Here is a 72089-nt window from a genome sequence, read left to right on the forward strand (position 1 = left end):
TTTTCTGTTCACGATACTTTAAAGGACTGTAATTTATTTCATAATCCATTTTTTCTTCTTGATCTATTTTCATAACTTCCATTTTTTCCTTCTTTGAAATATCCTTTGGAATATCCTTTTCTATGACTTGAATTGTATCTTTCCTATTTTCTTATGTGGATGTTCAACAGGGGATGCTATTTCTATAGGCGATGTTCCAGGTGTGGTATCGAGATTAACGCATTTTTCGGTTGATGAATTTGATTTTTCGACGTTTTTATGCATTTTCCTTCAATTTTTTCGTTTTACGCGTTGCCCTTGACCAGATGAGCTGCTTTCGTGTTTTCTTTTTTGTTTTTTGGAATTTATCTCAGAATTATCGTCGCTATCAATATCGGTGTCATAATAATAAGATACGGTACTGCTATCACTGTCTGACAATGCTTCATGCAACTCGACTTGCTCTTCCTTGTTCGAATTGTTGTAAGTTGGTACATCATCAGTTCTTATTTTTTTATATGGTGCCGGGTTACCAGATCCGTAGCTATCCGTCGTTAACTGTCTTTTGGAAATAGGATGTGACGTTTTGATCTTCTTATGATCTTTTTCTGCTGACGTATCACTAGATGTGGAGAATGCGCGTTTAGCATGTAGTGGATATATATTTTTTATATCCTCGATAGGATTTCGAGATAAAGCATCCGCATTTTTATTTTTCTTTCCAGGTTTATATTTTATTTCATACTCATATTCCGCGAGTTTTAATCGCCATCTCATTAATCGCGATGTAGGATCTGATACTGAGTTTAACCATTCTAAAGGTTTATGATCCATAATAAGTGTAAATTTACGACCATAAATGTAAGGACGAAAATGTTTGACTGCATACACAAGAGCCAATAATTCTCTTTCGGTAGGTGAATATCTAGTTTCGGCGTTATTTAATACTCGAGATGCGTAAGCTATAGGGAGATCAAATCCTATTTTTCCTTGACTCAAAATTGCTCCGATTGCATATCCGGATGCATTTGTCGTTATAATAAACGGCATTAAAATTTAGATATTGTAATATGAGTTCTGAACACAAAACTTCTCGCAGTTTATCAAAAGCCTCTTGTTGTTCTTCCTTCCATTCAAACGTATTTGATTGTTTGGTTAAATTTGATAATGGCTTGGCTATTTTAGAAAAGTTTTCTATAAATCTACGGTAGTATCCGGCAAGTCCAAGAAATTGCTTAATATTTTTCCTGGTTTTTGGTGTTGAAAAATTTTTTACGGCCATTATTTTTTTTGGATCTGGTCGTACTCCATTTTCGGTTATTATATGTCCAAGATATGCTATTTCTCTTTTCAAAAATTCACATTTATCTGGTTGTAGGAATAGATTTGCTTCTGATAGACGTTTCATTAATCTCAACGATTAATTTTATTTCATGCTCCTCAAGCGATCGTGCGTATATAACAATGTCGTCTAAATAAACAAATAATTCGATTCCCTGCAATCCCGTTAGTACTTGATCTATTAATCTTTGAAACGTAGCAGGGGCATTCTTTAATCCGAATGGCATACGATTATATTCAAAATGTCCGTAAGGCGTCGAAAAAGCTGTTTTATGTTTGTCATCTTTATTCATTAAATTTTGATGAAATCCAGATGCTAAATCAAATATTGGAAAATATTTTGCACTTCCCAATTGATCGAGTATATCTACAATATTTGGATATGCATCATCGACTGTTTTTTCATTTAAGGCACGAAAATCTATGACTAAACGCCATTTTTTATTGCCTAACGAATCATCTTTCTTTGGAACAATCCACAAAGGAGAATTATAAGGTGAACTTGATGGTTCTATAACACCTTTTTCTAACATTTCCTTAATCTGTCGTTGTATCTCTTCCTTATGCACTTGAGGATATCGATACTGTTTGACATTAATTGGACGGTCATCGTTAGTAAATATACGGTGTTTTAACACGTTAGTCGCTCCTAAAGCTTCTCCTGGTAAACGGAATCTTTCCGCATTTTTCGTCACCAAGTTAATGACATTTATCCTTTCTTCTTCGTTTAAATGATCGAGACGTAGTAACTGCAATACCTTATTGACTCGTGATTCTAAGTTCCTTGACTCAGATTCGTTGATTTTGTTTATTTCATTGTTATTCTTTGTTTCTTCAAACGGATATAATTTTACTGTAGGGATCGCTAACTTTATATCCTCATCTGATGAATTTATAGCATATAGATATGCAATTCCGTGATGATTGGATACGACGGCGTTACCTAAGTACACCTGCGGCCCTGCATTTAATTTCGGAACATATCCGCTTTTTATTAGATACTCGTATGAAAATTTGTTTTCGTGTTCGTTCTGGAATCATGATAGTTTCATCATTATGAAAATAATATGGGATTCCGTTTACAACTAGACTAGCCCTCGGGTAGTCGATAGTTGCTCGTTGATTTTTGAAGAATTCTGTGCTCAGGATTCCGTTCTGTTGAATCGGAAAGCCGTCTGGAACTACATGAAATAACGTGTCGGTGCCGAAAATGCGTATTTTAACTACGCCTAACGTGCGAATTCGACCTTTTGTTATTCCGCTTAATTCAAATACGACATTATTATCAATAAGCACTTTCTCATGAAGAGAATTCTTCTTTATCAAATTTATATCGGAACCAGTATCTATCATAAAATTAGCACGTTCCTCTATCAAATCTTTGCTGGGTAGAATGACGGAAGGTGGTTTACCGATTTTGTTACACGCGAGGTTTATTCTTGCGCTTCTTCGTGAGTTTGTTCGGGAGTCACTAGGCGCACTCGCGGGTGTTCGTTCAGCGCTGCGCCATTTCGCTGCACCCGCTCCCTGTTTCCCTGACTTTCTCTGATTCGAGTTTCTTGATTGTTAGATCGGGTTAGTTAATTTCGTGGATCGTTATTATATTGTCTTTTCCTGCATTGTTCAATGCTATGTCCTGGTATTTTACAATAACGACATACTAAATTAAAATTTCTGAAAGCTGTATGATTTTGTCGATTTACTTGATAATAATTCATATTTCGATTCATATTGTTTATCGGGGTGTTTCGATAATTTAGGCCTCTTAATTGAAGGGTTCTGCATTCTGCACGTGTATGTCCTGGATTTTTACATAATGTAACTTTAGGTTGCCACTGGACATGAGTTACTTGGGCCAGAGGGTTAATGGTGCTACATGAATAAGCATTGTGTCCATATCCCAGACAATTATTACAGCGTATTGATTGCATAAGTCCCTCAATAATTTTCACTCGTTGCGCATGTTCATTATATTCAGCTTCGGCTTTTATAGCAGATTCAATAGCGTGATTTAAACTGACAGGATCACGCGGATAAAGTCTAGTATATATGTCAGTTTTTAATCCCGTTAAGAAATTTTTGATGGCATTAGCTTCTGCAGAATTAGTAAATTGGATCGCTTGATTTGGATTTTCGGTCTGATAACAGGATTTCAATTGTTGCAATATCATTGATACGCGGCTACCATAATCCACCACAGATTCATCTGGATGCTGTGTCACTTTAGAAAGCTCTCCGTGTAGTTGTGATGAAGAATAAACGGGTGCAAATCTAGTTTTTATGACATCTAATAAAGATTCTATATCGTTATATTCTCCGCTCAAAGCCACTCTTAAAGCAGGTCCGACTAATTTGTTTTTAATCATTTGTACCAAACCATATTCTGCTACGGGAGAGACCATATTTTTTGCATGTAAACAGCTATCAGCGAATTGTGATACTGGCATATTTTTTCCATCGAATGAGAGAATTGTCTCGGCTGCATCGCGCAAGCTTACATATGGTACATATGTTACTAGTTCTACGATTGGCGCTTGTATCGTCGGCTACACTCATGTTTCCTATTTGTCTAGTCAACGCATCTACTTCCCCAGTATGAGACATATTTGTAGAATATTCTTAATAAATATCGCACGAAAGAAATTGAAATATGATGCTCGTAGCACTTACATATAGCACGCAGTGAAGAAAAGTATGAGAATACGCAAATCCATGAAGACTTGATTCCTTGTTTGCAGTCTTATCCCCGCTGTCGCGTTCCTTCTGGACAAGGTATTCCTCTTCTCTTGGAGTGTAGACAGGATCCAGGCCTCAGTCCGGTTGATTTGAAGGAATCAGCGTATCCCACCGCTGCCACCAAATTTTTGTTGTCACGTTCTGGTAACTTCGATTAGTTGGTTCCGTGAGACAGGATCTTCCAACAATTTTACGAGTTCGGCAGAACGTCTTAGTTGTGGGTTCTTCTTGCGGTTAAAGGGGTAAAACCCCAAAATAATTAAATGCTTTGAGTTGGGTTTTCTGCACTGATGATGATTAAAGAAGTATACTCTTGTTTAAAATTTGAATTCTTTATTCTGAATTGACTTGATCTAGCGTTTTACAGTGCGAGTAAGAATCTGAGTGAGTCTAAGTCTAGAGTGAATCTATGAAAATGCCCCGCTCTTCCGTTGTTGGAAGTGTTTTTATACATTTTTGAAATTGAGTGGTAGGGGTAATTTATGACAGAGTTTTAAGAACAAATTCCTTGGCTTATTCTATGAAAGGAATTTTTGCGAACTTCTTGGGTGGTCTTTAAGAGAAAGTTTTCTAGGAATACGTATTAACTGATTCTCTGAATGCATTGCTTGCAAGGTTGTGTCCTACATACATTATAGTAGTTATAATAAATTACGATAAATGACCTTTTTCAAAGATTTACAATAATTGATTATTTAAAATATTGGTCATTTATCATGATTTTTACATAAATAAATTCTCCTTAATCTTTTAGACATATTTTACATTATTTTTATATATTTTGTATAATAAAAGGAGTTCATATTTAAAAGGATTTCCTTATATCGGTCCTTGTCTTTCCCAAGTATTACATATAAGTCTATCTCGCTTGTATAGATGATTCATATATGTCTCTCTCTCTCAGATTCGCATTTTATTATAGGTGACATATAAGTGTGTCTCTCTTAGTTTCATGTTAGTTTGTGCTTGTAGCTTATTGGATGGAAGATAGTGAGAAAAGAAAAAATTCCTGCTGGATCTAGGGGTCGCCGGACGTGACATAATGTACGAATACTTTTTGTATTTTCGAAAATCGTTATATTTTGTTATTTTATTGTTTTGAAATATAAAATGTTATAATTAAGGTGTTTTTTTTTGAAATATTATTAAAAAAAGAAGAATTTATAATATAAACAAATAATTATTTGTTTATTATTTATTGTTACACAGAAATAATCCATTTTTTTGTGAAAATTCCTAGTGTACGAATGCTTTTTACACCCACTGTATATTGTTATCTTATTTCTACGGTAAAAAAAAACAATCACCAATATTGCAAGGTCTGGGTCAATATAAAGGTTTTACGAAAGTAAAACATATACAAATACAAATATACATATATACAAAAAATTAAAAAGCACCAAGATCCGCAAAAAACTTACTTTAAAATATAGAATTAAATTGTATAAACCATTCATTATATGCAAGCTCTTTATCAAATATTTGCAACGTGAGTATCGAGCTTATTATTCTTAATATCAAATAGTATTTATGTAAGTCATAAGTCATCGAAGAATTGAAGACGAATATGACGATGATCGCGCCGAGTTCGGCCATGAATAAATAAGTCACTAGGAAACTGAAAAGAAAAATCATCGAGGATCACTAAATCTCCTTCAAGATGACTAAATCTATTTATTCTACATAAATAACCGTCAGATTTTTTATAAGCTCATCCACAAAATATGTATACACATCTAAAAACTAAAAAGAATTAATAAAGTACGCGGATTATAATATAAATCAATGTAAAAAGCTTGCAAGTCTCTCGTTTTGATTGGCCTTTATGAATCTTAGAATGCTTTGTTATAATCTTATTATAATCAACTATATTTTAGAAATAAACTTTAAGTGTATTTCTTCAAAGCAATTATCCTACATAATTACTTGTCACGTATTTGATTGAACACTTTATATATTTATATGATATTAATTCATTTAATACACATTAAAATTTTTCAGTACTCAGTATGACATAATATTCTAAGATTATATTGAGAAAAACTCTTGAAATTAGATAAGCATATGTGTACGATAACGGCAAATACTTTATATCTTCAAATTATTTTATTCGCTTTAATGGGTGAAACGCACATGCATAATGTTTTAATATACTAAATAAACTTTTGTGGCTTTTAGTATGCACGTAGATATATATTTTTATTTATTTTGTCATATCAAAGTTATTCTATATAACACGAAAAACATATTGGTAAGATAAGTAGTGTGCATAAGTTGATGAGAAATGAAAATTACTTTTCGCTCTCGACTATATTTATTATTATCCTAGTTAGATCTGAATTATTCTTTTTTTATGTGCCACACTGTAGATCATCTTATCTTATTCGACGATGAAAATTTCAATAAAATGTGTAAGTATTTCAATCCTTAACGTTTATTCGATACAACAAACATCAGTTTACACTCCTTATAAAGTGAGAGTCTGTCCTTATTCGTGAAATAGATATATATCTTTCTTACCATCGTGCGCATATATCATATCGATAAGTCAGTACGTTAATACAAAAAAATATTAAATACTAAAATTTATTCGATAATCTTTTGTATAATTCAATGATGGATAATCTAGTCCTTCGTGATCCTTCTTATCCTAGATAATACTGATCCTAAATATTGTATATAATTCAAAAACGTCCATAATATAAATTTTAAGAACAATTGAATAGAATAAATAATATAATTTTTATCTATTAAAATTTAATAAGAGAAATAAATTTTTTACATAAAAGTTATACTGTGGAACTCAAGGTATATAATAGGTATAATAATAATTAATTGGAAAAGTAATAAATCACTGTATGCATTATGTGCGAAACAGAATATTTATATAGCATATTCGATTTATTAGGTGTCGATAAATACATTATATATATATAAAACATACGAGAGTCGTTTGATAAAAAATCTACGTTATTTCTCAACATAGTCTCCATTGAAGTCTATACACTTGGTCCAACGAGTTTCCAATTTTTTAATACCGTCGGAAAAATAGGCTGTCTCAAAGCCTGCAAAATACTCGTTGACGGCGACAACCTCCTCGTTCAACGAGAATTTCTTTCCACCGAGCTAGATTTTTAAATTTGGAAACAGGAAGAATTCGCGCGGAACCAAATCCGGAGAATAGGATGGATGAGGAATTAATTCGAAACCCAATTCGTGTAATTTTGCCAATTCTCTTTTTCTTTTTTTTCTTTTTTTCATTTTTGTAACAACAGCCAAACCACTCGCTTCAAATGACTATCGAACGTAAACAACGCGTTACTTTTGCCTGACATTTTTTTTGGAGGGGTACGAAAAAGGGAACTTTACAAGCAATAAGTCACCAAATGGATTGTGGCGCAATTTCACGGAAATTTACCAAACTTATCAAACGACCCACGTATTTCGTTGCGAGATTAAGATGTAAACGTATATTATGTTTGCTAACATCATTATACGTTTATTACTTGTAAAAATCAGTTCTCTGAAAATTAATTATTAGTATATATTATTCTATAAATTACCGGATATTAATAATAATGTTTTCTCTACTGGAATCGCGATCTAGAAGCTACATTAATACTTCGACTCGGTCCGAAGTGACTTTATCGACAACAATTTTTGCAAGTTTTTTCGGAAAATATCGGTCTACGAAATTTCTATTCCTCGACTGTTATCTGTCAACTTCGAGAGAATGGAAGGCAAGTAGAGGAAATGTAAATAATGTAAAAGTCGATGTACTCTCCAATTGATTTGAATTAAAAAGACGAGAATTTATCTATAAATAAATATAAATATCTCTTTCATCCGAGATTTTTAGAATTTTAATTTATTTTTTTTTTAATTTTTTATTTTATTTTTGAAAAACGCTGTAACTTCTCATTAATTTCGCGAAATTTCACGAGCAAACGAGAATTCAGACAATGGTTTATTTGCATTAAAGCTAATGTTTTTTATTTATATTTGCGGAATTTACGATTAAATAAAGAGAGGAAGGTCCTTTTACGTTACTCATCGTCGCGCGAAGGCATCGCAAAGAATCGTCAACTGAAATGCGATGATAACGCGAACTAAAAATAGTATAAGCGACGAGAAGCGCCAGGATGCAAATAGATAAATTCGATTTTAGCGTTATTGTGCGAGTTATCGCGATATTTCTTCAGTTTCGATAAATAAGGCAAGCAAGGAAAAAGGCGATCTTTTTAAGTGCAGACGAAAACGATAATTTTATTTTGCAAAAATATTTGATATAAAAGAGGCTCTTATATATTATATTATATATAGGAGTTCCATTAGGACTTTTACTCCGTAGAAATCGGACCTGCGCAGCACTCTGGGTAAGGCTTGCTGAGATCTACTTCGCGATAACCGATTTCCTTCCCTACTGGACATTGGTATAAAGGACACCTGGAAAGAAACAATAATAATAATAATAATAATAATAATAATAATAATAATAATAATAATAATAATAATAATAATAATAATAATAATATAAATATTAGAATAATAGTAGTAGTAGTAGTAATAATAATAATAATAATAATAATAATAATAATAATAATAATAATAATAATAATAATAATAATAATTTTAATAATAATAATAATAATAACAATAATAATAATAATTGAAATTGTCGAAATTCAATGAGATTAGAAAATAGATAAAGTATTGGAAATAGATAAATAATTTTGTAAAGAAAACTTTATTTATTATTAAATATAGAGATATCATTAGTGTTATTATATTTGTTAGAAGAGAAAGATGTAAAATTTGCAAATGTTAAGTAATATATAAGATATCTCTCTTATTTCACAGAGTATCATCTTGTTACAGTATAACTAAAATAAACCATAGTCTCTTTAATTTATTGACAAATAAATCGTGCTCTAGAAATCATATACTTTCTCTGCGTCGCAATCTCAAGTAGACTCTTCTCGATTATTTTTTTTTTAATTTTTTTAAATTGGATGATCAATCGTGTATCAATTATCGTTGTCGCGCATTTCATGGAAATCTATTTTTGCAATCAATTGCAAAGTGGAAGGTCGGGATAACCGGTTATCAAAAGTTCGTTATATAAGAACCGGTTTTCTTGAATAGAGAAATAAACGCTCGAAAACATGAATTAAAAGCAACGCGATTTTTTCTTTCAGGATATCACAAAGTCTTGATGTAACGAGGAGAGATATTTTAAGAAGAATTAATTTGACAGATAAAGCTTGGACTTACGCGAGTATTAATATTGTACCCTGCGCGGTGCAAGTGATTCGTAAGCATCGACGAATGTGTTTACCCACACTTAGAGTCTCGTTCTCAAACAGACAGTTACCTATGTAAATAAAATCCTATCGTAGAAAGTTATCGTCCACTCGTGCAACATATTAATTAGAAATTAGAAATTAGAATTATAAATTAACTTATAAATTAGAATTTCGCCTCATGCGGAGATCAGTATCTCTTCTTCATTATATCTTTCTATCACAAAATTATCGCAAACTTACCCAGCACGGTATAAGCGAACACGCATACGAGCAACAAGATTGCGAAACGGTTCTTCATCATCTTTTTTTTCTTACTTAGAAAGACATCAGGAAGCGGAGGCGACAGTCAGACTAATTGTAAAAAATATCTCTTCAGCTCTTATATATTGTCCCTCCCCTCCATATATACAGAGTGTTTCATAATAAGTGTGAAAAGTTTTAGGAGATGATTCTTTGTCGAAAATTAAGGGGGATTTTTCATATAAACATATACTCCTACATCCCTCCCTGTCGAGTTACACTCCTCCAAAAATGGGGGTAAAAATTAAGTTTTTATTTTTTAGGTTTTTATTATAATTTTGTTTTTGTTCCAATTTTCCCAACATTTATTCTAATTTTATTTTTATTTTAAAATTTAACCTCGTAATACGAAACCTATATTAGTTAGCATCGTGCTGTGCACGATAACGTACTTCATTTTTTTTCTTGAAAACTATTTATTTTATGAAAAAAATTAAAGAAATAGAAAAGTTTCTAAACAAATCAAACTTTTTAATGCATATTTTTAGATGATCATATTCTGGTCCATTAAAAAGTTCTAATAAAAAATTGAATAGGAGTTTCTAGTTTCATCACCTTATAACAATACGGGAGGCTGAAAAAATATTAATAAATAATCTTTTTATTAATAGAAAATATCCACCTAATTTCATTTCTTTAATTTGTTCCAAATTTGAGAAAAAAATAAAAATCTAATTTTCACCCCCATTTTTGGAGGAGTGTAACTCCACAGCAAGGGATGTAGGAGTATATGATTATATGAAAAATCACCCTCAATTTTCGACAAAGAATCATCTCCTAAAATTTTTCGCACTTAAGAAACACCCAATACATACATATTGTATTTTATTTCTATGATAAAAAAAACAAGCGCAGGCATTGCAAGGTTTGGGTAATGAATACATACGGAAATTATACTTAATTGAAAAACAGCTATGATTATCTATATTTATGAGATGACTTTTCCAGCAAAAATTTATTAAGATTGAGAAGCCATTAATATTTACATAAGCGTATTTTTATCTCTTTAATTTTGTCGAACAAGAAATGGAAATGTACATGTACAAAACATCAAGAAAATATGAAGATCCGCAAAGAACTTTGCTTTATAAATGTGGAATTTAATTATCCCAATAGAATCACCCATTATATGCTCTTTATCAACTATTTGCAACGTGTGCATATTTTATATATATATATATAAATATATATATAAATAATTTTTATTTATATTTTGTTATATCAAAGTTGTTCTACAAAACATAAATAATCTAATAGTGATAAGATAGATGGTGTGCAGTTGATGAGAAATGGAGAATTTTGCTTCTTGTTTTCGGTATACATATATTATTCTACTAGCTAGATTTGAATTATTCTTTTTTTTATGTGTCACACTATAGATTTCATCTTACTTATTGATGAAGGTTGCAATAAAATATTTTAAGTATTTTAATTCCCAACGTTTATTCGATACACAACGAACATAATTAGTTTATATTCGTAACATAATGAAATGAGAGTCTCACCTTATTCGTGCAATAGAGACATATTTTTCTCTATATCGTTCTTTTTCATCCCGTGAATAAATTGAATGAATGAAGATGTGAAGGGATGACAGAATTTCTAAGGAAGAAAAATTTCTCTATGCTTGCCCGCATCGCGTCTCTTCTTTAATTCATCCGATCGATTTAATAGAATTTCTCGAGAAAGAGAGAAAGAAGATTATCTGACACATTCCTGTAATTATAATTTGACAAATTATACAAATATCTTATACTTTAATCGATAAATTTTACGATTTTATTTATTAGTAACTTGAATTATTCTCAGAAAAATCCCTTTAATTACCAAATCAAGATAAATACTTCAGGAGATTATAAAATTTATATTAGTAAGAGAATGTTATATATATGTAGCATCCTGCCATACGCCACAATAATATACAGGCGCACCACACTGGGGCGCCTACCACAAGGCAGCCCGCGCGTACGATACGCGCACCGTAGCGCGAACATCTAGGGGATTCCCCCCGAGCTAAATCGCAGGCCGGCCTACAGATGGCCATGAGGGCAAACAGTTTCGCGTAAGTGAAGCCCGGCAGCCTCTGTATATAAGGCCGAGCGCATCGACGGAACAGCGAGTCTCAGTTCACTAGCTCTTGGAGTGCGATTAGCTGCAGAAACTCTTTTGATATCGTAGTTTTCGACTACGTTTAATCTTTTGGGCAACGAGGCTTACGCCTCCACGTCATTCATCGCCGGCGGAGTCGGATACCACGGCCAGCGTCAACGCCCCGATCACCCGGGCCAGTACGACAGCCGTGGAGCGGAGGCGCAGAACAAGAGAGACGAGTCTCCTTCGAACTTCTGCCGTGGATCTTACAACCGATCACCTTGGAGCCTCGTCAGCTCCTAGAAATCTGGGACATACGCATCCGGCGATATACCTCGCCGACTGGACCTTGGACGGTCCTCGAACAGCTGTCACCACTGCCTCCTTCACCTCAGACAAGGACGACGCAAGGGACGCAAACCCCATTCCCTTAAGCCGCATCCACAGGGGAACACAGGCAGGCAGCTTAACCGCCGAGCAGGGCACCCAATCAGATTCGGACTGGGAAGCGAGCACCTATACGGCGGCTACACAGACCGAGCTGACCGGAAGCCTAACGGACGAGAACAACTCCTGGGGGCCGTTAAAACTTACCAAAACGACCCCGCGAATCTCCTACCGAGAACGGTCCTTATCAGGACCATTGTAAATAGACCTGAATAAACTGTATATAGATCATACACACTCTCTCTTCACTCAAGCGGATCCTTCACCCAGCGAGCGTGCGAAACCATACGCGGCTCTAGGGAATCTCTGGTTTCCCTCGGCAGCGAAACCGCCATACGACGCCATAATTGGTGACCCCGACGAAGAAACGCTACTGAAGGAAGATGCCAAAGAAGGATGCTACGATTATGCTAGACGAGGAAGAAGCTAGTATCAGCCGAATAGCCGTGCGAATCCCTGCCTTCTGGCCCGAAGATCCAGAACTCTGGTTCGCGCAGATTGAGGGACAATTCTCTCGGAGGAATCAGTGATGACGACACCAAGTACAATTACGTACTTTCCAAACTAGAACCTAAACAAGCGAGGGAAATTAAAGACGTCATCGACACTCAGGAGCAGCGAATAAGACAACTGCTCGAGAGAGAAGAGCTAGGAGACCGCAAGCCTTCGCAGTTTCTACGCCACCTTATCTACCCTGGCGGGAACAACAGTATCAAACGAATTGCTAAAGACACTATGGTTGGGACGACTACCATCAACCATGCAAGCAATCTTAGCCACCAGGAAGGACGATGAGCTGCAGAACATAGCAGAGCAAGCCGATAGGATCCACGAAGTAAACAGCCGAGCTTTAGTACTGGCTACAGAAACAGGAAGTCCACAGAGTCCTTGGGCAATACAAATGGAGGCGCTCACCAAACAAGTGGCCACCTTAACAGAACAAATGACGTCTATGGCCAAGGAATTCCGACGAGGACGAGGCCGAGCACGAAGCCGATCTAGGGACAGAGCGAGAAGCAAGACACCTAGGAAAGACGGCATCTGCTATTATCACAGACGATTCGGCGCAGAAGCCAAAAAGTGCACCAAACCTTGCACGTTCCAGGAAAACGAGAAGGGCGATCATTGATGGCGACCAATGACAGCAGCCCTGGACCGTGTCGCCTCTATATGACAGACCGTTGTACGCAAACCAAATACCTAATAGATACCGGATCAGACGTCAGCGTCTATCCATATACTATGACACGGACCAGACAACGCCCCAAGGATTACGAGCTCTATGCTGCAAATGGTTCAAGGATAACCACGTACGGATTCATAACGATGCAACCAGACCTAGGCTTAAGACGAGCCTTTCCGTGGCGATTTATCATCGCCAACGTTGGACAGCCTATCATTGGGTCTGATTTCCTGGCACATTATGATCTTCTGCCCGACATGAGGAGAGCCAAACTAAGGGATGGAAAGACAGGACTCACAGCAGCAGGTTCCAGATGCTATTCCCAGGTCACATCAATAAAAACGGTGTTAGGGGAGACAAACTTCCACCAAATATTAGCGGAATACCCCGACATCACCAGACCGGGTAAGGCCAATAGCAGCATCAACCACGCCACACAACACCACATACACGTGACACCAGGTCAACCGGAAGCCAGTAAGCCGCGTAGGCTAGCCCCGGACAAATTACGAGCAGCCAAAGCAGAGTTCAATCTCCTGCTACAGGAAGAAATCATACGACCATCGAAAAGTCCGTGGTCCTCTCCATTACACATGGTACCTAAGAAGGACAACACATGGCGACCCTGCGGAGATTATAGAAGGCTCAACGCAAGAACGATACCTGATAGGTATCCAATCCCACACATAGAAGACTTCGCGCAGGCACTCCACCAGAGGAAGATATTCAGTACAATCGACCTGGTGCGAGCTTACAACCAGATCCCGGTGCGGGAAGAAGATATACCAAAAACGGCAATAACAACACCATTTGGACTTTTTGAGTACCTATACATGCCGTTCGGTCTTCGCAACGCAGCACAAACGTTCCAACGATTCGTGAACGAAGTCTTACTTGGCCTAGACTTCTGCTACGCGTATATCGACGATATACTCGTAGCATCAACATCCGAGGAGGAACATAAAAATCACCTGCACCAATTGTTCGCGCAACTCAGCAAATACGGCATCAAAGTAAATGCAGCCAAATGCATCCTAGGAGCAACTAATGTACAATTCCTGGGATACCTAGTTTCAGAAAAGGGTACTCAACTCCTACCAGAGAAAATTGAGGCTATCAAAAACTTTCCGAGGCCTACCAACACGAAGCAGTTACGTCAATTCCTGGGAACCATCAACTTCTACAGGAGATTTATCCCAGGAGCAGCAGAATATCAAGCTAAACTCAACGACGCATTGAGAGGCCCACATGCAAAAGGGAAGAAACCCATCGAATGGACCCAGGAGATGGACCAGGCATTCGAGCAATGTAAAGAAAGCCTATCGAAAGCAACACTATTATCACACCCTGATCCTACAGCCGAACTTGCAGTCACCACTGATGCATCATCAACGGCTATAGGAGCAGTGATACAGCAACAGACGAAGGAAGGATGGCAACCACTGGCTTTTCTGAGTAAAAAACTCAGTAGCGCCCAAATAAAATACAGCCCATACGATCGCGAGTTACTAGCCATCTACACTGCCATTAAATACTATAGACACTTGCTGGAAGGAAGAACCTTTACTGTATACACAGACCATAAGCCAATCATACACGCCTTCAAACAAGATCCACTTCATAGCTCACCGCGCCAAGCACGACACCTCGAGTACATAGCGCAATTCACAACGGACATACGACACGTCGAGGGCAAAAATAATACCGTGGCTGACGCATTATCAAGGGTGGAAACAATACAACAGGCACTACAATTAGAAACATTGGCACAAGAACAGAAGAAAGACAAGGAATTATTGGATATCCTGAACGACGCAGACAAGATAAAACTAACACAAATACCGATACCCGGATCAACAGATACGGTGGCATGCGACACAAGTACTCCGATCATAAGGCCGTATGTTCCCAAGAGTCTAAGGAGACAAGCATTTCTATCTCTGCACGGATTGGCACACCCGGGGATCAGAGCATCCACCAAGCTGGTAAAACAACGTTACATCTGGCCAGGAATCCAGCAAGATTGTATACAATGGGCTCGAACATGTATCCAGTGTCAAAAAGCTAAAATAACTAGACACAACCACACACCATTCGGAAAAATCGACCACCCGACGCAGCGATTTCAGCATGTACATGCAGATATCGTTGGCCCATTACCAGTATCGGAAGGATTCCGCTATTGCCTCACAATGGTAGATCGATTTACACGATGGGCCGAAGCAATACCTCTGCAAGATATTACAGCAGAAACCATTGCCAGACACATATTCACAGACTGGATAGCACGATTCGGCACTCCAGCACGAATTACGACGGACCAGGGCCGCCAATTCGAAGCAGAGTTATTCCGACGCCTGACGCAGCTCACAGGAATGCAGCATATAAGGACAACAGCCTATCATCCGCAAGCCAACGGAATGGTGGAACGCTTTCACCGCCAGCTAAAGGCATCTATCAAATGCCACGAGACGGAAGCATGGACCAAGGTCCTGCCAGTAATACTGTTAGGCATCAGGGCTGCTTGGAAGGAGGACATAGGAGCAACTTCAGCCGAAATGGTCTACGGCGAACCTATCCGCTTGCCAGGCCAGTTCCTCCAAAAACAGAAACAAAAAGAGAACACGGATGAATACGACTTCATCACCAAACTACGAAGGTCCATGGACCAACTGCGACCACAAGTCAAACGTCATGGACAACGAGCTACATTCGTATTTAAGGACATGACCACTACACCACAAGTCTTCGTCCGCCATGATACACCAACAGGAACGTTGCAACCACCCTACGACGGACCATACGAAGTCATAAGCAGGGAAGAAAAAACGTTCAAACTACGAATAAGAGGAAGGCCAATACGCATATCCGTAGACAGACTCAAACCGGCATACATCCTCGAAGACGATACCAGCAATAATAACCACCCAGACGACAATCACAAGAAGGAAACCGAGAAAGTAACTAAGTCAGGGCGACCAACCCGACCACCAGTCCGCTTTGCAGCAGCCTAGACGGACCTTCATACAACCAGGGGGGTCCTGTGGCATCCTGCCATACGCCACAATAATATACAGGCGCACCACACTGGGGCGCCTACCACACGGCAGCCCGCGCGTACGATACGCGCACCGTAGCGCGAACATCTAGGGGATTCCCCCCGAGCTAAATCGCAGGCCGGCCTACAGATGGCCATGAGGGCAAACCGTTTCGCGTAAGTGAAGCCCGGCAGCCTCTGTATATAAGGCCGAGCGCATCGACGGAACAGCGAGTCTCAGCTCACTAGCTCTTGGAGTGCGATTAGCTGCAGAAACTCTTTTGATATCGTAGTTTTCGACTACGTGTAATCTTTTGGGCAAAACGAGGCTTACGCCTCCACGTCATTCATCGCCGGCGGAGTCGGATACCACGGCCAGCGTCAACGCCCCGATCACCCGGGCCAGTACGACAGCCGTGGAGCGGAGGCGCAGAACCAGAGAGACGAGTCTCCTTCGAACTTCTGCCGTGGATCTTACAACCGATCACCTTGGAGCCTCCACGTCTCACCAGGCCTCCTCGTCAGCTCCTAGAAATCTGGGACATACGCATCCGGCGGTATACCTCGCCGACTGGACCTTGGACGGTCCCCGAACAGCTGTCACCACTGCCTCCTTCACCTCAGACAAGGACGACGCAAGGGACGCAAACCATTCCCTTAAGCCGCATCCACAGGGGAACACAGGCAGGCAGCTTAACCGCCGAGCAGGGCATCTAATCAGATTCGGACTGGGAAGCGAGCACCTATACGGCGGCTACACAGACCGAGCTGACCGGAAGCCTAACGGACGAGAACAACAACTCCTGGGGGCCGTTAAAACTTACCAAAACGACCCCGCGAATCTCCTACCGAGAGCGGTCCTTATCAGGACCATTGTAAATAGACCTGAATAAACTGTATATAGATCATACACACTCTCTCTTCACTCCAGCGGATCCTTCACGCAGCGAGCGTGCGAAACCATACGCGGCTCTAGGGAATCTCTGGTTTCCCTCGGCAGCGAAATTACGAACACACGGCGATAGAGCGATTACCGCCATACGACGATATATATATAATCATCTCGTCTATAATCGAGAAAATCGCAAGATAAATTTTAAAAGACACTTTGATTTTTAATCTTATAATATATATTCCAATTATCTAGTATATATATTATTTTTATTACTCGTAAAAATCAATTCTCTAGAAATTAATTATTAATATATATTATTCTACAAATTCTCAAAAATTAATAACAATTAATTTCAACGCAAACTTATTCATTTTTGACATTTTATGATAATAGCAGAAAGATCGCTATAATCCAATGTCGATAATCCCACGTGTCATTTCTTTTTTTAAAGTGCAACCGCTGTGTGCAGGATCTCCTATAGAAAATAATTTTCCATCAGAAAAAGTTTATAGAAGCAAAACACATAGCTATGGATTATAATAAATGACCAGATTAGATTTTCCAAGTTTCGGAGATCTCCTCGTCCCGCGATATTTATCGGTCCTCTAATAAAATAATAATCGATATACAAAAAAATATATTATAATATTATCTGTTATTGACATCACATACTTCTTGCGCAACGTGTGCATAAAATATCAGCGCTAAATGTGTCGTAATATTCGGATTCATCAAAAAGAACGTCCACACTAATTTTTGATCCGTCAATTCCTGAAATAGATTTACGTCGGACAAATCATCGGACGATCCGATTACGATTACATAACTCCAAATTTTTCTACGTTGATTAATACAGGCTGATTCAAAATAACCCCCTTGTCCCTGAAATGACACATTCTTGAATCAATTCTAAGACGATTTTTCCTTTGGCAAAATTTCGTCCGAAGCTTAGTTTTTGAATTATTAAAGGAAGTAGTTAACGTATGACGGATCGAATACAAGAGGCAGGCAAGGGTGGCGCGATTCACCGTCAGACACGGGTGCTTACGCGGGGCGCCTGCTGCGATCAGCTGGTCGCTATACACATACAGACACACATGCGAACACATACATTCTTCCTCTGTCTGTCTGTCTGTCTGTCTGTTTGTCTGTCTGTCTGTCTGTCTGTCTGTCTGTCTGTCTGTCTCTCTCTCTCTCTCTCTCTCTCTCTCTCTCTCTCTCTCATTCGCTCACTCACCTGTAATTTTTCTTTTTTTTTTTTTACGAGAGAGGGGAAAATGCATTTTATGTATACCCACCGGTCGATCCAGTGAGTTATGTGGGACTCGAGTACCAAATCGAATTACCAACTCGGTACTCCCTACCCACTAAAAACCCCTCTCTTTTCACGAATTTCCTTTGACACACTGTCCCTCTGACTTCCCGAGATCTGTTTTCACATAACGTCAAAAAATAATTATTATTACCTTGTTCGATGACTTTTGATGTATTGCTGTAACTGCTTGAAGGAGAAATGAATTTTCCGAGATCGTACGTTCTCAAATTTGACGTAGATATCACGTTGCAAAAGACAAGAAATCCACACTAAATTATTAACTGAAAGTTTTTTTTCTTTCATGAACTGTATTCTTTTATAAACTTTAACGTAATCACATTTATTTACTCACTCGATGAGACGAGAAATTTACTAATGACTCTATCACTATTAATCACTGCCGAATAATAACTGTTGACGATTAAAAATCACTCGATGAAAGAAACATGCGCGGACACGTTACTACACGACGCGACGACGCGACAATGCGACGATAATTACTCGGCGATTGCAAGCAGTTTTTTGTCATGGTAGGTTGCGGTAGGTTAAGGTACTACTGACGCTATCGAACGCGATCATGTGTTCGATTGAAGAATGCGGTAAACATAATAAACATTTAACATATTAATATTATTATTATCATGAATGTGTGTGATATCCATACATCGTATGATATCTATTTAAAAATTAATTAGATTAAATAAGTGTTTTTAAAATATTTATTACTTTTACTATTATCATATAAAATACATAGGCCCACAAAAAAAAAAGTACCTTGTGCTGGCGATCTGACTAGGCTAGTCTTATGTATTTTGGCCCGCTGAATTCGAATCTGACGTCAGAATTGCTCCATCACGTCACAGTTTTTTTTAAATCTCAAAAATAGACGAAAATTTCGTAAAAATCGACATTCTAGGGTAATAAGACTGCGCTTCTTAAAGAAAAAGTTACCAAAATCATATTTTAATGTATTTTCAGACATTATAAATCCAAATCCGACCTAGAATATAAACGTTGTGTTCAATTTCTTTTTGTGCTCATTTTTTATTTTTTTTTATTTTTTCAGGTTGTAACACCTAAAATTTACTGCAAACAGATTCTATTTATCAAGATGCGAAGATATTAAGATAGGTTTTTATTTCCAGATAGCACAATCTTTTTTTTCATGTACCTCTAGCGCTTTAAAGACATGAAAAGAGGTTTGTGACCTATATAAAGAAATTTCTACATTTTATACGAACTCAACAGCTAGAAGCTGTAAGTTTCGAAAAAATTTTTCTCAAAATTTGGACTTGGAGAATATAAAATTAATTCTTTCCAATATAAGATTTATGAATGACTAAAATCAAATATGGAATACGGAAGATTGCTACTTTTTCATGACAAATGTTAATGGAATCGATGGTATGATTGGTGTGACAAATCGGATTTGGATTTATAATGCCAGAAAATACATGGAAATATGATTTCGGTAACTTTTCCCTCAAGAAGCGCAGTCTTACTACCCTAGAATGTCGATTTTTACGAAATTTTCGTCTTTCTCTTTTGAGATTTAAAAAAAACTGTGACATGATGGAGCAATTCTGACGTCAGATTCGAATTCAGCGGGCCAAAATACATAAGACTAGCCTAGTCAGATCGCCAGCACAGGGTACTTTTATTTTGTGGGCCTGTGATATTAATATTAAATATTTATTTAACTATTTTATCTATTTATTTATTTATTTATCTATTTCATCTATTTATTTTTAACTATTTATTATCAATGACCGATTTTCGATCATTCCGATCATTCCGAAAAAGAGGATGCTCACACGCAGGTTCTCGGATTGTATGCATGTGAGCATCCTCTTTCTGACGTATCACTGTTTATCAGTTTAATTTCAGACAAACTGAATTTAAAATAATTTATTTAATAATCTGGATTCCTTGTTAGGATACAGAATATTAAACAGATTATTAGAAATTATAGACGGAAAAAACTTTTAAACGACTTGGTGCTGCGTATATTAAAAATCTGTAATATACGTAACATGTATTACAGATTTTCAGTACTGATAGTGAATTTCGGAACACTACGTATACCATAACCATATGGTTACATGAAATGGATGTTATGATTTTACGAACTATATTTTCATGTTATATCAACTATATTTTTGATAGTAAAATGCACTATTATATATGCTTGGCGCCTTAAGATATTATAAATTATAGTGAAATTATGATAATTTCAACTATAAATTTTTATCAGTGTGCTAAGAGGAAAAAAATATACTTTAGATCTTACGTGTTTAATACTAGTCTCCTTTATATACATTTTATGCTAAATATTGAATACGAGAAAAGTTAAGAGTAGTGCGCCGCGTAACGGCAAGCGAAGAAACATATGTGCCTACATACAATCATTCCAAATAATAAGTTTTATGTTGTTAAATGTGCTATTCATCAGATTCCACGTACTATTTAGATATAGCTGTTATTATAATTTTTTTCATTTATTACTACTATATTAATATCTAAACGACAGACGATAATATAGTAATATTTATCATTATTAATGTTACAATGACTATATGAATAGTAAAATTATATGTATCATTCCTTTCTTTCATTTTTTACTTACATGATATTTGAAATTATTATAAATTATAGTAAAAAGTTTCATTGTTTCTCGGTACCATGCGTATATAGTTTATATTACCAGTATTATAGTAAAATTTACTATAAAAATGAGTATCCTAACTATAATTCTTTTACCATGCAATTATAGTCAATTTTATCATCGATTTTTTTATCAGTGTATTTGTGCGTAATGTACCATGTTTCAATTCACACAATGATGGACATGCTTGTTTATTTTCAGCTATCTGTATGACATATGGGCAAATTTCGGGCCACTTTTTTTGAAAAATAAAAGTATCAATTCCTGTTGCAATGCCATAATCAATACGTATCTGTAATAATTAACATTAGGAGAATTTATATTATACTGTGTACGCGCGTGTACGCCGTACATACACACAAATTTTATATAAAATTACCAGTGAGGTAGCAATTGAACATTTTAAAATAGGATAGTCATCATAATATTGAGCAATCGAAGTTCCTTTTCGTCTCTCGTTAAATGTTTCTTCCCAAAGCTTTAGAAGACGGGGGTCATCTGGCTGAATTGCTCGCAATATAAGCAATGTCTCATTATAATCAGAATTTTCAGTGTTTTCTTTATTTTCATCGATTGCTTGTTTCTTAATGAATCTTTTCAGATTGTTATATTTGTCCCATAGTTTTCCGTTAGCAAGACGTTTTTGTTTCGTATTACTTGGAACATAATATGTTGGTATTGTTTCATATTTAAAAAGACTGACTATCTCTTCAGCCCATTTTTGAAAATCTGCTGAACTTATTCTGTAACATTAGAATAGAATATTAGAATGGAATTAACAAGTGACAAAAAACATATACATATATAATTTTATGACATAGTATATACATATTTCATAGATCTGCAAAGAAGTTTGTCTATAATAAGATGACTTATTTTATTACGGTCTGATGCAGTCAATCGTGTTTGTGTCAATATTTTTCGACCACAACTGGATTCGGAAAGCAATTCTTTTAGAGCCTGAATAAAAAATATTAGAATAATACAAAGTATTAAAATTACATAATACTTTCCAACTTCTATTTTTATTTATTTATTTTGGAAAAGTTAAACTCAATAAAGTTATAAGATTATAATTGCAAAGTTCATAAAAATGCATACTTGTCCACGATTGTTAAACGATTCCTTGGAAGAACAGCTAGCTATACTGACAGTTTCTTCGATTTCACTTGTACCTAAATCCGTTGAAGTTTCCTACACCGATAATATTTATAAATTAATTTATAAAGAATTTATTAATAATGAAATATTTATAAGAATGACTATAAAAAAAAGACAAAATATAATTTGACATCAATTTATATCTGAACTTTATAAAAATTATTAATTCTAATAGAAGTAGGATATCTTAGAAAGTATAAATTATCTTACCGATACTGAATCTTCCTTTTCAAATTTCAATAATTTTTGACGATTTTCAAGAAAACAAAAACGCTTTCCAATTGTAGGGATTAATTCTTTTACCATATATTCAGGCATATGTAGAAATGCCTGTTCATCTATATTCTCATCTAAACAAATAAAAAATACAACATCATAATTATGTTTTAGCAATTGCAATAAAAGGTTAATAAAAATAATTAAAATCTTTAAATTTTTGTATATATTTTGAAAGACCCCATTTTTCCAATTTTTCTTCGTAAGAATGTAACATTATGCTATAGAAAAAATTGAAGTGAAACCTATAATATTAAATACAGAACAATTACGAGAAGCAAATTATATTTATTAATATTTATTAAAATAGAAGTTTCTTTTAATAAAAAATACTTTATAATGTATATTTGCAAAACTGCTCACTTTTTTCAAAGACTTCAATATGTATTTAATATAATATGTATTAAATAAGTATTTCATAAAAATATAATTTATATATAAAAGTGTCAGAGAAAAAAATACATTGTGCATGTATATGTGTGTGTGTGTGTGTGTGTGTGTGTGTGTGTGTGTGTGTGTGTACACATGCACAATGTATTTTTTATGTGTGTGTGTGTGTGTGTGTGTGTGTGTGTGTGTGTGTGTGTGTGTCTATATATATATATATATATATATATATATATATATATATATATATATATATACACATATATATATATATATATATGTATATATATATACAGGGTGTCAGGGAAATTTTGACACGAAGTGAGGAGGTGGATTGGCTCAAATTAAAAAGGAAGGACTTGTACTGTTTTGTGATATTCGCAATAATTAACGAAAAATTAAATAGAGAATATCGGCCAATCTGCGTGAGTAGAAGCGCGCGGTGACGAGAGTCGTCCCACTGTAATCTTATACTAGGCGCGCGGCGAAGCGATGGGCGGATCGCTCTCTGAGACATGATGGTGGCGTGCGATATATCGCAATACCGCGCCGAAAAATGACCCGTCCTTTTAGTGGTGAGAAAATGATGCGCTATCATTTCCACACCACCTTGCGGTAGATAGCATGGTGCGCTTTTTTTATAGTGGTTTCCCCCATAGGCCCATTCCACTCTCAATTTAAATATTTGTGAAAATTATTCAAAATGCCGTTACTGTACGCTGAATGTATCGTAAATGTAAAAAATTGATGATGACAGTACCTTCACAAAAATTGATCCGTGGTTGAAAATCCCTCGATAAAATGTGTTGCACACATTGGTAATGATACGAGCGTAATCCGTTATACGTAAAGCGTGATGTACTGCGTATCGCAAAAAACCAAATTCGTGTGTCACATGACGCACGCTAGTTCCAGGATTTTCATAAAATGCTTCCAGAATCCTTTCTTCATTTCGTACACAAAGACGCACTGCTGGACCGGTTATCCCGATATTATGCACGACACCCAGTTTCACATAATTATTGCACAACACATAAAAACGTCCACTTGGTTTTCACCCGGGAAATCATTCCACGTAAATTGCGGCCGCGCGATAAGTATTTTCTCCCGCTAGCCCGTATGCCACAATCATATCCGTATATTCCTGCAGAGTACACTTCATTTTCACTGTTAATTTACTACGCGAACACATGATTTTTACTAAAACTGTCTCAGCTCTCGCAGGCTGTTACCAGAGTGCATACGCCAGCAGCATGCAACTACAGCTGAGTGGACATGTGAGTGTAATCATAATGCGCAGGCGCCGAGCTCACACGTACGCTTACACTCGCATGTCCGCTCAGCTGTAGTTGCGTGCTGCTGGCATATGCATTCTGGCAACAGCCTGCGAGAGCTCAGACGGTTTTAGTAAAAATCTTGTGTTCGCGTAGTAAATTAATAGTGAAAATGAAGTGTACTCTGCAGGAATATACGGATATGATTGTGGCATACGGGCTAGCGGGAGAAAATACTTATCGCGCGGCCGTAATTTACGTGGAATGATTTTCCGGGCGTGCCCGAAAGCCAAGTGAACGTACAGTTTTACGAGTTGTGCAATAATTATGTGAAACTGGGTGTCGTGCATAATATCGGGATAACCGGTCCAGCAGTGCGTCTTCGTGTACGAGATGAAGAAAGGATTCTTGAAGCATTTTATGAAAATCCTGGAACTAGCGTGCGTCGTGTGGCACATGAATTTGGTTTTTCGCGATAGGCGGTACATCACGCTTTACGTGTAACGGATTACGCTCGTATCATTACCAACGTGTGCAACACATTTTATCGAGGGATTTTCAACCACGGATCAATTTTTGTGAAGGTACTGTCATCATCAATTTTTTACAGTAACAGCATTTTGAACAATTTTCACAAATATTTAAATTGAGAGTGGAATAGGCCTATGGGGGAAACCACTATAAAAAAAGCGCACCTTGCTATCTACCGCAAGGTGGTGTGGAAATGATAGCGCATCATTTTCTCGCCACTAAAAGGACGGGTCATTTTTCGGCGCGGTATTGCGATATATCGCACGCCACCATCATGTCTCGGAGAGCGATCCGCCCATCGCTTCGCCGCGCGCCTAGTATAAGATTACAGTGGGACGACTCTCGTCGCCGCGCGCTTCTACTCACGCAGATTGGCCGATATTCTTTATTTAATTTTTCGTTAATTATTGCGAATATCACAACAAAACAGTACAAGTCCTTCCTTCTTAATTTGAGCCAATCTACCTCCTCACTTCGTGTGGGTCAAAATTTCCCTGACACCCTATTTACAGGGTGAGTTTTAATGGTTGTGTCAATCTTTTTATCATACGGGAGATTACCGATCGCAATTTTAATAAATTGATTGAAACATAGATGTCAGTTAATTGAATCGACCGTATCGAAGGCCGAAATATAATGTGTACAATTAAAGCAAGTTAAAAGCTGAAATTATGTAGTGTGGATTTATTATTATTATTAAAGCTACGTATTTATTATTATTCTTATTATTATTATTATTATTATTATTATTATTATTATTATTATCATTATTATTATTATTATTATTGTCATTGTCATTATCATTATCATTATCATTATCATTATCATTATCATTATCATTATCATTATCATTATCATTATCATTATCATTATCATTATCATTATCATTATCATTATCATTATCATTATCATTATCATTATCATTATCATTATCATTATCATTCTTATTCTTATTCTTATTCTTATTCTTATTATTATTATTATTATTATTATTATTATTATTCTTATTATTATTATTATTATTATTCTTATTATTATTATTCTTATTCTTATTCTTATTATTACTATTATTATTATTATTATTATTATTATTATTTTACTGTGATCAAATTAGGGATTTATTATTATACATATTCGATATATTAAAGCGGAAGAAATACATATTTAAAAATTCAATTCAGATTTAACACTTCAACGTTTTATGTAAAACTTTATTTCAAATTCCGCATTTATTTTTATAATAAATTTTTATTGTTTTATATGCTAAAAATATGCAGCAAAAATTTTCTTCCTTCTTAAAATAAAATTACGCAATTGTTTCATAAGAATGTATTTCTTGTGGAACAATTGCGTGATTTTATTTCAAGAAGAAATACTACATAGTTTTAGCGTATAACAATAATAAAATTTTTATCATAAAAATAAATGCGGAATTTGAAATGAAGTTTTTATAAAACGTTAAAGTGTTAAATTTGAACTGAATTTTTAAATATGTATTCTTACTGCTTTAATATATTAAATATGTATACGTAGCTTTAATAATAATAATAATAATAATAATGATAATAATAATAATAGTAATAATAATAATAAATATAATAATATATATATTTAATAATAATAGCAATAATAATAATAATAATAATAATAAGTGCGTAGCTTTAACAATAATAATAAATCCATACTACATAATTTCAGCTTTTAACTTGCTTTAATTGTATACATTATATTTCGGCCTTCGATACGGTCGATCCAATTAACTGACATCTATGTATCGATCAATTTATTAAAATTGCGATTGGTAACCTCCCGCATGATAAAAAGATTGATATAACCATTAAAACTCACCCTGTATATACTTATAATATATATATATATATATATATATATATATGTATGTATATATATATATATATATATATATATATATATATATGTATAAATACGATGTATTTTGTCGACACTCACACACTGTTTTTATGCCGGTAACTGCCGATCGTGATCGAACATGTTCGATTACGATCAGCAGCTACCGGCATAAAAACAGTGTGTGAGTGTCGACAAAATACATTGTTTACAAACGACAGCGAATGCATTCCTCGCGAATTTACCGCGCACGTGATCGATATACCGGTTACTACGCGTTTCGCGACACCCCGAATCCCAGAGAGACGAATGGTCCCCTGTCGATTTGTGCCGCCGTTACGTTCGTCCTCGAAGCCTCGATCGTTTGTCTCCAGTCGCCCGAAATATTAGAGCACACCCTCGCGAAAACGAAACACGAAAATGGCGACAGCGACAGAACGGCCGGATATGGATGAAATCGCGTATGCGGCTCAAAATTTAAAAATGGGTAAAACCTCACCAACACACTTGCTCCTGGCCAGGAAATGATCCTCGGCTCCGTCCTCTTCGTGAAGAACACGTTCTTCTGCATCAACAGTAGGTATACAAGGCGGGTTCTAACTCGGGGATCTCAGGGGGGGTGAGGGGAGAGGGGAACCGGGGGGAGGGGTAATGACGTCACGCTGGGGGGGGGGTAATGACGTCACGTGGGGGGGTAATGACGTCACGCGGGAGGGGGGTTGATGACGTCGCGCGGGGGGTAATGACGTCACGCGGGGGGGGTAATGACGTCACGCGAGGGGGTTGATGACGTCACGCGGGGGGTAATGACGTCACGCGGGGGGGGGTAATGACGTCACGCGGGGGGTAATGACGTCACGCGGGGGGTAATGACGTCACGCGGGGGGGGGTAATGACGTCGCGCCGGGGGGGATAATGACGTCACGCGGGGGAGAGGGATCTCCCCGGTACACCCCTCACCCCAATATAAGTAACAGCTCTCGCTGTAGCCCACCCCCTCACCCCTCACCCCCTCATCCCAAATCGCAAGTAATATTATATTACATGCCCGGTTATCGCAATGATAAGTAATTTTATCGCAATGATAAGTAATATTATATTACATACCCGGTTATATCGCAATGATAAATAATGTTATCGCAATGATAAGTAATATTATATTATATTACCCGGTTATCGCAATGATAAGTAATTTTATCGCAATGATAAGTAATATTATATTACATGCCCGGTTATCGCAAGTATAAGTAATATTATATTACATGCCCGGTTATCGCAATGATAAGTAATATTATATTACCCGGTTATCGCAATGATAAGTAATTTTATCGCAATGATAAGTAATATTATATTACATACCTGGTTATCGCAAGTATAAGTAATATTATATTACATACCCGGTTATCGCAATGATAAGTAATTTTATCGCAATGATAAGTAATATTATATTACATACCCTAACGCGTCGGAACATGTTTTCGCAAACAAACGGCGACCCCCAGAATCATCTTCCGCGATTTTTTCTCGGAAGGAATGCAACGCGTATCAGCGCCGATGTTCGGTTGCTTCGCGCCTTTGTTTCAAAGATAAGAAAGGATTAGATAAAATATGTATATAAGGAGAATTGGATGTTTTATCGCAATGATAAGTAATATTATATTACATACCCGGTTATCGCAATGATAAGTAATTTTATCGCAATGATAAGTAATATTATATTACATACCCTAACGCGTCGGGACATATTTTCGCAAACAAATGGCGACCCCCAGAATCATCTTCAACGATTTTTTTCTCGGAAGGAATGCAACGCGTATCAACGCCGATGTTCGGCTGCTTCGCGCCTTTGTTTCAAAGATAAGAAAGGATTAGATGAAATATATATAAGGAGAATTGGATGTTTTATCGCAAGTATAAGTAATATTATATTACATACCCGGTTATCGCAATGATAAGTAATTTTATCGCAATGATAAGTAATATTATATTACATACCCTAACGCGTCGGGACATGTTTTCGCAAACAAATGGCGACCCCCAGAATCATCTTCAATGATTTTTTTCTCGGAAGGAATGCAACGCGTAACAGCGCCGATGTTCGACTGTTTCGCGCCTTTGTTTCAAAGATAAGAAAGGATTAGATGAAATATATATAAGGAGAATTGGATGTTTTATCGCAAGTATAAGTAATATTATATTACATACCCGGTTATCGCAATGATAAGTAATTTTATCGCAATGATAAGTAATATTATATTACATACCCTAACGCGTCGGGACATGTTTTCGCAAACAAATGGCGACCCCCAGAATCATCTTCAACGATTTTTTTCTCGGAAGGAATGCAACGCGTAACAGCGCCGATGTTCGACTGTTTCGCGCCTTTGTTTCAAAGATAAGAAAGGACTAGATGAAATATATATAAGGAGGATTGAAGCGCATCAAATCATAGTACGTGATTTGAACGCCCATCGACACGTCGGTTGTATAGCGGTGTTCTGTTAAGAAGAATTTGTGTGATTAATGCATAAAAATGGAAGTAGACGAAGAAGATCACGCGTTGTCGGCTGACAGTGATTGCATTAGTGACTGCAGTTCAAACTTCACGGAATATATCAACAAAATAGTGTCTGTTGCGGAAATTAATGCTCTAAACGTACATAGTACAAAATTTTGTATCATATACTTTTATTATTCCACGGGTGGTGCTTTAGCTGTATGTCTTTCGTGTATAATTGCATTGCAAGGCATGGATAGCCAAGTGATGTATGCTGTTCGAAAGCATAAAAATGAGACACTCAATGCGATGGATGGCCGATTCTGTTCAAGTTGTAGCAAGCCTTTGTATATAAGATTTCCGTGCAATATGTGCCCAATATGCACGCTGTGAAAAAACATTGAATAAGACTGTGTAAAGTGTGCGCGAGACGGAAAATTAATTTTAATATGGATAATTTTAATTATAATGAGGTCGATGATGATTATTTTGAAAATGAATATTTTGATTTGTTGAAAGACGATATCATCGATACTCTGGAGGGTAAAAAAATTTTTTTGAATGTGCAACGAATATCACCGGTGCATTTTCTACGCGATCGCGAACTCGGTTTACGCGTATCACGAACTAGTAACCACATTGTCGGACAAAGGGTCTGTATCCAACGTGAACCTGCTTATCACTGGTCTTACTCCTTCCGAGAAAAAATATACAGACGAATGTTTGACGAGTGCAAGAAAGAAGAAGAATTTAGCTATGGAAATAACTATTACTGCTATGCGACGAGCATTCTACGGAAGATTCTGTGTTTCGGCAAAGCTCTGGGCATTAGTATTTGTATAGATATTGGAAAGCGCGTAGAATTGGCGATAATGAACAATTTGCGTCCTTCGCAGTATAGGCGTTGGAAATATCCTAGATATGAAATAATGTTCCGAAAAAATTGTGACAATGCCGATGATGATGATATGAAAGTTTTGCATTGTGTTCATGGAGATGTCTTAAACCTATGCTTTCAACGTTATAAACGTATGAATATACTCTCTCACATTCAAGATAGCGAACGATATTGTTTATCGTGTGCAAAAGTCACGTGCAAGTGCTCCGTAGAAAACTGTGACGTAGTGTTTTAAAAGTGTGAAAAAAAAAGACAGGAAGAAAATGGAAAACATCGAGCAGACTGAACGCGACCTGGTGGAGCAGCCAAATTGCCACTTTGGGCGAGTATTTTGCATGGCTGCAGCGTTGCGAGGAATTTATCAAACAGCTCGAAGAACGCAGCCGTGTCAAGCGTCCGCGACTCTCGATCGGAAGTAGACAGTCTCTGGTGGCTAAAACCGCGCGACTCGAAGGTGCAAAGACTCGATTGCAGAGACGGTTTATACTCAGCGGTGGTGATTACAGCGGCGACAATAACGCGGAAAGACTCGTTTGGCGAGAGATCGATACCGCGTTCGATAGTCGTATTCTGACCGGTGCTGTGATTAACGCAAACTATATCGAACCTCGTCAATTTCTCGAGGATGCCAAAGACATCGTGCTCGAGCAAGTGCAAGACGTTATAAAAACACACAACAGTGTAAAAGTGAACACTATATTCAACGGTGAATTTGTGTCGGGTGATAAACGCGCGAATAAAAGTATCAATACGAGAAACTGTGAACTCTTTCGCACGTCCGATTTGCACGAGTGGTACGAGCGTCGCGTTATCGAGCCCACCCTAACAATGCTGGAAGAATTTCAGGAACGCGATAGTGGTTGGGCATTGTCGCAAATACAGAATTTGACTGTTAATGTAAATAAATATAATTCTATGCGCGCGGGATGTTATATTAAATTACCGCGAGAAATTACGGCGAAGAAAGCGGTGGTTAACGTGCAATCCAGAGACAATGCGTGTTTCGCGTGGGCAGTGGTGGCCGCTCTATATCCCACCGAAAGGAATGCGGAACGGGAATCATCGTACCCACATTACGCGACGGTGTTAAATGTACAAAATATTGAGTTTCCGATGACGTTGAACCAACTAAAAAACTTTGAACTTGCAAACAATATCTCGATCAACGTGTACAGCATCGAGAAAGAGAACAGCATTGTTCCGACGTCTTTCGGAACACAAGAAAGACAAACATGTGAACTTGTTGTGGAAGACGGCAACAGCGTCGGACATTTCGCGTGCATCAAAAATCTATCGCGACTTGTCAGTTCACAGTTGAGCAAACACAAGAATCAAAAATATATCTGTGATCGGTACGTATAATTTAAATAGTTTATGTAATTATAAAATATAATGCATTGCATAAATCTTTAAATCTTTAAATCTTTAAATATTTTTTTACAGATGCTTGCACTATTTCGGATCGGAGGACAAGTTGCACATATGATCGACTGCGGGGAAATGAACGACTGCGCTATCCGATTGCCGAGCGACAATGACAAGTGGCTCGAGTTCAACAACTACACGAGGAAAGAGCGGCTTCCATTTGTGATTTATGCCGATTTGGAATGTGCGTTGACAAAGACTGACGAAGAAAAAAATTATCAGCATCATAAGGTATATAGTATAGCGTATTATATACACTGTTCGCACGACAACTCGTTATCCGTTTATAATTCTCACCGCAGTATTGATTGTATCGCGTGGTTCACCGAAGAACTTAAAAATTTAGCGTTACGTGTAAAGACTATTTTAACAACAAATGTCCCCATGGTAGATTTAACATCCGAAGAGTGGGAAAAATTTCATAGTGCAACGCATTGTCATATATGCGAAAAATTGTTTACGCAAGAAGACGATACGCGTGTACGCGATCATTGTCATTTGACCGGGCGATATAGGGGTCCCGCGCATTCAAATTGCAATCTAAATTACAAAGAATCTTTTTACATTCCCATAGTCTTTCACAATTTATCCGGTTACGACGCACATTTCATTATCAAGGATATAGCCACGGCGTTCGAAGGGGAAATCGAATTACTTCCGATAACCAAGGAAAAATATATTTCGTTTACGAAAAATGTTGAGGAGGACTGTAAGGAAGACAAAAGAAAATCACGGAAAAATCATGTAAAATTACGCTTCATCGATTCGTATAAATTTCTTACGGCAAGTCTCGACAAATTGGCATCTTATCTATGTAGACAAAGAAAAACTCAAAATTTTACATTCACAATTTCCAAATTTATCCGCAGAAAATTTCCGTTTTTTAACACGGAAAGGCGTCTTTCCGTACAAATATGTCGACTCTGTAGATAGGTTGCAAGATACATGTTTACCACCGCGCGAATCATTCTACAGTTCCTTGACCGGTGAAACTATATCCGAGAGCGATTACGCGCACGCCGAGAACATCTGGACGCGATTCTCCATTCGAACGCTAGGCGAATATAGCGATTTGTACCTGAAAATCGATGTCTTGTTATTAGCCGATATTTTTGAAAATTTTCGCGATAGTTGCATCAAAAGTTACGGACTCGACCCCGCGTATTACTATACTCTCCCCGGATACACGTGGGATGCCATGTTGAAGCATACAAAGATTACGTTCGAATTGCTTACCGACATCGACATGGTCATGTTTATCGAACGCGGTATACGCGGTGGTCTGAGCCAATGTTCCAACAGATACGCGCGTGCTAATAACAAGTACATGCAATCGTACGACTCATCGAAATCATCGTCATACTTGATGTATTTTGACGTTAATAATTTATACGGATGGGCAATGTGTCAACCGTTGCCCTATGCAGATTTTCGATGGGTCGACGACGTGTCGAATTTTGACATAGCATCGATCGCGTTAGATTCGCCTACGGGTTATATCCTTGAAGTCGATCTCGAGTACCCGCAACATCTTCACGATACGCACACTGACCTACCGTTTTGTCCGACACGCGACAAGCCGCCCGGCAAGCGGCAAGACAAACTCCTCGCAACGCTTTACGATAAGAAGCGTTACGTCATACACTATCGTAATCTACAGCAATGTACGCGACACGGCCTTCGCGTTACAAAAATACATCGCGTATTACAATTTACGCAATCTCCGTGGCTTCGCAATTATATTGAATTAAATACACAGTTTAGAACACTCGCGAAAAATGATTTTGAAAAAAATTTATATAAACTGATGAATAACGCGGTATTTGGCAAAACGATGGAAAATGTGCGTAATCGCGTCGATGTAAAATTATTAACAAAGTGGGATGGACGATACGGCGCAGAAGCGATGATCGCCAAACCAAATTTCCATAGTCGAAGCGTTTTTTCGGAAAATTTAATCGCCGTAGAATTGCGCAAATTGGAAGTAAAATTTTATAAACCAATATACGTCGGTATGTGCATACTCGACATATCGAAAGTGTGTCTGTACGAATTTCACGAGTATATGTCTCCCCTGTATCGCGACAAATGTAAGATCATGTACACCGACACAGATAGTCTAATATATCACGTCGAGTGCGTCGATGCGTACGAGAACATGAAGCGCGATATCGCTAGATTCGATACGAGCGATTATGCCGCGGACAATGCGTATGGTATACCGCTCGTGAATAAAAAAGTGCCGGGCTTGATGAAGGATGAAAATAACGGTGCGATAATGACCGAATTCATCGGACTTAGAGCAAAAATGTACGCTTTGCGAGTCGATGGTATGAAAGATACAAAAAAGGCAAAAGGCGTCAAGAGCAACGTTGTCGCGAGAACGATAACATTCGACGATTACACGCGGTGTTTGCATGATGAGTTCGAAATGACGCGACAACAGTCCTGTATAAGATCTAAATTGCACGAAGTATACACAATTCGCGAGACGAAAATTGCTCTGAGCCCGTACGACGACAAGCGGTATATCGTACCCGAAACCACCGATACTCTACCGTGGGGACATTATAGGATAACTTTATAAAATATAAAATTATTTAACCGTGTACATTTTTGTATCATAGCGCATGCGAGAGAGAGAGAGAGAGAGAGAGAGAGAGAGAGAGAGAGAGAGAGATTACTATACTTATTCTATCTAAGTGCGAGAGAGAAAGAGATAGCGTGAAAGAACAATGACACATGCCGAAGATATCGCGAGACTTATGATTAACGCGCGAGACAGAGAGAGAGCGCAACAAAGATATCGCGAGACATACAACTAGCGCGCGCGCGCGAGAGAGAGAGAGAGATGTCAAAGGATGGGAGCGCAACGAAAGGTGTATAAATAAATGTTTCTTTCTACAATAAAAATATATTATAAATGTGTTACTAAACACATTTGTGTGTGTGTGTGTGTGTATGTGTGTATTATACTATTAGATGAAATATTATTTTTGTATATGTATTTCATATGTATTTCATATGTATCTCATATGTATATATGTATTTCATATATTGTATTATATACGATTATTGGAAAGGATGTATTAATAAAGATTTTTGTATTTTATATATTTCATGTATATTTTTATATGTTGTACATATTTTTTCTTGAAAATGAAAAATAAACACTGTATGATTAATTAAATCACATTGTCCTTATGTATCCAAGAGTTGTGCGAATTGTCAAATCCCAGCCATTTCACGTAAACCTCGTCACCCCTCCTGCGCAGTACTTTCTCCACGAGATATACGTCCGGATAATTCGCGCGATGCAACTCGTGCTCGTAGAACGCTCCGGCGATAGATGTTTTGCGATAGTCCTCGAGTAAATAGCTTACGGGATTAGTATGCTGCACTTTTACAATTTTAAACACCTCGGTTGTCCAATTTGGCGTGTAACCCTTCTCGAAAATTGTCTTGTACTTGCTAACGCGTACCGAGTCACCTACTTTGAATTTCGCCGGACCCGCGATATTTACGCGGTTGTACACCGTAGTCATGAGTCTTTCAGCGATCGCGGGGGTAACGTCGACGGGTCGCATACCGATCGTTCGATGCTTGCGCGCGTTGTAATCCGATACGAGTCGCGGCAACGCGTGGATCCACTTGTAAGATCCGTTCAGCGTAAACATCTTCCACATGTCGTTTTTCAGCGTGCGATTGAATCGCTCAACGATCGATGCCTTCAATACCGAATACGTAGAATAGTGATTGATGTTATGTTTTCGCACGAGCCGTTGCACGTCGGCATTATAAAATTCCTTCCCTTTATCGGTCTGTATGTTTTTCGGACATCTCTTGCTATCTCGAATTATCTCGGCGATAGCGTCAGCTGTCTCGCTTCCGCCTTTACTCTTGAGTGGTACAGCCCACGCGTGCTTGCTCAACGCATCGATGACTGTGAGTATGTAGTGGTAACCTCTGTTGAAACGAGAGTACGGACGCATCTCGACGATGTCAGCTTGCCACAGGTCATCGTATCCCCGCACTATGACGTGTCTTCGGGGAAAATTTTTTCTCACCGATGCGTGCAGTTCGTTCACCAACTGCCGTTTCTCTAAACTATGTTGTTTCTTCGCTTCCCCGGTTATTCCCAATCGCCGATCCATCGTTGACGTTCGATAGTCGTTCGATAGACGTTCGATAGACGTTCCTGGCCCGTTCGTTGGCGTTCGATAGACGTTCGATAGACGTTCTTTGGTGTTCGATAGACGTTCGATAGACGTTCCTGGCCCGTTCGTTGGCGTTCGATAGACGTTCCTCACACGTTCGATAGTCGTTCACTGCCGTCGTTCACCCGTTTGTTGCCGTCCTTGACCCTGTTGGTAGTCGCTTCTAAGTAGTCCGTAGCCTCGTTCACAGTCGTTTCTGACCCGTTCGTAGCCTCGTTCGCAGCCGTTTCCTCTTCGATCACTGCCACTCATTGTAGTTTGATAGCCGTTCGATAACCGTTTGTAGTCGTTTGACAACCTTTCGTAGATGTTCGATAAGCCTTTGTAGATGCTCAATAAGTATACAATAGCCGCTCCTAAGCCGTTCACTACAACCGCTCATTACAGGTTGATAACCGTTTCTGAATTAGTGTTAATCGCACGCCGAAGCTCGTTTATAGCAGTCTGTAAAGCTCGCACGTCCTTCTCGAACGCAGTCAGCTTCTCGTCTGATTCTTTCTGTTGATTCTTCAACGTTTTAACGCATTGTTCCTCGTACAGTTTGTTGACTGCATCGGTATCGGCCTCAGGTTGCGCTACACGGCGAATTTTGCGCGACCTCGCGTCATAGTCCGTAGCGACGCGACATAGAGCGTTTTGACGCAAGTAACTCGTCACCACTTTACCCCAACGATCGCTTGTGTCGATCGCATCATTTCTCCGTTCGAATAATCCAAATTTGTTGATAGGCATTTTTTTCGATGCGAGTGACATCGATCGACTGATAAGTTATGTCGAGACACCGTTTAATTTATAATAAGGCCGGCTTCGCGAAGTTCCTCTAGGATCGACAGGATCTCGTTGTCATGAGCGTTGTGGCCAGCTCGGTGCGAAGCGTCAAGCAATCGTAGCCGATCCACTAGCTCGTTGGGGTCGTCCCAGTGCACGTAATCGATCTTATTGTCGGTTAGCGTCATCGCGCGAGGCATGAATACTCCCGTTCCGGATTTATTTTTTTTCGATTCGATCGACATCAACGGTGCGATAATTTGTTTATACTTGTATCCCTTGTTGCTATTTAATCGACCTTGCGCATTATATTTGCTTTTATGCGCACTCGTCGCCATTAATATGCTCTTATATTTTTGCATATCGTCCTCAGTGTATACGACGTCATCGGGAATTCTCTTGAAGATCAACTCGTATAATCCAGGTGTACCGATATACCTCACTTTGTCAATGATTATAGAGTCATCTCTATCAATGTCGAATCGTTTGTTACCGAGACGCATTTCATTCTCGTCGAAATAGACACCGTACACGTGATCGATCTTGTTTTTTTCGTCGCCACTAAAGAGAGCGCTCATGTACTTTTGTCCCAGTGGTCCCAAGTGCTCTCATAACACTTCTTGACCTTCCGACGTTTGTAACCTGTTTCGAACAGATGTTTCGAGCGGGTTGCCCGTGGTTTCGAAAACATTTTCGATTGCGAGTGATTCAGGGTTGATCGTGGGTTGTACGATTCTCGTTGTCGCTGACGGTGTAGAGGTTATCGGCGGTTCATCCAGTAAAGCATCCGATAGATCGGATGTACGCGGTGTCGATAACAAACGATTCGCCTTCCATCGTTTCCTCTTTTTCGGTGTTGCATCCACCACCTCCACCTCCTCCTCCTCCTCCTCTTCCTTCTTGTACCGCTTGATGGGTAACGTTTTAATCTTCGCGTCAGCGTTACTCTCCGGCTCGTTTTTCACCGCGATTGAGCTAGAGTTGCCGGCGATCTTTTGCAGTGGCTCGATAATAGGCCCAAAATGGGTCTTGACCGCGATATCGTCGTCGATCTTACCGGTCTTCAAAACGCGATGTTTCTTGCGGATCGATTCGCTCGTTTTTTCAATCTGCTTCGCAAGCTTTTCACGCTCGCGAATATTATCACTTCCAGCCATGTCGACGGAGTGTCGAGCGTTTCACCCCTCTCGATGGAATGTCGGCAGCGACTAATCGTTTCGCGGTATCGCGAACACGTTAAATCCTTTTCTGTATCGCCCGTTCGTAAGCGAGCTGTCCTTATCTATCACTAGGAATCCATACCTTTGCTGCCAACAAGTACGACATAATTCACTGAAATCCTCGTACGACATGTCGGTATTCACGTGATCATTGTACACGTGTTTCAAGTTGGTACCGTCCTGTTTAAACAAGATCAGCAGGTTCGCGTTGTCGCGTATAAGATGTTTTGGTATTCTCGCGTACGTCTGACAGAGATAGAAGCAGTCGACGTTCGAGTGACGACCCATTGCAAAGTACTCTCTTATCGTATCTTGCTTGTCGCACGCCACATCATCGAAAACGAAAATCGAGTTTGGACGTGCCTCGCTCGGTGGAATGATGTCACTGTTATTCGAGAACGTAAAGTAGTCGATTTCGTCGATCGGCGTCAACAAATTCTCCAGATATCGATATTTCGGCTGTTGCAGCGACTTCGAGTACACGTACACGTTCTCGAAACGTACACCGTGCGGACTTTCCAGTAGACTTATCAGAACGTTGGTTTTACCGCAATTCGAGGGGCCGCAAACGATCGCGCGTATAGTAGTCGGTAGCATCGTACCGTGTCTGCGCATCTCCGCGTTGTCCCCCATTGATCGTAATCTGTCATCGCAATTCGTCACGCGTATCGTCAAAGGTTGTCGTACGAACCGCATGTTTTCTCTTTCGAATCAATTTTGCAAATGATCGCGAGGGGGGGAGACCTATTTATAGAGGTGTCTCGACTCGAAACCGCTCAGTATCAAAAATGTTTCTCCTTCTGTCGGATGAAAGAGACATTTTCCGGCTTACCGCCGAGCAACTGCAGTATATCCCAAAGATTGTTTTACTGCAAAATTTTGGTGATTACGTGGAACGATTGTGGGACAAGCTTCCAGAATATATAAAGGTTGATTCGGAGGTTCAACAATATCGTTCGTGCATGCGACATTACAATCAGCCGTGGCAGCGAACGCACATCGACGGTCCGCCACCGTTAATAAAAGATTGCTACGTATGTCAGCGAGAATTGTGAGAGGCAGCGGTCTCTTAAATCGTGCGATAAACGCGCTTCCGATCGAATTTCATATTCCCGGCTGTCAGTTTTGCGGTCCAGGCACGCGATTGCAGAAGCGATTAGCCAGAGGCGATCGTGGTATCAATCCATTGGACGCGGCGTGTCGTGAACACGATATAGCATACTCTCGGAGCAACGATCTCACCGAGAGACACGCGGCGGATAGGATACTCGCCGAGAAAGCGCGAAATCGCATCGGTGCGGGAGATTCGACTCTCGGTGAGAGAGCCGCCGCCACAGCTGTCTGGGCAGCGATGAAAGCCAAGACGAAGCTCGGTATGGGTATGAAGAGGACAAAGACGAAGACGAAGACGAAGAAAAATACGGCGAAGAAACGAATACTTCCGATAGCGAAACGCGGCGGCGTGTTGCCGATTCTACCAATGTTGGGTGCGCTCGGATCCCTGATCGGTGGAGCGGCGGGTGTAGCGAAGGCGGTGAACAACGGAAAAGCCGCGCAACGTCACTTGCAAGAGATGCTACGTCACAATCGCGCCATGGAAGGTCGCGGATTATATCTCGCTCCTTACAAATACGGACGAGGAGTGTCAACGAGAAGAAAAAAAAAAAAATGTCAAAGAGACGCTAAAAATGCCGCAGGGCGCAACTACCAACGTACAATTGCTACAACTGGCAAGACATGTGCGCATTCCATATTTTAGAGGTGTTTTCATGCGCGACTCTTTACCGATCGGTGGTATATTTCGAAACGAGAGCGGTATCGTAAATTTGGATAGCGTCGAAGGACCGGGTACTCATTGGGTAGCGTACGCAAAGAGGGGAGATCGTGTCGTATATTTCGACAGTTTCGGCAATCTTCGACCACCGAATGAATTGGTGCGATATTTCGGACGAAACGTAACGAAGATACAGTACAATCACACATCTGTTCAAACTTACGATCAGAGCATCTGCGGACAATTGTGCTTGCAGTTTCTTCGAACGGTCGATGCGTGTGAATTTAAAGACTGATATTGCGCTATTTAATTCAGTATTCGTTAAACAGTTTTACCGACATGTCTATGACATTCACGTTGACTGGGAAGAGTAGCGTTCTCGCGGCAAACTTCTTTCCTGCCGTAGATTTGGGCGACGATGCATACGAGCTCGGTCTAACGGATTTTGAGACTTATCACACGATACCGAATGTGAATTCCTCGAATAATAAATTTTACTTTGGCAAAGACAACGCGGAAATTACGATTCCCGAGGGATCCTACGAGTTGCGAGATATACATGCATTTTTGAAACATGCAATTTCACGGAAACATCGCGATAAGAAACACATTGACGACGGTGACTATGAAGATGGAGAATATCCGATAGTGCTCCGCGCTAATTACAATACGATGAGGAGCGAGATCAAATGCGCATACAGAATAAACTTTAGCAAGCCCGACAACATTGGATCGTTGCTAGGATTCTCGAATCGTATTCTCGAGCCGCGAAAATGGTACAAATTGAACATGCCGATTAACATTATCAACGTGAATATTATCCGCGTAGAGTGTAACGTGACCGCGGGCGCGTACAACAACGGCAAACTCGTTCATACGATACATGAATTTTCACCGAGGGTACCACCGGGATATAAGATATCGGAAACGCCGGCGCAGATCATTTACCTACCGATCATCGCGCGGAGCATTACGGATTTAACGTTACGCGTTGTCGACCAGAACGGACGATTGCTCGATTTTCGAGGAGAAGAGATCACCGTAAGATTACACGTACGACGGCTACGGCGATAACATACGTATGCGACGTATGAGATGCTCGTGTTGAACGGATCGAAAGACGTGAGAGATAACGCAATCTTTACGAGGCCAGCTACAACAACAACAACGTCGACGTTTGCTAATATTCAATCATTCAAGAAAAAGAAACTCAGCGCATCGAACGTTGCGTTTTTACAATCTTTGGGATTCGCGGTGCGAAACAGCTGAACGATGACCGGCATCCTCAACATCGGTGACGCGCCAATCTTCGACGATCGTATCGTCAAGATCGAGACTCACACGTACAACCCGTTCGCCAATACAACGTTCGGATACAGTGACGAGATAAGAATACCCATACAACAACAGGATCTGTATACGTTGCCGTATGAGAGTTTCCTATACATCGAGGGAGAACTAACGAAAAATAGACCACCAGCTGACGGAGGAGTTGATGTGGCACTGGGAAATAATTGCGTCGCATTCATGTTCGATGAGATTCGATACGAACTCGATGGCGTTGAGATTGATCGCAATAGAAACGTAGGAATAACTACTACGCTCAAAAACTATGTAACGATATCATCCGATAGAAGCGTTATTATGAAGAACGCCGGCTGGGATGCGTCGACCAATGCGAATGGTCACTTCAATTTTTGCGTACCGCTCTACATGTTATTGGGATTTTGCGAGGATTACAAACGCGTGGTGATTAACGCTCGTCACGAATTGATCTTAATACGATCGCGCAACGACAACAATTGTCTGCTTGGAGATTCAACGCTGGAGCCTGCGATCAACATATTCAAGATACAATGGCGAATGCCACACGTGCTGTTGAGCGAGATCGAAAAACTGTCGATGCTGCGTGCTCTGGAAAGCGGACGATATCTCAGCATGGGTTTTCGCTCGTGGGATCTATACGAGTATCCGCTATTGCAGCGTACAACCAAGCATTCGTGGACCATTAAGACCGCGACTCAGCTGGAGAAACCACGCTACGTTGTCTTCGCTCTGCAAACAGGCCGGAAGAATGTTATGTCTGAGGATACGAGTCGATTCGACGACTGCAAATTGATCAACGTGAAACTCTATCTGAACTCGGAATGTTATCCGTACGATGATATGAACCTGGATTTCGATAAAAACAGATGGTCCATTCTGTACGACACGTACACGCGCTTCTGCAAGAATTATTACGGATACGAGTATCTCGAGCCGAGTCTCACCGTCTCGATGTTTCTACGTAACGGTCCGTTCGTGATTATCGATTGTTCTCGACAAAACGAATCGGTCAAGAGCGCAACCGTGGATGTGAGATTGGAATTCGAGTGTAAGGAGAACGTGCCGACGAATACCACTGCGTACTGTCTCATCATACACGATTACGTGATCCAGTACAATCCGTTGATCAACGTTGTACGCAAAATCACCTAAGTGTTCGCGACACAAGAGAGAGAGGGGAAGAGGAGCAGGATATATAAATCAAAGTGTTGCGAGGCGTTGGTTTTAGAGTGTCGTCATTCCTCGCGACGAGAGAGATCTCATCATGTCCGTACCAACGTTTGTGGATCTGCAAGGATTTATTGTTGGGAGAAATTTTGTCGTGAAGGAAGCGGCAATCCTGAGAAAGGGATATGTTCTCTCGCATTACTTTTTCGCAAGTCCCGTACCGTGGAGAGTGCTTACAAAATCTGAGCGATGTCAAGTCTCATGGCTGATTAGAAATCATCACGGATTACAATGGGAAGACGGAAACGTTCCGTATGGCTTGGCTCAGCGTGTAATTACAACAGCTGTCGTTGGTACGATACACGAAGAAGAAGAAGAAGAAGAAGAAGAATCGTCTGTCGTGTACGTTAAAGGACTTGAAAAGCGAGAATGGCTTACCGATATACTAGACGATGCGGGAAACGGCTATATCATTGAAACCTTGGATGCAGATTACGAAGATATTGATTCTCTAAATAAATTAGATATTACCAATAGTATGCGATGTGGAAAACATGTTAAGAATTGCGCATTACAAAATGTATTCAAAATATTTAACTGGTGGTCGCAACGCCAGAAAGAATTGCAAGAAAATAAAATATGTAAACATTAATATGTGTTATCTCTTATTTCCCCACCCTAATCCTTTCCTTGCGTTTCTAAGAATTCTTTTGTCCGAGCGCCGTCTCCCCCTTCTCCTAAATTTCAAAGCGTTAGAAGCATTGATCTCCCACCACATTATACTTTTGGAAGATGAGCGTCACGTATACTCGGTTAATTCCTGTACGATCAGTGTCGCGTTAACCGTTCACTTGGTGGTTCACTTTTCATAACCCCCCAGAGAAATGTACTACGTCGAAAGAAGCAGCAGCAGCGGCAGCATCGGAAGACGCGTGAATAATTACGTGTCGAGTCGTGATAAAACTCCATTGTTTGAGAAGAAATGTGACGAGTAAGTTTCGTTTAACTTCTTTCTCTATTTTTCTATTTTTACAAATTTTATTATTATTACTATTATTTAATTTTAATTTTTCCCGTAGCATTTCGTTGGAGCGTCGTGCGGTTCGTATACTAGGTAGACGATACGCATTGACTGCTACGGAATTCAAATTCCTTGAAATTGGTATCAACGTGGGTCCGCCGAGTTACGTGGTGATTGCCATAAGAGATCATCGGGGAAAGGATCTGATATTATCTTTCGAAACGTGGAAGGGACTCTGTGAGCAACGTCATAACATTCTAAATCTCCTTCGGAACGGCTCTCAAGACATCTACAATTTTATAAGTGTTGGACTGCTAACAGTGCGAGTTCATACGATTAACGACGCTAAACTCATAAGTCTCGAATCTTCATACGTACGCATGATGATGATCGAATCGACGTTACACCGTATGTTCGATCTCGATCAATGTATAGATGTAAATTTTGATCGATTGGTTAGAGTGACCGAGACAGTTGATGTCAAATTTACGCTATTCTCCAATATCGCGTCCACTGTAACGGATCCGAAAGAAGTATCGAATGTAATACGCGCTAGCGACACCTTCAACAAGGATCAACTCGTCGATTGCGAGCTGGCAGCTTTAGCTTTTAATCCACATAGTGTGTAAGAAAAAAAATATGTATAAAAAGAAGAATAAAGAGATTAGATAAGTCTAAATCATGTAATTTCTTCGCACGTATTCCCACCCGCCCAATCCTCTTCAAAGAAATACCGCTGTTTATATTGTTTATAGGGGGTGAGGGGGTGTACCGGGGAGAGCTATTTTGTTTGCGAAAACATGTCCCTACGCGTTAGGGTATGTAATATAATATTACTTATCACTGCGATAACCGGGTATGTAATATAATATTACTTATCATTGCGATAAAACATCCAATTATTCTTATATACATATTTTATCTAATCCTTTCTTATCTTTGAAACAAAGGCGCGAAGCAGCCGAACATCGGCGCTGATACGCGTTGCATTCCTTCCGAGAAAAAATCGTGGAAGGTGATTCTGGGGGTCGCCGTTTGTTTGCGAAAACATGTTCCGACGCGTTAGGGTATGTAATATAATATTACTTATCATTGCGATAAAATTACTTATCATTGCGATAACCGGGTATGTAATATAATATTACTTATACTTGCGATAACCGGGTATGTAATATAATATTACTTATCATTGCGATAACCGGGCATGTAATATAATATTACTTATCATTGTGATAAAATTACTTATCATTGCGATAACCGGGTAATATAATATTACTTATCATTGCGATAACCGGGCATGTAATATAATATTACTTATACTTGCGATAACCGGGCATGTAATATAATATTACTTATCATTGCGATAAAATTACTTATCATTGCGATAACCGGGTAATATAATATAATATTACTTATCATTGCGATAACATTATTTATCATTGCGATATAACCGGGTATGTAATATAATATTACTTATCATTGCGATAAAATTACTTATCATTGCGATAACCGGGCATGTAATATAATATTACTTGCGATTTGGGATGAGGGGGTGAGGGGTGAGGGTGGGCTACCGCGAGAGCTGTTATTTATATTGGGGTGAGGGGGTGAGGGGTGAGGGGTGTACCGGGGAGGTCCCTCTCCCCCGCGTGACGTCATTACCCCCCCCCCCCCGGCGTGACGTCATTACCCCCCGCGTGACGTAATTACCCCTCCCCCGCGTGACGTCATTACCCCCCGCGTGACGTCATCAACCCCCCTCCCGCGTGACGTCACCAACCCCCCCCCCGCGTGACGTCATTACCCCCCGCGTGACGTCATTACCCCTCCTCGCGTGACGTCATCACCCCCCCCCCCACGTGACGTCATTACCCCCCGCGTGACGTCATCACCCCCCCCCCCCCCGCGTGACGTCATTACCCCTCCCCCCGGTTCCCCTCTCCCCTCACCCCCCTGAGATCCCCCAGTTAGAACCCGCCTTGTATACCTACTATCAACAATTTCACAAACCACAGAACTACACCGCACGAGCACCCGTATCAGAGTGAGTCCCTGGATCTCGCGATGCAGGGTCGATAACGGCGTGAATCCTGCGCGCAAGGGGTGCGCGGATACGCGGCCAATCGCGCCGCTACACGATAGATTTCGCGGCGCCCCGCGACAACACCGTATCGGGAGTCGAAACGGCCCCGAGAATTTAAATCTTCCAAATTCGTGGCGATTTTTTATCGACGGTCTTCTTCCGCCGATCTTTTGCCTCCGTCTCCGAAGGGTAGCGTCGACACAGGGCCTGTAATCCCGGGCCCATAATATAGACAGCCGTTTTTAAGGATGTTCTTTCTCCCTTTTCCGGGACGAACGCCACCCGTGATCCTGCGAAATTCACTATCAGTACTGAAAACCTATAATACATATTATGTATATTACAGATTTTTAGTATTGGCAGTGAATATCGGGACATACTTGTCGCTACGGCAAATATTTCTGCGATTTGTATATAAGAGTTATAGCCGATGTTTGCATTTATCATTCTATCTTTCTATTTTACTGCTTAATATTTACATCACGATATAAAATGTACGAAATAATTGATACATAAAATCCCAATATTAACAAGAGATATTAATTACAATAAGTCATGATGAATTAAACACATGCTTACAACGTACATACAAAAGGTTTTGTTTATACCACATATGTAAAATTAATTTAAATTTTACAAATGTTGTTAAATGTACTATTCATCAGGTTCCACGTACTATTTAGATATAGCTGTTATTATAATTTTTTTCATTTATTACTACTATATTAATATCTAAACGGAAGATAATAATATAGTAATATTTACCATCATTAATGTTACAATGACTATATGAATAGTAAAATTATAGTATTATTCCTTTCTTTTATTTTTTACTTATATGATATTTGATATTATTATAAATTATAGTAAAAAGTTTCATTGTTTCTCGGTACCATGCGTATATAGTTTATATTACCAGTATTATAGTAAAATTTACTATAAAAATGAGTATCCTGACTATAATTTTTTTACCATGCAATTATAGTCAATTTTATCATCAATTTTTTTATCAGTGTAGTCTAGTTACATAGAAAAAAAATAAAATTTTGTCAAATCAAAATTTATATAGGTACTTAAACTAACGCGTTTATTGTTTCGTATATACGCAATAATTTATAATATTTTCTTAGAAGAATTTAATAATTTTATATTTCAACAATATTATCTATTCAATAATTTTATATTTCAACAATATAATCTTATTTTAATATTGTAATTGTCACCGCAAGAATATATAATTATTTAATTCTACTTTAAGAAAATTATAATCCTTGATTTAAAAATGTTATTTTCTATCTAACATTGTTTCTTTTCCAGTCAAGGAAATTAAATCTTAAATCATAAGAATATATTTTTCTTGATTGAACTATATAAAATAGATAAAAATTAGTTAAAAGGCTACAAGGACCAACGCAATGGTGGAAATATGCAAAAAATAATAAAACGGTTATTACAATAAAATAACCATATGAAAATGTTTATTTAATTTGAACATGACAAACGCCGCGTTTCAATCCAATTCGGATCCTTTTCAATGTCGACTAACAAAGTGAATAATAAACATTAAGATAAGATTAAAATTAACGGTCATAGGAGAAATGTAAATAAGTTTCGGAACAACGCAAAGTCAAAAAATCGGAAGCAAATATATGTACAATAACGGAAAATTTAAACCGTCAATCACAAAAAAGGAAAGAACGCATCGCATTAACGTATCGCCACAGAAAACCCGAAAGCTCGTACCGCATACCACCAGTATACCGTTAAAAACGAGATGATCCTCTCCAAAAAAACCGGAAGGAAAACCCACATCTCGTTCATCTCGTTTTTAACGGTATACTGGTGGTATGCGGTACGAGCTTTCGGGTTTTCTGTGGCGATACGTTAATGCGATGCGTTCTTTCCTTTTTTGTGATTGACGGTTTAAATTTTCCGTTATTGTACATATATTTGCTTCCGATTTTTTGACTTTGCGTTGTTCCGAAACTTATTTACATTTCTCCTATGACCGTTAATTTTAATCTTATCTTAATGTTTATTATTCACTTTGTTAGTCGACATTGAAAAGGATCCGAATTGGATTGAAACGCGGCGTTTGTCATGTTCAAATTAAATAAACATTCTCATATGGTTATTTTATTGTAATAACCGTTTTATTATTTTTTGCATATTTCCACCATTGCGTTGGTCCTTGTAGCCTTTTAACTAATTTTTATTGATTTTATCTAACGGACCTTTATTTCATTATAATAATTTTTATATAAAATAGCTTCATTCAAGTAAGCAATTATTCAAGCAATTATATTTTTCTTTAATTAACGCAATATAACCTCATTTTAAGATTTCCATGTTAAAACTAAATATATTTTCAAAATAAGAATGTCCTTTTTTTCTGTGTATATTTGCCTTCGACTGAGAAATGTAATCCTCCTACTGGTGTGATACACCCAGAGAAATGATTTATTATATTCAAATAAATTAGTACATTAGAATACCATTTATTTGAATACGACATACATTTATTTGTGCAAACAAAATTTTTATTAGATTGCGGCTATGAGAGTTACTTGGTGCAACTAATTAATTTTATTTACGTATAGTTGTGCCATGTAAAGACATATTTTTTAGATATGAAATAAACGCGATATTTAAATTGAAAATCCAAGTAAGGATTTCTTTTGGTCAAATAGATGCTATATTGAAATCAGAAACCACGATTTCAGCGCTCTTCTATTGTCCGAAGTTGTGACGAGCGCCGCGCCGCGAGAACATGTGAAGCGCGTGTACGACTTATTCGTTGTGCGTTATTCGGTGCTGCCTGGCATTCCATATTACTGCGTATATAGCGAGTAAGCTCATTTTCTTCAATTTTTCTCGTCCGGTTATACGTGCACGGTGTAATTTTTTTCAACAGTGCTTTTGTGTTTAACAGTTAATGTTCAATATAGTGTAAAAGGAAAATGGATAACGAAATAGTGAGCTTTACAAAGTTCGGGCTTGGGAAGCTACACGGATATCTTCATACGTAAGTACATTGTAAATTTTTATTTTTTGCACGAAATATATATGTGAGATGTGACCGACGCTCTAATATTATCATGTCTTTCGCTACTGCACCCAGAATAACCTTTAATGTATCTCAAATAAATATTTTATTGAATACTAATAAATTCACTTAGTTGACATGGAATATGTAGTCAAATAAGTAAATAAGCTTGAAATTAATAAAGTACTATTAGGCCCATCAATAAGAGAATTTATTTATCTGAACAAAATTTTATTAGTTCTAAATAAATCATTTTTCTAGATGTAATTGGGTGGAATTACAAATATAAAGCTGCGTTCGTACAAAAAACAATTAATCTGTAGCTCCACATCTCAGCGAATGCTGTGAAACTCAGCACATATGCTTCTGCAAATGTTATACTTACAAATCAGGCAATTCCAGATTTATCTATCAACCGCACTATATAATTCTTACGGAAAATAATATAGTATGTTATGCACCACAAAGTATGTATAATATAAGATATTAGTAGCATTCTCTCTTATAAATCATATAAATTATTGTTAATGAGTAGGGCCGGTTCTAACCTGAGCGGGGCCGGGTGCGATTTAAAATGCTGGACTTAAAACTTCTATATTATCTTTCATTGAAATCTATTTTATATTTATTTGCTATTACACATTTGTCGCATGAAAAATATAATATCGGCCTAATACATGCGTCATACGATAAGCTTGTTTCAATTAGCTGTCGGATAGAGACACATGTAATATTAGCATTATAATGAATTTGACTGCTTAGATAGCGCGGGGCCGGTCAAATCGCGGGGCCGCGTGCAACGCACCGTTCGCACGCCCCTAACGCCAGCCCTGTTAATGAGCGATTCGAATTAGGTGGTTTGAGAGCGTATCGGTATGATCGGGTAGGTTGGGCAGTGTGCTCGAGCAATATAAAGGCTCTCTCTGTATCTTAAAGTAATATAAAGGCTCTCTCTGTATATTAAAGCATTATTACAAAGAAAGGTATCATTTTTTACACGTAAAGAAACTAAAGGCCTTCAAGGCCCGTTAGTAATAGCTGTTACAAGAGAGGCTAAAACAATTATATATATTTTATACCATTTTTTATCTCTTTATGCATGCGCATAAATATATAAAATATATTTTTTTATTTTAGATACTGTATCAAGTTGTCCACCAAAATGGATAAATAATGTAGAGATAGGACGATACTATTCTCATTTCGAAGGCACTCATTACGTACCAACTGAAAACTTGTCAAAAAATTATCCAACTGATATCGCTATTATGCACAAAGTACATTCTAATCGGTAGTGTGTGCAATAAAATTTAGGATTTATAATATACGTATTTTAAAATCATACATAAACAATTTTTTAACTTTTTTTCTATGAGGATATTGTGATATTGTACATATTGTAGATATTGTAGATACTATAAGATTAAAAGTGCAATGTTAATATTGTATTATGAAAGAATGAAATATATTAGAATATAGAAAAATATATGTAGAATTCTCTTTTTATATATGTGCCAATAAATTTCTGTGAATGCAGCTTAATCTTAACTAGTCAAACTTTTTTATTGATAAACTAACTTGAATTTCCACAACAGTACTCACAACAGCGATTTCCAATTTCGATTCGATGATTTAGCGCTCGTCATGTGCAATGTGTTACACAATTCTATAATTAAAGATAATTAAAAATTGACAAATAACAGCCAATAAGGCGCGGAATCTGGTGAGCGGTACTCCTATTTCATTTAATATATAGTATTATTTAAAATATTAAAATATTTGTGACTTCCGCGCAATAATTCTATCTTTATTTTTACTTAAAATTTATAATTTGTGGATATATGATTATTAGTATATTGTAGTGTAAAGATTAGAATTATTCGGGAAAATGTGCTCGGCAGATTATTGCATCGTTGTATCTGTGCATCGATTATGAAATAGTTTATATAATCTCATATGTTATTTAATATTTTTTATAATGCATAATATCATACATATCTATAAAACGTTGTCAGTATTTGGTGATCTTTCGAAATGATAGACCGTAATTGTATGTAAATATTACACATTATTAGCTTTATTAAATATAGTTAGTGGAGATAGAGCAATCAGTATAGTTCATTTTTACAACTGCACTTTTGTAATCATCAAAATAATTTGAATATATAGTAAGTCATTAAATAAAAAGATAAAATATATATATACTTTTCTCGAATGATGTAAAAAATTCATACAGATAACTGTTATAAATTCAAAAATAATTATATTATTATATTTATATATTTACAACTAATTATAGAGGATATTATTCGCGGTTTCTCTTTCCCTCATAAATTTTACAATCAGTTTGTAATTATCGGTCATATATAATGTCGAAAATTAATTATATTCCCATGCTGAAAAAAATATCGTTTATACATATATACAGGGTGTCCCTGAGCATGTGCTCACGCACTTGTGAGGAGGTAGAGCGCAGTAAATTAAATAAAAAAATCCTATACCATGTAACGATTTTTGTAATAATAATAGAAATATTAATTATTGAAAGTTCATCACAGTTACTTTCAAGGTCAATTTTAAGATTGATAGAGGCACTTTCAGAAAAAACGTTTGATACAAAAGTTTCTTACTTTTTCACGTACAATTCAAATCTATAATAAAAAGTACCATATTCCCCTAAAAAAATTCAACTTCCGATCCGGATGGCGTATTTCCGGTCGGAATACAAAAGTTGAAAATATCACCATTTCTTTATTTAATTTACTGCGCTCTACCTCCTCACAAGTGCGTGAGCACATGCTCAGGGACACCCTGTGTATATATATATATATATATGTATATATATAATCGCAATCATTAAATTTCGCTTCGATTAATCAAAAACACAAATTAGATATATCATTATATTACTTGATTTTGTACAATCATGAAAACGGATGTAATATTTTTTAATAATAATCAAAATTTTATGGAAGGTAAGATTACAAAATTTCTTTTATCTTCATTGATAAATCTAATATTAAGATTAAATCTGAAAATAACAGAATCAATTTAGAAATATTCTAGAAATATATTTCCTACATTAAGATTTATTGAATCGTTCGGAAAAGAAGATAAACATTAATTTAATTATATCGGCTAAATAATATCGACTGGATTCAGTAAAGCATCTTCTATGTTCTTTCTTAATGCTATAATATTTTTCAGACAAAATTTGAAATTTGGTCTAGCATCCGCTGTACTCCAACAACGTAGCATCAACTGGTACAATGATGATGGACAGTTAAGAGTCATCGGCAACCTGCCTCCAGCACGTACATAATTTATCACTTCTTCATCAGTCTTGGCAATATAAGGTTGCTCACCCAACGATGTAATTTCCCACATTAATACCCCAAATGACCAAACATCGCTTTGAGAAGTAAATATTTTGATCATCAAAGATTCGGGTGCCATCCAGCGAATGGGAAGCAAACCTTGTCCTTTCTAAAACATGATTTTAACAAAAATTTAATTTTCTGGTTCAAGTTGTTCATTTTTAGAATATGTGCAAAATAAAAAACGTTCATTTATCTCTTGCTATATATAAATAAAAACTACTTATATTCCATATTACTTAAAGAAACAATGCATAATACTATTATGATAAATGGAAAGTATTTTCGAAAGAATTCATTTTTTAATCATTAATTTTTTTTCATAATTGTATTTACCACGCAATAATAATCATCCTTGTAGATATCTCTGGCCAGTCCAAAATCTCCAATTTTGATGACACGATTCTCGCGATTTCTCGAAGATACTAAACAATTGCGACACGCTAGATCTCTATGTACGAAACGCAACTCTTCCAAGTAGCAACAACCTCGCGCAACATCTTCGCACATGGCGAGCAAATCCTGTAAACGCAGAGCAGGCGAATCTGACGCTTGCAAATTTCGACAATCTCTCAAATATTTTAACAGATCACCAGTTTCCATCAATTCCAACACTAGTAACGGAGAATCTCCATCTAAACAAATGGCCAACAATCTTAATATATGTTTATGTCGAAAATGATTCATAAGCTTGGCTTCCTTTAACAGTTTCTTTTTCTCATGGGAAGAAGCATCTTTTCGAAGCGTTTTTATTGCAACGGATATCTCTGTGCCCGATTTTTCTAAGTTCTTCACCTTTCCTTGAAATACCTGCGAAATATTTCACACAAATTTACATGCGTACGTCATTAGAAAATGTATAGTTTAATGTCAAGTAATATTATATTTTACTTTATATTAAATAATTCAATGAAAAATATATAATAATGTGCATGCTTGTTGTCTCATCTAAATTTTACATTACTTATAATCTATTATAAAAATTCATGTAATTTATATCTTTATTAGAAAATACATATCTGTTTTGTTGATCGAGAAATTAATTTAAAACATTGCTTGAAAAAATTAACTTTTACCTTTCCGAATGCGCCGCTACCAAGAAGTTTTGTAAATGTAATTTGTTTAAGTGCGACTTTAGTTATCGCACATTCATCCGGGTTATAATGTAACATAGGACTGTAAATCATATTGAATTGAGTGTTTCGGCAAGGTACTTCATGTAGAATCGCCAATTCTATATCGTCCATTGTTGAAGATAAAAATTGTTCATTATTACCTCTGCGTTGACGATACACTGTTATAAAATTTCGACTTAATTATGTAATAATATGTATTATAAAATCTACTGTATTTTACTAAATTTATACATTTAGTTTAATATAAGTAAATTACTATTTTCAGTAAATTTTTAGATATTATATCAGATATATATGTATAATCTACAATTCAAGTCGATACCTACATCAAATATACTTACAACGATAAAAATAGTAGACGCAGATTATAGTAACTATAACAATAAAACTTAACATCAATAATAAGTAATATTTCTTCGCTATTATTTCAGGAGTGCTCGAAATATCTATATTAAGCAAAAATATAATTTTAATATCTTTGTATGTGTATGTGTTTACAAATTTATTTTTACTTATAACTTTATTACCAAAATTTAATTTTTTTAAATTTTAGGGCTATTCATATTTAAAAAAATTAGCAGATAATATTATAACATCTATGCAGCACAGAATGTTACAACTACTTTGCAACAATATTGCAATATTACAAATTGCAATGCAACATTACGGAAAGTAGAAATATAAATTAACAAAGTATGTATTAAACATTAGCAATATGATATTTATATTTTAGAAACATTTTAACTATAACACTCTTTAATTTATCTATAAAAATAATGTAATAATATATTTTCTTATATTTGTATATATGCCATGAATTTTACTTTTTTGCAGAAGTCAAATGAAATAATGACACAGAAATAATATCAGTGGAGTAAATATAATTCTAAGCTAAAGATAAGCATTGCTATTTTCTTATTAAAATATAGATAACATTTTATATCAACGTTATAATATATTTTATGATATATTTTCACTTCATGTACGAATACGATATTAATCTTCAAAGATAATGTATCTTTTTATTATATTAAGTATGTAGATACTATTATATCTATTATTATATTTTTCTATGCATTTTTATGCATTTTTCACATACAAATATATATAATTATAACGGATCTTTAAAATTTTTAAATAAAAATATAATTAGTAATATTTAATTAATTTTATAACTATAATGTTTATATATATATATATATATATATATATATATATATATATATATACTCCATTATAAGAATATAAAAAACATTTAATATAAAAAAGTGATTCGTAAGTAAAAGTTTAAAGTAATTTTGTATAAAAATATAATATTTTATGTTATATGATTGTTTAAATACAATTTTACAATATATTATCTTAGACACGATTATCTTAGATATTGCAAACTTCTATTTATATCAAGTCTTTAATTGAATTAAATGTTTCCAAGATATTCATCTATCAAAAACAAAAATATGGTTGCAATAACATTGCATTCTTTCCAATATATTACGCTGTTATATTGCTACAATATTTCATTGCAAAAAGCGGACAGCTTAACTTCATCACAATCTTATAACAATAACTCAGCAGAGTTTCACAATCGATTTGCAATATTGCAATGTTTCAATGAAATTATTCTTCAATATATCCATACATTCTTATTGTGCTGTATGGGTATCTTCGTTTGCTTACCAAGTGTTGAAAAAATAAATCTTCCATTAGCCGGCCATGTAAAATTTTCCTCATATTCGGGATATCTCAATATCAAGCGAAACTTGTATAAAGTTCCCGATTGTAAATTTCCGATATGGTATATTATTTCTTTGTTATAATTAATTTTAATATAATTCGTTGTTTGCCACTTTTCTGTTGCATTCTCTTTGTACTCTAGTGTAGGAGAGACCGTCAGATTGATGTTTGAGATCCATGAAATGTCCATGCTATTTATGTCGACCTCGCTCAAAGTAATATTGTTTGGTTTTGAGTATTTGTGAACGATCTTGCTTAAACTCTCGTTGTAGAAATCGCTAAAATTAATTGGATACACACGCACGTATATCAAATAATCTTGTACTGATAGCGGCAAGTTAATCTTTGTGAAAAATCTGCCATCTACCATACGTTTCGGCATATTGATAAATTGTTTGCTCTTTTGTTGCGTGCCGTTCACTAATGTAACTGACTTCCAATGCACTTCGTAGGTCACGACCACGCAGTTCAATGCCTTGGGTGGCATCCAATGAACTGCTGCTATAGTAGGCGTCAAAGCTAGAACACTTACGTTTTCTGGTGCATTAAGCTTGCCCGAATTAGTTTTTATTGGTATCACATTCGAATCGAATGGATTTATTGATAATTGATCAAAGTAAAAATTGCTTAAAGTAAACTTCAACTTGTACTCTGTAAATGGTGTTAAGTCCTTAAGACTGTAATATCGCTCGCCTAGCATATTGAATTTCTCAGACTTGTTGAAATTGTTGTCTAAACAGATTAGGGAGATAGTATACATAGTAGTTGGTAAATTATATTTTTTGCATCCACTCTTTACAGCCGGCTCCGGAAGAGGCTTCACATAGATGATGTTTGCCAGTCTATCCATCACTGCTCCATTCTCAAAATTATAAACTTTTTCGTAAGGTGTCAGACATCTCATTGGAGGATATGGTTGTAGAGATTTATCAAAAGCGTAAATTTTATAAAACATATTATTATCTGAACTTATTATTATCTTTTCAACATATTTGGCTGCATTTACGCTCGTGAGACTTGCATATTTCTTTTTCAAAACGTAGAGTATATATGGAAACGGATCATTTACTAAAATGTAAATGTTTGTTTTGTCAATCGTCATAGATTGGAAGTAAAAAGTATCACTTACACTTATGTTTTTCTTGTGTAAAATCGCATTGCACATAGAAATGTTAATGTCTGTTACAATTATGTAAATGTCACTTAACCAGTAAATTAACGGCTCCTCATTATTCATGTCATCAATTATCACATCGCGAATAGAATCTATATAATGAAATTGGCAAAAGGATGCATTTATCTGAACAATTTGCTCGTTTTTTCCATCGAGATGATATTGCATCATATCATATTTTGTATTCATCCAATTGTATGATACGTGATATAAAATTCTAAAAAATATATAATTATTTTACTCATTATAAAACATTTTTTAACAAAAACAGAAACTTATATGTAGTGAAAATTCGAAATTATTATAATTATATAATAACTTATTATTTTTTTTTACTTATGATCTTAATTATAAAACCACGTAAAATTATAGAAAAATTACAAATTTGCATAAATCTTTAATGGAAAATTATTTTTTCAGGTGAACGGTAATAAACGTACCCCATAAACGGTGATACACTTAAACCGAGAATATAAATTTCTGATTTGAAAATCTTATTAAATTCAATTATGCCATTTTCCCACATTGTTAAGTCGAACTTTACAATATAAAAGTAGTCGAAGTCTTGAGAGGTTATATATAGATTTCTTGCTACCCAGTCAATGCAGAGATTATATGGATAATTATCAAAGCTGGCTATTTTTGTGATATTATTTTCATTAATCTTCAATGTCATTAGGTCTCTTTCTGTTAGCCAATAAATTCTATGTTCCTGTATCGAATAAGCGGCATATGTTACTGATCTGAAAAAAAGGAGCTATATTCTATTACTGATCTGAAAAAAAGGAACTATAATTTTATAGTAAAAAATTATAGTTGAGATTTCTAATTTTATAGTTATTACTACTATAATGTTGATAATAATAAACCTGTGCATAATAATAATAACTTTAACTTTATAGCTAGTGTTAAAAATAATTTATGATAATTATAACTATTTTTTTTATCAGTATACGTACTCTGACATTACGAAATTAGTAATGTTTAAATCCACGTCCAATATGTGGATACCTTTTCTCGATGTCACTAATAATTTAGGTATTGGATTTTCATGTGTAGTCGACACATTGATTAAATCCGTATAAGGACCAGCAACAATTTTAGTATGCGCACGTACTCGAAAATAATATGTCGCGTTAGATATTAGATTGTGCATCGTGTGCTCCAATTTTGTATTTGTGATATTTTTATCGTCGCAAATTTGAATCTCTTTTAAGTCATCGATGAAAGAACATTGCACTGTATACCCTTGTATTATTTCATCGGTAAATTCAGGTTGGTTCCATCTGTAAAAAAATAAAATTTCAGCCATTTTATATTTAACAAAATTATAACAGAATTAACATTTTTGATATACTTATGTTGTTGAATTTAAGAAAAAGAGAGAAAAATGAAAGAATACAAACTGAGAATTTAGATTCCTTACCTCAATGTCACAAAAATATCGTTTACTTTTTCTACGAATTGACTGTCGAATTGTACAAATGCTCTGAGAGATGTTGGTTTGCTCAAACTGCTTTCTAGAGATTTTAAGAACGTACATATTATCATAATAATATATAAGATTAAGTTGATTATCTCAGTAAATCAGAAAGAACAATTTAATGTGAAAATAAAGGAAAGAGAAAAAATAAATGTAAACTACAAAATATGGAAATTAGTACAGTATTGACTTTCAAAAAAGTAATATAAGAATTTTTTGCGTTATTCAAGATTTAGAAAAGTAATCGTTAATTCATGGGAAAAACGAATAAATAACTTTTAATAGAATGACAAGTACTTTTCGATAAATTCCTATAGCTTAAGAAATCAGAAGTATAATATTTGCGATTGCTTTAAAACAAAGTAGCAAATTAATAAAATTGATTTTACCTTTAATTATGACAATTTTTATGTACACTGTTTATATTATGCTTTTCTATTTCTTTTTGGACGGAATTAGAATTTATATTCTTCTCACTACTGGAAGATATTTTTAGATTTGATTTCCACTCTCTCTTCAATTTAAACTATTTACACTTTTTCGTCATAGATTTTGTTATTAATGTTTTATGCATTTTTTTGCAACTTACCGTTAGATTCTGGGATGATAGAAATATTTGCAAGTGTAACTTCATCGACTTCTCGCTCATTTCTCGCAGTACTATTAGAATGACTTCGGTCAGATTTGAAATTTAGTATATGATGATCATTTTTCTCGGACATTGAAATATCCTTCATAAAGTATAACATACGAATAGAATTAAGTGAGTATCGTTGAAGCGATTGTTTTTAGTGCTTTTAATGATAAATTATAAAATTATAAAATTATAAAATTACCATATAAAATTAAACGAAAAATTACCATTCGTTTTTTGTTTGCTTAATAATACCGGTTTGATATATACCATTCCTAAATGATATAAATTGAATGTGATATAGTTTTATTCATATCGTAAAATCTATTTTTTATTTATTTTTTTTAAGACATCTTGTATATCAAACATAACTCATGTTAAAAATAAAATCAATCAACAGGTTAAGAAGAGTCAATGAGGATTCATAACAGCTTTTAGCAAGTAGTACAAGCGAAAGTGTAGCCTTTGCAATTATTAAAACAATTTTGTCTAACGGTTTGATTCTTTCTCACGATAGGTTAGTTAACTCCTCTCAATTTTACCGTAATTCAAATTTCTTTTCAAAAATTTGCCGATATTACTAAAGTTTTATTAATGTTTGTACTTCAAGAATAAAAAGGTTAAAAATATTGTTCCAATTATCTTTACAATTATTAAATATTAGTCGAGCTTCCGCTTCCGGTGCAATAACGGTTGACACGTGGAAAGTAGGCAAGTGTGATAGTGAGAATTAGTGAGAATTGCAGAAGGGTGGTGATAGTGAGAGTGGTGGAGTGTGAGAGCGGAGGTGAGAAAGAGTGTGAGAGAGTATAAAGGGAATAAGTGGAGGGCCGGGTTAGGGAAAAAACGGGTAATAAAGGGAAGCGAGATGACAGGATAAAGGGCATAGAATAGGGGGATAGTAGATAGAGACATAGGAAAACGGGCGGTAGGCATAGATAGTGGGTAGATAGGTAGGAAACAACGAGGCACACGAGTGGCATAGAGTATACAGTAGGGATAGAAGGGGGAACAGAGAAGCGCGCGTGGTTCAAATGGAGACGGAGTCAAAGGAGAGAGTAGGTGTATTAGGAAGGAAGGGAAGGGAGAGGGGGGAGTATAGGGAGTCTAGACGAGTTGTGGAAAAGGAAGAGGGATGAAATGGAGAGGAGTGGAGGGGGAGAGGAGGAGATATTTAAGAAAAGTAAAATAATAGAAAGATCGCCGGTGAAGAAAATAGAGATGAGTGAGCTGGGAGAGTGGATGAGGGAAATGAAAGAGGGCTTTGAGAGAATGGCAAAAAGAACGGAGAGAGCGATGGAGGAAGTAAGAAGGGAATTTAGAGAACAGGGAAGGGGGTTGAACGAGGAGATGGAGGAAATGAGGAGGGAGTTCAGAGAGCAACAGAAGGAATGGAGGGAGGAGAGGGGGGAGTTGAGGAGGAAGCTAGAGGAGATGAAGGAAAGAATAGAAAAATTGGAGGAGGGAGAGAGGAAGGAGGATAACGTGATACAAAGTAGAACAGGGGGAATAAGATAATGGACAAGGTAGGTGAGTTAGAAAGAAGGCTAGACACCAGAGAGAGGGAGGAGAGGAGGAGGAATGGTGGTAATAAGAAATGTAGAAGTAAAGGAGGGAGAAAGAAGAAAGGCAGTGGAGGAAATATTAGGGATAGTGGGAGCGAAGGTGGAAGTAGGGGAAGTTAAAAGGATAGGAGAAGTGAAAGAAAAAGGGCGGGAGATGCTATTAGTCAGGTTAGGAAGTGAGGAGCAAAAATGGGAGGTGATGGAGAAAAAGAAGAATTTAAGAGGTAGAAAGGAGAGAATTTTGGAGGACTTGTCATGGAGGAAGAGGAAGGTTAGATGGAGGTTGAGAGAGATAGCAAGAATGGAGGAGGCGAAGGGAAGAAGAGTTTGGGTAAGAGGAGGGAGAATAAGGATAGGGGACCAATGGTGGAGGTGGGATGACGAAGGAGAGGTATTGAGAGATGAAAGGGGTGAGATAAGAGGAGAAATACAGGGGGAAGGAAGATAAGTGGAGAAGAGAATGGGGGGATAATGGGGAAGGAGAAGAGAGGGGAGATTGGTAGGGAAGAATGGAGGGTGGCATTCTGGAATGTAGCGTGGTTGAGGAATAAGAACAGGGATTTTTGGAAGGGGTTGGAAAATTGGGACGTAATTGTGTTGTCAGAGACATGGGTGGATGAGAAGGGATGGGATAGGATAAAAGAAAAGTTACCGAAAGAAAACAAACGGGGGACACAAATAGCAAAAAGGAGAAATAGGAAGGGGAGAGCAATGGGAGGAATGGCTATGGGGATAAGAAAAGAAGTAATGGAGAAAGGACAGGAAATAAAATCAGAAAGGGAGGGAATAATTGAAGGAAGAGTGAGAGTGGGGGGGAAGTTGGAAAATAATAGGAGTATATGTGAAGGGGAATTTAGAGGAAGTGTTAAAGGATATGGAGGGATGGATGGAAGAAATGGAAGTGGGAAGTGGAATACTAATAGGTGGGGACTTTAACGCGAGAACAGGAAGAGAGGGAGGAGCGGTGGGAGAGGAAGATGAGGGGGAATCAGGAGGTGAGAAAGGAAGGAGATCAAAGGATGAAAAGATAAATAGAGATGGAAGAAAGTTAGGGGAATTGGTTGAAGAAAAAGGATGGAATATTTTTAATGGAAATATGAGAGGGGATGAGGAAGGCGAATTTACGTTTACGGGGGGTAAGGGATATATAGTAATAGATTATGTGATTGGAGATGAGGATGTGAGAGGGAGAATCAAAAGAATGAGAATAGGAGATAAAATAGACTCAGATCATCATCCGGTGGAAGTATGGGTGGAAGGGAAAGTGGAGAGAAAGAGGAGAGGGAAAAGGATAGAAGGAGTCGGAAGAGTGATATGGGATGAGGAGGGTAGAGAAATGTTTAGGAAAAAGATGGCATTAGAGAAAACAATGGGAGATGGATTGGAAGAAGCATGGGGGGATATGGAAATGAGAATAAAAAAGGCGATGAAGGTGACAGAAGAAGAACAGGGGAAAGAAAAGATAATAAGAAGGGGATGGTGGGATGAAGAATGTAAGGATAAGAAAAGAGAGGTGAGAGAGGAATTGAGGAAATGGAGGAAGGAGGGAGAAGATAAAGAAGGGTATAGGGAAAAGAAAAGAGAATATAGGGAGTTATGTGAGCAAAAGAAAAGGGAGAAAAGTGAGAGATGGGAAAAAGAAGCGAAGCAGGTAAAGAAAGAGAAGGAGGTGTGGGAGATTGTGAATAGATGTAGGAGAAAGAGGAGGAGAGTGAACGAGAATATAGAGGAGAGAGAATGGAAAGATTATTTTATGAGACTACTGGGAGGGGTGGAGCACAGAGTAGTGAGAGGAAATTGGGATAGGAGAAGGGAGGATGGAGAAGGGGAAATAAGCAAGGAGGAAATTAGGGGAGCGATCAGAAGGTTAAAGGATGGGAAGGCAGCCGGGTACGATGGAATACCAGGAGAGGTTTGGAAATATGGAGGGGAAGATTTGGTAGATTGGGGGTGGAACTTTTGCAAGGGGGTGTGGAAGGGAGAGGGGTGGCCGGAGGGATGGAAGGAGGGGGTAATTGTACCAATTGCGAAGAAAGGAGAAGGAAAGACAGTGGAGGAATATAGGGGGGTGACACTGATTATACGGCGGTATTATACAAGGTGTATATGATGGGACTAGTGGAAAGATTGAGGGAGGAATGTGAGGCTAAAAGGGTGATTCCGCAGAATCAGACAGGGTTTAGGAAGGGAATGGGTACAATAGATAATATATATGTGGTAAATTATCTAATAAATAGGCAATTGGGAAAGGGAAAGGGAGTAGTGGCATTATTTGTGGACTTGAAGATGGCATTTGACACGGTGGACAGAGAGGTATTATGTGAGACAATGAGGATGAGAGGGATAAGAGAGGGTTTAGTGGAGAGAGTGAAAGAAGCACTGAGAGAGACGAAAAGTAGGGTAAGAGCAGGAGGGGAAACGGGGGAGAGTTTTTGGACGGTAAGGGGGGTAAGACAGGGATGTCCATTGTGTCCGATGTTATTTAGTATAATGATTGCGGACTTGGAGGAGGAGATGGGAAAGGTGAAGTGGGGAGGGATAAAGATGTGTGGGGGAGAAAGGATATATACCTTAGCTTATGCGGATGATATAGTGCTATTGGCGGAGGAGGAAGATGAAATGAGGAGCATGATTGATAGATTGGAGGAATATATGGAGAGGAAAGGTTTAGAGTTGAATGTAGGTAAGACGAAGATAATGAGGTTTAAGAAGGGAGGAGGTAGAATGAAGAAAAGAGAGTGGAGGTGGAGAGGAAAAAGGATGGAGGAGGTAAAGGAATTTAGGTACCTGGGGTATACGTTGCAGAGGAATGGAGGACAAGAAGCGCATGTTAGGGAAAGGATTAAGAGGGCGGCGGCGGTAATAGGGGAAGTATGGGGAATAGGGAAGAGAAAGTTTGGCAAGGATTGGAGTAGAAGGCTATGGCTGTTTGACAGGCTAATATGGACAATATTGAGCTATGGAGTTGAGATATGGGGTTGGAAAGAAAGGGAAGCAATAGAGAGACTGGAGGAAAGATATATGAGGTGTACTGGGCCTAAAGAGAAGAACGTCAGGATATTTGATAAGGGAAGAAATTAAGAGGGGAAAGTTAAGAGAGAGAGCGGGAAAGAGAGCTTGGGGATTTGAGGAAAGGCTGAAGGAAGGGAAAGGTAGTGAGTTGACGAGACTATGCTGGAAGGAATTGAGGGAGGGGGCGAGGGAGGGAAAGGTAGGATCAGAGTGGGAGGAGGAGAGAAAGAGGTTCTTTGAAAGCAGGGGATGGAGGATTGGAGAGGTAGAGAGGAAGAGAGAGGAAGGGGTTGGGTGGTTTGGAGAATTGATTAAGAAGGACAAAGAGGAGCAAAGGTTGGAGAAAGAAGGAAGGATAAGAGACTGAAGATATAACAGGTGATATAAGATGATAAAGGAGGAAAGAATACCAGAATATCTAAAGAAGGGATGGGGAGAGAACAGGTGGAGGAGGATATTGAGGTTTAGATTGGGGAATGAGATAGGAGAGAGTAATTATTGGGAAGAAGAAGATAAAAGGATATGTAAGTTATGTGAGGGGGAGACGGAGACTTGGGAACACGTATGGGAGGGGTGTAGAGTGTGGAGGACTGGGGGGAAAGCTGACAGGAAATGGCGGGGTGGATGTTGGGGTGAGGTGGGGAGGGAGAATGGTGGATGAGAGATAGAGAGAGAAAGAGAAGTAAGAAAAGAGGAGGGAGAAGAGAGAGGGGGGCGGAGGAAGAGAGAGAGTGAGAGTGAGTGAGTGAGTGAGTGAGTGAGTGAGTGAGTGAGTGAGAGAGAGAGAGAGAGAGAGAGAGAGAGAGAGAGAGAGAGAGAGAGAGAGAGAGAGAGAGAGAGAGAGAGAGAGAGAGAGAGAGAGAGAGAGAGAGAGAGAGAGAGAGAGAGAGAGAGTGGGGAGGGTAGAGAGGTTGAATAAAAGGCAAGAGGAAGCGGAAGTCGAGGGCGTGTGTGTGCGTGTAAAGGAGGGAGGGGGAGCGAAGAAATTCGCGATCCCTCAAGTAGTTTATAAGTATAGGTTAAGTTTAGGATAAAAGTAGATTTAAGACTTTTTGTAAAAGATTGTAACCCTGAGGGGAACAATAAAGTTTATTATTACTATTAAATATTAGTCATAGAATTATATAAATTCTTCTATTTATAACCTTGTCAAGTTTTTTCTCGAATATCGTTATATTTTTAACACAAACAAATCCTGGAAATGATAGTATAAACCGAAAGTATAAACGATAATGCCTCGATAAAATATGTGCATATAATTGCATGTAAACGGATATATGTACAATGAAAATTAATATAAATTCTAGTGATTGTTATTGAATATATTGTCGATCGAAATATTAGCGTTAATAGATACAACTTGAAGAATGTTTGATAAATGGTTTTTTTATTAGATTTTCTATCTCGATATTTAGTAGCTCTGTGCCGTTATATAATTATCCTTAACACAAAGAAATAATGCTAACTTTCTAAATTAATTACATAAAATAAAATCTACATTAGTATAAAGCTTACTATATATCAATAAATATTATAAATATCATAAATAGAAAGATAATGAATATCTAGAAACATAAAGAAATTTTAGAAATTGAAGAAAAATGACATTAAAATATATTGGAGTATCATCGTACGTATATATTAATGTAGCAGATAGTAGACAGAAAATTTCATTAATTTTAAAAATTGTTATATTTATAGAAATATTATTAAAAACAATAATTATATATATATATGTATGGAATTTGCAATTAACAATTACATATTTTTTCTTAAAAATAACTATGTGTTTTCTTTACACGAATTGATTCCTCTCATTATTTTTTACATAAAAGTATTAAGGTAAGATAATCGAAAATTGAATATTTTACAAGATATTTTACGGTTTATGTAAAATTAAGAAATGATTTCAAGCCTTATAACTCAAATAGTACTTAAGGGAAAAATATTTTATTATAGTGTTTTGGAAAGCCCTCGAGATAAGCTACAAGAATATGCGGTAAAAGTAGGAAGTTCCATTTAAGAAATTGACGGTGACCTTTACATGACCTTCAAATGACTCTCAAAGGTTAAATCATTGCCACCATCTGATTGCTCCCTTCAAGCCATATAACTTTTGTTGGAAATATTTTTTTGTTAGATTATTGTAAGTGCCTTAAAAATCGTGGCGACCGTTACAAGGATACCACCCTGTATATATACATATATATATATAGAAAGAGAGAGAGAGAGAGAGAGAGAGAGAGAGAGAGAGAGAGAGAGAGAGAGAGAGACAAAATAATACAATCAAATTTTATAAAATACCGTTTTAATTAAATTTAATATAGTATATAACATTCATTTGTAAAGAAAATTTCGAAACTTTATCCATCATTTTTTTACATCATCGTACATACTTTTTTCTTTTATATTGAAATGTTTTATTTTATCTTATCTTATTATATAGATAGAATATGTAATTTATTATCATTCATTTTTAGTTACACTACTATATATATATAACAGCAATAACATTCAATTGTCTCTTAATCAAGCGAAAAATATCTCTTACCTGCGTGTTTAAATTTGGACACATGGAAACACTTTCTTTCTGGAGGTTGTTTGAAGTGGTATAATTCTCCGGCGTAATAGTTGCCTTTGTCAGTACTAAACCTTTCAATAAAACACATAAAATTGTCCCAAACATAATTTGCATTTTTCGTAAACGTTTGCACTCAATCGGTTTCCGATGAATCCTCAATTAGTTGTTATCATAATTTTTTGTGATATTCATATAATGCAGTTTGAATCAAACGATAAGTAACGCGGTAGCGTGTTTTGGCTAGCGATCATAATAGTAACTGACTTCGAATAATCAATCGGATCATGTGTTGCCATGACTCAGAAACCGGATCTTGGTGCCGTTTTCCTCACTCCATGGGCATGCTAGCGGCCGAACGTCGCGAAAAGCAGTAAGCGTCTAAGCCGGTCTAGTGATGGTAGCAAAGAGGGCACCGTCGCGTAGAAAAAGAAAATATAATAATTTATTATATTATTTTATATTTTATATAATATATATATATATATATATATATATATATATATATTATTTTATTATATTATTTTATATATTATGTATAATATTAAATAAACATATATTCTATATTAATATATATATATTTTTTTTCCACGCGACGATGCCCTCTTTGCTACCATCATTAGACCGGCATAGACAGTACTGCTTTTCGCGGCGTTCGGCCGCTAGCATGCACTTGGAGTGGGGAAAACGACACCAAGATCCGGATTCTGGCCATGACGTCTTATTAGCTGCATTCCGTTGTAATTTATTTTTCTCTACGGAATTACTTGGCGTTATTCCAAAAAGAATTAAAATCTTTAAAAAATGTTTAACAAAAAGATTATATATGTATAAAACAAAAATAATTCTATAAATAAAAATAATTTTATGTATATATAATTGTTTAATTTGAATTTTATATTAAACTTTTTACATTAATTTATTTCCGAGTATCTTCTCTTTGGCCTAGGGGCACGTTTACTATATAAAAAGATATTCTGATTATAAGAAAAGTAAGAATGGATTTAAAAGAAATGGTTTATGCGTTTTCTGTACATTCACATAATGCAGTTTGAATCGATACGTAACACCGTTTTTGAACTAGTATAAATAAGTACAAATTTACAGTAGCACATACATAACTAAAATAAATAATATAATTAATTGTACGAGCTATTATTATCATTATTTGCATTGAATAACCTTATAATATAATAACTTATATAATATAACTTTAGTTAATATTAACTTAGTATAATATACTTAATATATATAATAGAATAGAATAGAAAAATTTATAATATTAATTACTTTATTATTTTAATTCTATTATTGTAATTTTATATACGACAGTCTTTATTATGCACCAGTGTGCATTAGTGCATCCAATCAAATTCCATCTTTCTCCCGCTATAAATCAATTACTTTATATCCAAAAAATGTGAAACACTTTAATTACGTGAAATATAATTGAAAATAATTTTTGTGATTTATTCAGTCCATTCATATATTAGATGATATACAACATTTTTATTTGCCAAAATATTTTTATATTATTAAAGAAACATTCTGCTAAGAATAATTAAGAATAATTCTGTGTGTTAAGAATAACTAAGATAATTAAACAAGTATTTATATAATGGTCTCTTTTTTAAATTTATGCATAATAATAAACGTATTTTCAAATATTTTATAAATTTATAAAAATGTATTCCCTCCACAGCAATGATATATGTATGTACAAAGATTTATATGTACAGTTTGAAATAGGAAAAAGCTCCAAAACATAATATGAAAAAAGTTTGAAAAGAAAATTACAATTGTGCGTTAACATTTATGAATTTACAAAATAGTTAATATTACATTACAAAGTGCAGATCTTATATAATATATAAAATACAAAAGTACACATGTTGAATATCTAATAAGTATCTTAAGAAAACAAACATTCAAGTATTAATACATACATATCCATCTACAATATTTTCTTTATTAACTAACAATAAGTTATTTATATCAGTTAGATAATACATATAACAATAATATTTATTGGATTCAATATATCATCTCTTCTACGTCACTTTTTAGAACTATAATATTTTCGAGACAAAATTTAAAGTTTGATTTAATTTCCGCTGCATTGCAACAAGACAGCATTAATATCAAATGGACAGTTAACCTTTAATTATCAATTGTCAATAGATGACGAAACGTTTTATTTTAACACATGGCTGTCGTCAATAAATAACTTTAAGATATGCTATGATGCCCGAGGTAGCACACATTCGTTTTATATACGTTTCTTAAACGTATCCAATATTTTTTAATCGTAAAACATTAATAAGAAACGTTTCTATAAAAACGTTTTTAAATCCATAGTTAAGGAAACATATTTTTCACGTTTCTAATATAGACAAAATAAAAACTAATTTTTATTAATTTCAAATTATATATACGTATATACATACATATACATATACATACATATATATAAATATATAGGGGAGACCGGGGACAAAAGTAACATTTTTTGTATTACAGGTCACTAATTAATTATCGTTAGAGATATAAAAAAAAAGATTATATATTAAAAAACTCCATTTATTGCTCTATTATTATACCTATTTCAATTTCAAATGATAGATATTTAAAGAGCTACTATAGCTTTTCGCAAGTACGTTGATTGTTACTTTTATCCTGGGGGCCTAGGACGAAAGTAACATAGTCTGGGAATAAAAGTACCAGTTCTTATTTTCGAGAAAATAAAATAAATATGACTTTTTTCAATTTAAGGCAATTTTTTTTATAATCTTTTATTAAGCAAGATAATTTTTATTATAAAATTTTTTTTGTATTATATTATATTAAAATAAAAAGTAAAATAAATATTATTTTTATCATATTTGAAAAACTTAAAAGAAATAATCTTTGTTAAGCAAAATAATTATAAGTAATATCATAAAATAATTATACTTAATATCACACCAGTTTTGTACCTTTTTAAGTCTAAATGATAGTTTAATTCTAAATAATAGTCTAAAAATTGCATAACTACTTATACAAAAGAGATTGGTATCTATTCCGAATCACAATTATGGCATACGTAATAAGAATCGCCTTTGGTACAGTTATTGTGGGTGCAGCCCTTATACTTTAAGCATTGAAACGTGTTACTTTCGTCCACAGAGTGTCGTGTTACTTTCGTCCACAAACACATTTTTTAGAATAAAAGCATTATAACCTAAATATGATGCAAGACTTAGCCAAATCAACTATAAAAACTTATGAATACATTTTAGAAGAATACACCGGCAAATAATTACGTCAATATATACACTTTAATTAGGCATAAATACGAAAAAACTAAAACAAGAAATACTTAGGTGAATAATGCAAATACACTAATTTCACTCCTGCATGTGCAACTGGCGCGATCGTTCTACAACAATTAGCTGAAAAGGAAGAGAATCGGGGCGTACGCGTTTGACTATATAGTACAAATTATTCAACATATTGTGTAGTTTATTACGAGGCTTGTTACTTTCATGACGTTGTTACTTTTATCCCCGGTCTCCCCTATTTAGAAAGTTATATTTCAAATTAAATAAGGTACTACTAAAAGAATTCTACTACTAAGAAAATAAATAGATAGAAATTTATCCATAGAAAATTTCATTAAAGAGAAAAGAAAGAAGTAATTTTTTTTCATGAACTTTTGTTCTTTGTATTTGTGTAATAAAATCATTAAAAATGGCGTGCGTTTCATTAAAGATATTTGCATATTAATAAGCGATAGAGAAAAAATCGAGGTAGCTAGGGAAAAATGAGAATCTCCGAAGACGGATAATCTGGATTAAATTGGATGAATGAAGATGTGGGCAGAATCAGAAAGAAATTTCTCTACGTTTGCCCTCACCGTATCTCTTCTTTGATTCACGCTTTGATCGATTTGCTAGAATTCTCGAAAGAAAAAAAGGATCATCCGATATATTCTTGTAATTAGAACTTGACAAATTATACAAAAATAGATTTACATCGGACAAATCATCGAACGATCCGATTACGATTACATAACTAAGAATTTTTCTGCATTGATATCCCAAATCCGATTGGTTTTCCCTCTCACATGGACTATTATTTTCTAAACATGTGATATGTAGAAATTAATTTTAAATTTATGTAACTACAATGGTCATCGTGCTACTGTTTTACTTTGTTTCATTTAACGAGGATTTATTCGAGGAAAATTACAATTGCCAGAGGAAAAGTACAATCGTCCCGTGAAAGAAATATATGTATTATATAATAAATCTAACGTGAGCTTTTTCGCAAAACGCGGTCTGTGATATTTCTATTCTTCAACTGTTATCTGTCAACTTCGAGAGAATGGAAGGTAAGTAGAGGAAATGTAAATAATGTAAAAGTCGATGTACTCTCCAATTGATTTGAATTAAAAAGACGAGAATTTATCTATATAAATAAATATGAATATCTCTTTTATCCGAGATTTTTAGAATTGTAATTTATTTTTTAAAGAATTTTTTATTTTATTTTCGAAAAACGCTGTAGCTTCTCATTAATTTCGCGAAATTTCACAAGCAAATGACAATTCGAATAATGGTATTTATTTGAATTAAAGCTAATGTTTTTTTATTTATATTTGCGGAATTTACGAGTAAATAAAGAGAGAAAGGTCTCTTTGCATTACTCGTCGAGCGAAGAAATCATAAAGAATAGTCAACTGAAATACGATGATGATATACCAGGATGCAAATAGATAAATTCGATTTTAGCGTTATTGTGCGAGTCATCGCGATTTTTCTTCAGTTTCGATAAATAACAGGTAAGCAAGGAAAGAGGCGATCTTTTTAAATTCAGGCGAAAGCTATATTTTTATTTTGCGAAAATATTTGATATAAAATAGAGGGTCTTTTATATTATAATATATTATATTATATTATATTATATTATATTATATTATATTATAATATATTAATATTATTATTATATTATATATAGAAGTTCCACACATTAAGATTCCGCACAAATCGGCATTGGCCAGCACTCTGAGTAAGGCTTGCTGATATCCATTTCGCGATAACCGATTTTCTTTCCTCTTGGACATTGGTATAAAGGACATCTGGAAAGAAACAATAATAATAATTGAATATTGTCGAAATTTAACGGGATCAGAAAATAAAGTAAAACATATTGTAAAACATATTCTTGTAGCTCATCTCGAGGGCTTTCCAAAACACTATAATTAAGTATTTTTTCGTTAGGTACATCTCGTTATGAGGCTTGAAATCATTTCTTAATTTTACATAAACTGCACTGATAAAAAATTATAGTTGAAATTATCATAATTTCACTATAATTTATAGTATCTTAAAGCGCCAAGCATATATAATAGTGCATTTTACTATAAAAAATATAGTTGATATAACATGAAAATATAGTTCGTAAAATCATAATATCCATTTCATGTAACCATATGGTTATGGTATACGTAGTGTTCCGAAATTCACTATTAGTACTGAAAATCTGTAATACATATTACGTATATTACAGATTTTTAATATACGCAGCAACAAGTTGTTTAAAAGTTTTTTTCCGTCTATAATTTCAAATAATCTGTTCAATATTCTGAATCCAAACAAGGAATCCAAATTATTAAATAAATTATTTTAAATTCAGTTTGTCTGAAATTAAACTGATAAACAGTGATATGTCAGAAAGAGGATGCTCACATGCATACAATCCGAGAACCTGCGTGTGAGTAGCATCCTCTTTCTCGCACTACTGCTAAGAGGAAAAAAATATATTTTAGATCTTACGTGTTTAATACTAGTCCTTTATATACATTTTATGCTAAATACTGAATACGAGAAAAGTTAAGAGTAGTGCGCCGCGTAACGGCAAGCGAAGAAACATGTGCCACATATAATCATTCCAAATAATAAGTTTTATGTTGTTAAATGTGCTATTCATCAGGTTCCACGTACTATTTAGATATAGCTGTTATTATAACTTTTTTCATTTATTACTACTATATTAATATCTAAACAAAAGATAATAATATAGTAATATTTACTATTATTAATGTTATAATGACTATATGAATAGTAAAATTATATGTATCATTCCTTTCTTTCATTTTTTACTTATATGATATTTGAAATTATTATAAATTATAGTAAAAAGTTTCATTGTTTCTTGGTACCATGCCTATATAATTTATATTACCAGTATTATAATAAAATTTAGTATACAGGGCGATCCCGAAAAACGATCCGTCTATAAAATGACGTATTCCTGACACCATTCTAAGACAATTTTTCCTTTATCAAAATTTGATTTAAAGCGTAGTTTTTGAATTATTAAAGGAAGTAGTTAACGTATGACGGGTCGAATACAAGAGGCAGGCAAGGGTGGCGCGATTCACCGTCAGACGCGGGTGCTTACGCGGGGCGCCTGCTGCGATCAGCTGGTCGCTATACACATACAGACACACATGCGAACACATACATTCTCTGTCTGTCTGTCTGTCTGTCTCTCTCTCTCTCTCTCTCTCTCTCTCTCTCTCTCTCTCTCTCTCTCATTCGCTCACTCACCTGTAATTTTTTTTTTTTTTTTTACGAGAGAGGGGAAAATGCATTTTATGCATACCCACCGGTCGATCCAGTGAGTTATGTGGGACTCGAGTACCAAGTCGAATTACCAACTCGGTACTCCCTACCCACTAAAAACCCCTCTCTTTTCACGAATTTCCTTTGACACACTGTCCCTCTGACTTCCCGAGATCTGTTTTCACATAACATCAAAAAATAGTTATCATTACCTTGTTCGATGACTTTTGATGTATTGCTGTAATTGCTTGAAGGAGAAATGAATTTTCCGATAGATCGTACGTTCTCAAATTTAACGTAGATATCACGTTGCAAAAGACAAGAAATCCACACTAAATTATTAACTGAAAGTTTTTCTTCTTTCATGAACTGTATTTTTTTATAAACTTTAACGTAATCACATTTATTTACTCACTCGATGAGACGAGAAATTTACTAATGACTCTATCACTAATCACTATTAATCACTGTCGAATAATAACTGTTGGCGATTAAAAATCACTCGATGAAAGAAACACGCGCGGACACGTTACTACACGACGCGACGACGCGA

The 72089-nt window shown here is 36.2% G+C and overlaps 3 protein-coding genes and 1 pseudogene across 5 annotated transcripts; 1 reads left to right on the forward strand and 3 right to left on the reverse strand.

Moving 5' to 3' along the window:
* Window positions 1-8302: 8302 nt before the first annotated feature.
* LOC145965487 (uncharacterized) lies at window positions 8303-9702 on the reverse strand. The gene is made up of 3 exons (XM_083089098.1): window positions 9603-9702; window positions 9331-9430; window positions 8303-8502 (listed from the first exon to the last, which is right to left on the reverse strand). Exons 1-3 carry the CDS (start codon window positions 9661-9663, stop codon window positions 8397-8399), a joined length of 267 nt encoding a protein of 88 aa, XP_082945224.1. The 5' UTR covers window positions 9664-9702; the 3' UTR covers window positions 8303-8396.
* Window positions 9703-33675: 23973 nt separating this feature from the next.
* On the forward strand, window positions 33676-34430 carry LOC145965520 (uncharacterized). Its single transcript, XM_083089160.1, has one exon. The coding sequence runs from the start codon at window positions 33676-33678 to the stop codon at window positions 34195-34197; it is 522 nt and encodes a 173-aa protein (XP_082945286.1). The 3' UTR covers window positions 34198-34430.
* A 2182-nt stretch (window positions 34431-36612) lies between these two features.
* LOC145965666 (uncharacterized) lies at window positions 36613-37921 on the reverse strand (annotated as a pseudogene).
* A 13250-nt stretch (window positions 37922-51171) lies between these two features.
* On the reverse strand, window positions 51172-65174 carry LOC145965777 (proto-oncogene tyrosine-protein kinase ROS-like). Of its 3 annotated transcripts, none has more exons than XM_083089456.1 (10): window positions 64902-65174; window positions 57729-57870; window positions 57083-57176; window positions 56616-56942; window positions 56097-56399; window positions 54426-55873; window positions 53090-53191; window positions 52686-52903; window positions 51946-52419; window positions 51172-51718 (listed from the first exon to the last, which is right to left on the reverse strand). In XM_083089456.1, exons 1-10 carry the CDS (start codon window positions 65043-65045, stop codon window positions 51371-51373), a joined length of 3600 nt encoding a protein of 1199 aa, XP_082945582.1. In that variant the 5' UTR covers window positions 65046-65174; the 3' UTR covers window positions 51172-51370. The 3 variants fall into 3 exon arrangements, with proteins under 3 accessions (XP_082945582.1, XP_082945581.1, XP_082945583.1); XM_083089455.1 differs by having other exon boundaries at window positions 53087-53191; XM_083089457.1 differs by lacking the exon at window positions 64902-65174 and adding an exon at window positions 57976-58024 and having other exon boundaries at window positions 53087-53191.
* Window positions 65175-72089: the final 6915 nt, after the last annotated feature.

This window comes from Camponotus vicinus, unplaced genomic scaffold, assembly GCF_025532165.1.
Source record: "Camponotus vicinus isolate PSW18456_S1 unplaced genomic scaffold, iyCamVici1.0 SCAF_14, whole genome shotgun sequence".
In the NCBI taxonomy this organism is placed as follows: Eukaryota; Metazoa; Arthropoda; class Insecta; order Hymenoptera; family Formicidae; genus Camponotus; species Camponotus vicinus.

Bases quoted from the DNA above. Each gene is read 5' to 3' on its own strand.
- LOC145965487 (XM_083089098.1), bottom strand. From the start codon at position 9,663: ATGATGAAGAACCGTTTCGCAATCTTGTTGCTCGTATGCGTGTTCGCT. The intron at 9,431-9,602 runs GTAAGTTTGCGA...TTATTTACATAG, and splicing joins GTTCGCTTATACCGTGCTGG to GTAACTGTCTGTTTGAGAAC. The intron at 8,503-9,330 runs GTAAGTCCAAGC...GTTTCTTTCCAG, and splicing joins GGTACAATATTAATACTCGC to GTGTCCTTTATACCAATGTC.
- LOC145965520 (XM_083089160.1), top strand. From the start codon at position 33,676: ATGTCTCCCCTGTATCGCGACAAATGTAAGATCATGTACACCGACACA.
- LOC145965777 (XM_083089455.1), bottom strand. From the start codon at position 65,045: ATGCAAATTATGTTTGGGACAATTTTATGTGTTTTATTGAAAGGTTTA. The intron at 56,943-57,082 runs GTAAGGAATCTA...ATTTTTTTACAG, and splicing joins GATATTTTTGTGACATTGAG to ATGGAACCAACCTGAATTTA. The intron at 51,719-51,945 runs GTAAATACAATT...ATCATGTTTTAG, and splicing joins AGGATGATTATTATTGCGTG to AAAGGACAAGGTTTGCTTCC.